Source organism: Oncorhynchus keta, chromosome 5 (genome assembly GCF_023373465.1).
Source record: "Oncorhynchus keta strain PuntledgeMale-10-30-2019 chromosome 5, Oket_V2, whole genome shotgun sequence".
In the NCBI taxonomy this organism is placed as follows: Eukaryota; Metazoa; Chordata; class Actinopteri; order Salmoniformes; family Salmonidae; genus Oncorhynchus; species Oncorhynchus keta.
Genome location: NC_068425.1, coordinates 4,212,191 through 4,273,138, shown reverse-complemented (window position 1 = coordinate 4,273,138; position 60,948 = coordinate 4,212,191). Strand labels below are relative to the sequence as shown.

At 42.1% G+C, this 60,948-nt stretch overlaps 2 protein-coding genes across 5 annotated transcripts; both read right to left on the bottom strand.

Moving 5' to 3' along the window:
- Positions 1–825: 825 nt before the first annotated feature.
- On the bottom strand, positions 826–30,424 carry soul5 (heme-binding protein soul5). Of its 4 annotated transcripts, none has more exons than XM_052518516.1 (7): positions 30,258–30,357; positions 3,331–3,390; positions 3,093–3,174; positions 2,630–2,750; positions 2,271–2,410; positions 1,513–1,676; positions 826–1,346 (listed from the first exon to the last, which is right to left on the bottom strand). In XM_052518516.1, coding segments are annotated over exons 1-7 (648 nt in total). In that variant the 5' UTR covers positions 30,260–30,357; the 3' UTR covers positions 826–1,267. The 4 variants fall into 4 exon arrangements, with proteins under 4 accessions (XP_052374476.1, XP_052374475.1, XP_052374474.1 ...); XM_052518515.1 differs by lacking the exon at positions 30,258–30,357 and adding an exon at positions 4,740–4,898; XM_035770759.2 differs by lacking the exons at positions 826–1,346; positions 1,513–1,676; positions 2,271–2,410; ... (1 more) ...; positions 3,093–3,174; positions 3,331–3,390 and adding exons at positions 27,184–27,631; positions 27,752–27,915; positions 28,150–28,289; ... (1 more) ...; positions 29,653–29,734; positions 29,909–29,968 and having other exon boundaries at positions 30,258–30,424.
- Positions 30,425–45,055: 14,631 nt separating this feature from the next.
- LOC118384335 (uncharacterized) lies at positions 45,056–49,412 on the bottom strand. Its single transcript, XM_035770757.2, has 3 exons — positions 48,478–49,412; positions 46,342–48,198; positions 45,056–46,196 (listed from the first exon to the last, which is right to left on the bottom strand). The coding sequence occupies exons 2-3, from the start codon at positions 46,769–46,771 to the stop codon at positions 45,391–45,393; spliced, it is 1,236 nt and encodes a 411-aa protein (XP_035626650.2). The 5' UTR covers positions 46,772–48,198; positions 48,478–49,412; the 3' UTR covers positions 45,056–45,390.
- Positions 49,413–60,948: the final 11,536 nt, after the last annotated feature.

Here is a 60,948-nt window from a genome sequence, read left to right as displayed (position 1 = left end):
TGGTTATTCTGATCCAAGCAGTTCTTGGTAGAACCTTATCCCTCTGCAAAGAACCCCTTTGGAACTATTTTTTTCCAAAGAGTGTCCTTATCTGTTTTCTTGCTACTCTGAAGTATTTGAGTATTTGAGCTTCCTTCTTAGAACATGCCCTCGTTCGTAGCGGCGGCACTGAATGGCGAAAGGTGTACAGTGTTCACTGTGTTTTTGAAAAGAGTGACAAAGTCGCTCTGGATAGGAAGGTCTGCTAAATTACTCAAATGTCAAATTTAACATTTCATTTGTAATGTTCATTGTAATCTCTCATGGACAGACTATATAACATATATGGTATCTGACACATTTACCCAAGAGTTTATGTTCATTATAATTATCACACCCTGACCATAGTTTGCTTTGTATGTTTCTATGTTTTGTTGGGTCAGGGTGTGATCTGAGTGGGCATTCTATGTTGCATGTCTAGTTTGTCTATTTCTATGTTTGGCCTGATAGGTTCTCAACCAGAGGCAGGTGTTAGTCATTGTCTCTGATTGGGAACCATATTTAGGTAGCCTGTTTGGTGTTGGGTTTCGTGGGTGATTGTTCCTGTTTCTGTGTTTGCACCAGATAGGACTGTTTTAGGTTTGCTCACGTTTTGTTAGTTTATTCATGTATAGTTTCTTTATTAAAGAACAATGAATAACAACCACGCTGCGTTTTGGTCCGCCTCTCCTTCACCTCAAGAAAACCGTTACAATAATCCTACTGTATTCACCACCACTCGAGTACGACCAAGGAGCTGGAGAGGATTTGTTTGGCATATTTTTAAGAGGAAACCAACTCAACACAGACATTATTCATATTTTAATGAGAAAAAGATCCAAATCATGTCCAACATTGAATGTTGTAGTTTGTGAAAAGTAACTTCCTTTTTGACAAATGAAACCAGTTATTTAGTACAAACATATCCCTCTACAGTCACCCCACATCGTTAGAACCTCTATGTATAGCGTTAGAATCACGGGTCTCGGGGGTGCTAGTCACCTACCTAACAAACTGAACCCTGAATAAGTATGAGCAAATTCTAAGACATACAGTTTTTATACTATAGTATAGTATGTGGCATATTGATTTTTGATTATAGTGCCACCAGACCAGAGACACATGTCTTAGTTAATATCTTTGTTGCCCCCAAACCACATTTTCTCAGATGTTCTCAGTCTACCATGCACCTCCCATTGGTCCTCCTCAAAGTGGTTATGCCAGACTCAGCAGTAGTGGAGGAGGATGTTTAGGAGGAGGTAGGGCACACAGGCTCTCCCTCAACCATGTACCACACCTCGTTGTGCCTATTCAGGATCTTCATTGGGCTGTAGGAACCATACACACACACACAAAATATTAAAGTATGTTTGAAAAAGTATTTTGGTGGAATTGTGTTGGATGTTATGTTATTGTGTTGGATGTTATCCGATATGAGTATATTGAAGTATATGCCAGTATATATATATGAAGGATTTGTATCTGTGCTCTCACCTGTCATATCCCACAGCATAGTGGTAGTCTTTGTTGTAGGTGGCCTGGACGTTGTCTAGCTGCCTTTTCAGCAGCATAGCGTTTACACTGGATGTCAAAGTCATCATCCATCCACCGTAGCTCCTCACGTACACTTTCATGTCTGGCGTCACTGTAAAATACACCTGCACGGGGAAATCACAAAGACATCCACATTGTTAACCACGAGCTTTAAAAAAACATGACATACTTGACATGGATTCAAATGGTATTTGTGTTTTTTCAAATACTTAAGCTTTGCTCGATTGAGCTTGCCTGACTCAATGGCACCATGGAATAGTTCCAAAAGTGCAAACCCCACCCACCTGGCACTCTATAAAAGCTAAATCGAAGTATTTGAAAAATACTTCTTGAACCCAGGTCTGATAGACAATCATATTATGTCCAACTTAGATTCAGTTTTTCTAGAGTGCCAGGTGGGTGGGGTTTGCACTGTTGGGACTATTCCATTGGTGCCATTGAGCCAGGCAAGCTCAGCTTAAGTATTTGAAAAACCACACACAATAAACCACACAAATATTACAGACCCCTGGATAACGATGTGGATGCCATTGTGTCAGGTTTACAGGGTTTTGACAGGTGTCAGCAATATGGTAATAGCTCCATTTTGCCCTCTGATAGGCTGAGTGGAAGTTTCACCATATTGCTTAAACCAATCAAATCCTCTCAGATCTTCACAAGTGCATACGGCGTAGGGTCTATTTGTGATTGGGCTTTACCTTGTCATCAGTGGGTTGGGGATGAATCATCTGATAGTCAGACGGCAGGAGGAAGCTGATGGTGAAGACAGATGACGCCCACATCTTCTTCTTCTCTTCAATTTTGACAGTCACCGGAGCTGTCATGTCAATGTTGACGCCTATAGAAAAAACATGTGTGTAAGCACTTGTTACCAGGTAGACACACGCACACGGAAACAGACTCATGCATGTGCATCCACAGGCACACACACACACACACACACACACACACACACACACACACACACACACACACACACACACACACACACACACACACACACACACACACACACACACACACACACACACACACACACACACACACACACACACACCAGCCCTGTTGGATCCGGTGATGTATTTGAAGAGTCTCCGGAAGGCAGTGTAAGTGGCCTTGTCCATGAAGTAGCTTTCCTCGTCTGTCGACACCCATTTCACAGAGTCATAGTGGCGCACCTGTAACACAGACACAAACCTTCACTCACAAGTCCTCTGCTGGAGAGTGTATTTGAGTTACAGATGTTGAGAACAAGATTAGGGTGATCTACAACCCTGCATAACTTGATCTACAACATGTTTCCAATTACCGAAACCCAATGCGATAACCAAAACGTGTGTGGGGGGGGTGATGATGATGATCATCATGTTGTCAATTTGATATATGCAAATGCTATTATTTTGTATCTGCCAACCTGACCAACAACGAAACATAAAAAAATCTGTCACAAAAAAGGTGGTGAAACAAACTCCTATGTTGTAGCCCCAATGTGCCATTAATTTGTGCTGCACAAGACTCACCTCATAATCGTCATTCTTGCACACCAGATCATACAGCAGACATTCCTTTGACTCGGTGCAGAAGCGAGACTCAGAGGAGTTCCTGAAGGGATCGGTGGAAAAGAAATCAATAAATGGACAACAGCATACGATTTAGCACGGAGACCGTTCATTCACTACACCAACAGAGTATTCATTCTGAAACGTGCGGTTACGATGTGAGAGAAGTAATAATAGATGTGTGTTATAACATCCTTACCCAACTCTGGCTTCAGCAGTCAAGATGAGAAGCAAGCCAACCAACCCTACAAAATAAACCCTGAAGTACACACAAACAGTCAGTGTCATCACATTAAAAACCCAAAGTACACACAAACAGTCAGTGTCATCACATTAAAAACCTAAAGTACACACAAACAGTCAGTGTCATCACATCAAAAACCTAAAGTACACACAAACAGTCAGTGCCATCACATCAAAAACCTAAAGTACACACAAACAGTCAGTGCCATCACATTAAAAACCTAAAGTACACACAAACAGTCAGTGCCATCACATCAAAAACCTAAAGTACACACAAACAGTCAGTGTCATCACATCAAAAACCTAAAGTACACACAAACAGTCAGTGCCATCACATCAAAAACCTAAAGTACACACAAACAGTCAGTGCCATCACATCAAAAACCTAAAGTACACACAAACAGTCAGTGTCATCACATCAAAAACCTAAAGTACACACAAACAGTCAGTGCCATCACATCAAAAACCTAAAGTATAATAATAATAATAATAATATAATAATAAAATATAATATGCCATTTAGCAGACGCTTTTATCCAAAGCGACTTACAGTCATGTGTGCATACATTCTACGTATGGGTGGTCCCGGGAATCAAACCCACTAGTGCCATCACATCAAAAACCTAAAGCCTGGCGTTACAAGCGCCATGCTCTACCAAACTGAGCTACAGAAGGACCACAAACAGTCAGTGCCATCACATAGACACAATGTAATACTCTTTGACACTCTTCACATATGGTGCTGCTACTCTGTTCATTATCTATCCTGATTGCCTAGTCACTTTTACCCCTACCTACCTGTACATATTACCTCAACAACATTCTACCCCTGCACAATGCCTCGGTACCGGTACTCCTTATATTTAGCCTCGTTGTTGTTATGTTACTGTGTTACTATTTCCTTTTGTATTTTTGCAAATGATTCTTCGTTTTTAACTCTGCATGGTTGGGAAAGGGCTCGGAAGTAAGCATTTCACTGTAAAGTCTACTACACATGTTGTATTCAGCGCATGTGACAAACACATTTGATTTGAAAACCTAAAGTACACAAAACAGTGTGTCATCACATGAAAAACCTGAAGTACACACAAACAGTGTGTCATCACATGAGAAACCTGAAGTACACACAAACAGTGTGTCATCACATGAGAAACCTGAAGTACACACAGTCAGTGACATAATCATATAGCACATATGTTATACAGACATAACTGACTAAGATTGCAATGTTGTAATACTTAAAAAGACAGTAAACTGTGTTATTACACATTTCTATTTCTAGAAAAATCTTGCTTGAATTACTTAACACCATAACAACTCAAACAAACCTAGTCAATGCAAGGATAAACTATCATTTCTACTTACATTGTGCTGAATGTGTGTCTTTTAGATCAGCTCAGTTCAGATGCATCCACTGGCCTGAGGGAAATGCTCGCAGAGAAACTATTTATACCAACTGAGGGATATTTGCATCGCCCCCCCCCAAAAAAAACACTCCCACTTCACAACAGAATGTACAATGGACTTCACATGCGGAAGAGAAGAAAAGGTGGTTTATAAATAAGTGTGTGCCAAGTTAGATAACGTGAGAAGATCGATCTTGATCCGTCTTTGAAAAGCAAGTATAGGATTATTGAGAAAGAGGCTGTGACTAGATCCGTCACGTGTAGCAGACTATTATATATTTCTGTTTCGTAATTAAAGCCTTTGCTGCTTCGCAATAACAGCCTGGCTGTCACGTTTAGACTAAAGAAATAGCACTTGCATGTAGTTTGTTCACTGAGCACTGCTGGGTCGACATTACCAATCACTAGTGGACAATGGAGTAGCCCTGTTTATAACTGGTGCTAACATGGACCCTTTGTAATCCACGTTTATTATGATATTAAGTAGTAATGTAATGTAGAGTGAAATTAAAATGAAAAAAATCAGATGCACATTGGGCAAACTTTTTCCAATTCATATCAAACCATATTCCCCACCTATAAAAGCAGATAAGACAGCACTTGGATGACCTAAAGAGCTCAGCTTTGACCCCACGAGTAGCCAAGAAAACAGAACTCTGGGGTGTATCTCAGTAGTCTGGAAGGGCTTCATTTAAAAAAAAATGTTTAGCAGACACTCTTATCCAGGAGCATTTACAGGAGCACAGATTTTTCTGCCGAGTCGGCTCGGGCATTTGAACCAGCAACCTTTCAGTTACTTGCCCAACGCTCCCTACCACATGCCTACCTCGTCTCCTCTTCACATGGGCTGACCCGAAGAGACAAAGGATAGGTGGTGAATACAAATTGGCGCTCCTCACTTTGAATCTGATTTCTACTGTCCCTGTTCTTTTTACATCAGTGTAGGAAAGGAGACAAGGAGACAAGAAAAGGAAGCCACGGAATACCAAGATGGATGCAGTCATGGAATGAACCCTGCCCTAGATTTAGAAAGTCAAAGTCAATTTCAGTTTAAATGACCTTTAACAAACCTCTGACGTCCCCTGTGATGTCAGCTGGTCACCACCTCAGGGGCTCAACGGGTGACAGTCTTCACTTGGGGACTTCAGCCTCAGATGAAGAAAAACTCAAAAGAACTCATATGATCCCCTCTCTTATGTCCGTTCTATGTGGAGAAGTATGTGCTTCAGGTCAAATTCTTAGCCAACACGTTGCTTTAGCCTGATTCGATCAGGACCATGAAACTGTACGTCGTGGACATTTCCATGGCATCATGGAACAAATGTTGTCACACTGACTGCAGAGCTGATTGTTGTTGTATTTGTTTTGCTGCTGCTGTTCAAAAACGTTACATTTATAGATCAAATGAGCTTGTGAGAGTGATTGAACAAAACCTCAGAGGTGTGTTTGTTTCTCTCTGAGCATGAGACGCCCTGTTCCAACACAAAGCACGAGAGTACAGTTCATTTACACTCGTAGAAAAAAGGGTTCCAAAAAGGGTTCTTTGCAGAGGGATAGGGTTCTGCCAAGAACTGTTTTTATCTGATGAACATTTTTGGAAGACTAAAGTGATTTGTAAGGCAAAGAGTTCTACGTAGAACCTTTTTTCATCCGAAAAAAAAAAAACGTTTTCGGAAGAAAGGGTTCTTTGATGATTGTTCGAATGGCAAGAAGGGTTCTTCAAAGAACCCTCATTAATCTGAATAATCTTTTGTATAGATTTTCTTCCCTTTCTTTGAAATAGTGCCCGCGTGTTTACATCAGCGTATATGATACGTTTAAAAAGATAGGTGTGAGAAGGTTTTAAACTGTACCTTCAGTATATGGGAATATTTGTGCATGTTTCTGGTATTAATCATTTTACATACAGTATACTGACATACCGTAGTTGATATCTTTGATTTTAACAATGAGCAGAGAGTAGGAGAATATAAGTGAGTATGAGTGAACTAGCAGTGTATTGTGTGGGTACAGAGCGAGTTACAAATGGCAGAAAAACATAAGACTGATTTAATTTAGTCTTTGGTACATAATTGGTCTAGCCTGTACTCCAAAATTAAACACATTTGAGTAAACGCCTTTGAGTGTGGACTATATTATTATGCATACTGGATGGACTGGTTACCTTATGCTACGCTCCAACATGTATACCCTGGGAAAGAATGTATAGCCCCAGGCGATGCTGTTTGTTCACTGATTGTTCGGGGCGGCTTACAGAAAGCCTACAATTATAGTGACTTTGTATTTGATTTTGAAAAACCCAGTAATAGGGAATTTCTTATTTTTTCATAATTATTTGGGTAACACATTACCTTTAGCTATACAGAATATCTCACCATCATGCATTTTCATCTCCTCCTATGTTTTGTTGGAAAAACGTGTTACTATCGATGTTCCTGAACAGATTTCACTTAGTTTCCTAAATGAAGCACTGGGTAGCTGCAGGAACAGGTTTGGAGAGCCCATGACATACAGAGTTTGGGCAGAATATCACCTGAATATGCTCCTCAAACAGCATACTCCTCCACATTTTCTTTCATCACAACCGTATTCTAAAATTGATTAAATAGTTGTTAGCCCTCATCAATCTACACATAATACCCCACAATGACAAATTAAAAACAGGGTTTAGAAATGTTTTAAAACTTGTAAAATAATGTATTACAAAAATATTACATTTGCATAAGTTTTCAGACCCTTTACTCAGTACTTTATTGAAGGACCTTTGGCAGCAATTACAGCCTCAAGTCTTCTTGGGTATGACGCTACAAGCTTGGCACACCTGTATTTGGGGAGTTTCTCCCATTCTTCTCTGCAGATCCTCTCAAGCTCTGTCAGGTTTGATGGGGAGCATTGCTGCACAGCTATTTTCAGGTCTCTCCAGAGATGTTAGATCGGGTTCAAGTCCGGGCTCTGACTGGGCCACTCAAGGACATTCAGAGACTTGACCTGAAGCCACTTTTGTGTAGTCGTGGCTGTGTGCTTAGGGTCGTTGTCCTGTTGGAAGGTGAACCTTCACCCCAGTCTGAGGTCCTGAGCGCTCTGGAGCAGGTATTTACTTTACTTTGCTCCGTTCATCTTTTCCTCGATCCTGACTAGTCTCCCAGTCCCTGCTGCTGAAAAACATCCCCACAGCATGATGCTGCCACCACCATGCTTCACCGTAGGGATGGTGCCAGGATTCCTCCACATGTGACGCTTGGCATTCAGGCCAAAGAGTTCAATCTTATATAAGTGTGTGTTTGTGGCAAATGTGTTCCTGTATGTACGTGTTATGTGCGTGTGTGTGTGTGTGTTGGAGTGTCAGTATGTGTGAATGTGTGGGTAATGTCCATTGTGTGTGCATAGAGTCAAAAAGAGTTAGTGCAAAAAGGGTCAATGTAGATAGTTTGGGTATCTATTTGTCTTATGGCTTGGGGTAGAAGCTGTTCAGGAGCCTTTTGGTCCAAGACAGCATATGTCCGTGTCTAGACTTGACTGTTCGTGCAGCTTTAGTATTCTGATCATGGAGTTCGGATCAAGGAATTCTGAATGGGTCATGCGTCTACACCTACATTTAAATGTGTCTACTGTGTTCACAGTGTGTCCGGATTCCCTTTTCCCGTGCCATATTCAAATTCCAGTATCCATTCTACAAACAGGGAAATTAGGGTTTTAGCTAGGGTTTTGAAGTAGGTGTATCTAACTCGTTTTCGTATTTATTCAATGCTTCAATTGATTTCATGAACTATATTGGATATATGCTGTAGGTTCGAATCAACCTAAGATGATGAACCCTGAAGATGGGACAAAAGGCATGAAAAAGTGGCCCAGATGAAGCCAACTGTTCTCAAACCCTACAGTGCCCCATTCTTCCAAGATCTCACTGAGCTCACTGAATTTGAATGAAGGTAAGTACACACACACACACACACACACACACACACACACACACACACACACACACACACACACACACACACACACACACACACACACACACACACACACACACACACACACACACACACACACACACACACACACACACACACACGGCACCAGCTTGATATGTCATTTTCCCCCTTTCTTTCTACTCAGAGTAACAGTCCTAGTGCTCTCTGTCTCCCCTTTTCGTCTTTCTTTTTCTATGCTTGTCCTAGGGGTGAGTAGAGCTGACAAAATCAGAACTGAGGAGGATTGTTACGGAGCCCCATGAGGAATACCTGAATCTGCACTGACTTCTCTCTCCTGGATGCTCTCCTGGCCAAACTGTCCCGTTGTGTTTCACCACCTCTGAACCCCCTTAAGCAACTAGTTGCCCCTGATCACAGATCTAAGATTGTACTCAATCTCAATTTGAACTCTTATCTCTTTGTCACTCTCTCCCCCCCACACACCACACACAGGCACACATTATAGTTTTTATGTTTGTGTTGTAGTTACGCTCTTCCTTGGTTACATACAGTATGTGTTAACTGTTGTTACTTCTTTTGTCATATATGGTTGTTAATTTGTTATTAATGTTGGTACCAATTTGAATAAATGTATTGTTTTTCTTACATTGAGATTTCAGTGGGAATTTCACTGTACATTTCCAGCATTATCTCGGCACCAGAGTTGCCAGCTTAATACTGTAATTTTGCTTTACAGCAGAGATGCTGTAATACACTTCAAAGTACTGTTTTCCTTACTGTAAAACATTACAGCATCCCTGTAAATTTACAGCAGGGATACTGTAAAAAAAAGTTATATTTTGAAAATAGAGCCCATGCCTTAATTTTAAGTTGTTTGGCAAATGTACGTGTTTTAGAAACCATAGAACCTGCTCTTCCTTGCATGAAGGATGATTTGAAAAAGTTTATTTTTGATAAGCTCTGTTCCCTACTTTATCAATTACCCACGCGGCACTGCAGTATCTTCATTCACAGGGCAATTAATATTGTCACCCATCAGACTATTGTCAATTTAGTCGTGTCTATAGGCTACATCTATTATTACAGAGCAAACTCAGAAGTGTGAAAGTAACTCGCTGTCATGTTCATTTGAACACGTTTGCAGTGTGTATATGCATCCACTATCAACAGAGTGAATTTCACACTTTCAAAAGTGTTAAAATGTTAACATTTAGACGGTGTTTCTGTAACCTACACAGAGTAGGGGAAAAAAACACTGGCTGTGTCAAATTCACAATACACTGCAGTGAATTAATAGGCATTTAACTCTATTCTGGAGTAAAATATAAAATGCACTCACTCTACTGTGGTGATAATCACACAATTTCACTTTACAGTGGAGTAAAATTCAAAAGGCACTCACACATCTGAGCTATCTTTGTTGCAGGTGCATGGAAACAGTTGAATAAGATGAAAAAAACATAAGAAACCCGCACACTGCTCAATAGCTCTGACTAAGGCATTGAGGCCGATAAGTAAAGCTTAATAAAGAGAAGTGATACAAGCAAGAGCAGTGATACCAGGAAGTGCAGTGATACCAGGAAGAGTAGTGTGCAGGTTTATTTTTTTAATCCACTTTACAGTGGAGTGAAATGTAATGAAATGGTGTATGGTTTAAAGTCACACATCTGAAAGAGCTGCAAAATCTGGACCCCTACAAATCAGCCGGGCTAGACAATCTGGACCCTTTCTTTCTAAAATTATCTCCCGAAATTGTTGCCACCCCTATTACTAGCCTGTTCAACCTCTCTTTCGTGTCGTCTGCGATTCCCAAAGATTGGAAAGCAGCTGCGGTCATCCCCCTCTTCAAAGGGGGGGACACTCTTGACCCAAACTGCTACAGACCTATATCTATCCGACCATGCCTTTCTAAGGTCTTCGAAAGCCAAGTCAACAAACAGATTACCGACCATTTCGAATCTCACCATACCTTCTCTGCTATGCAATCTGGTTTCAGAGCTGGTCATGGGTGCACCTCAGCCACGCTCAAGGTCCTAAACGATATCTTAACCGCCATCGATAAGAAACATTACTGTACAGCCGTATTCATTGATCTGGCCAAGGCTTTTGACTCTGTCAATCACCACATCCTCATCGGCAGACTCGACAGCCTTGGTTTCTCAAATGATTGCCTCGCCTGGTTCACCAACTACTTCTCTGATAGAGTTCAGTGTGTCAAATCGGAGGGTCTGCTGTCCGGACCTCTGGCAGTCTCTATGGGGGTGCCACAGGGTTCAATTCTTGGACCGACTCTCTTCTCTGTATACATCAATGAGGTCGCTCTTGCTGCTGGTGAGTCTCTGATCCACCTGCACACCATTCTGTATACTTCCGGCCTTCTTTGGACACTGTGTTAACAACCCTCCAGGCAAGCTTCAATGCCATACAACTCTCCTTCCGTAGCCTCCAATTGCTCTTAAATACAAGTAAAACTAAATGCATGCTCTTCAACCGATCCTGCACCTACCCGCCTGTCCAACATCACTACTCTGGACGGCTCTGACTTAAAATACGTGGACAACTACAAATACTTAGGTGTCTGGTTAGACTGTAAACTCTCCTTCCAGACCCATATCAAACATCTCCAATCCAAAGTTAAATCTAGAATTGGCTTCCTATTTCGCAACAAAGCATCCTTCACTCATGCTGCCAAACATACCCTTGTAAAACTGACCATGCTACCAATCCTCGACTTTGGCGATGTCATTTACAAAATAGCCTCCAATACCCTACTCAACAAATTGGATGCAGTCTATCACAGTGCAATCCGTTTTGTCACCAAAGCCCCATATACTACCCACCATTGCGACCTGTACGCTCTCGTCCCTCGCTTCATACTCGTCGCCAAACCCACTGGCTCCATGTCATCTACAAGACCCTTGGTAAAGTCCCCCTTATCTCAGCTCGCTGGTCACCATAGCATCTCCCACCTGTAGCACACGCTCCAGCAGGTTATCTCTAGTCACCCCCAAAACCAATTCTTTCTTTGGCCGCCTCTCCTTCCAGTTCTCTGCTGCCAATGACTGGAACGAACTACAAAAATCTCTGAAACTGGAAACACTTATCTCCCTCACTAGCTTTAAACTGTCAGAGCAGCTCACAGATTACTGCACCTGTACATAGCCCACCTATAATTTAGCCCAATTAACTACCTCTTTCCCAACTGTATTTAATTAATTTATTTATTTTGCTCCTTTGCACCCCATTATTTTTATTTCTACTTTGCACATTCTTCCATTGCAAAACTAACATTCCAGTGTTTTACTTGCTATATTGTATTTACTTTGCCACCATGGCCTTTTTTTGCCTTTACCTCCCTTCTCACCTCATTTGCTCACATTGTATATATATATATATATTGACTTGTTTATACTGTATTATTGACTGTATGTTTGTTTTACTCCATGTGTAACTCTGTGTCGTTGTATCTGTCGAACTGCTTTGCTTTATCTTGGCCAGGTCGCAATTGTAAATGAGAACTTGTTCTCAACTTGCCTACCTGGTTAAATAAAGGTGAAATAAAAAAATAAAAAAGCATTTTCATGTTTCCCAGGGTGCCTTTTCTTTTTGAGTGAATTGTAGAGTTTACCACCCATGACTGTATTTGTTACTGATACAGACATGGTTGTTGAATTATTTCCTTTTAAAGGCCTGTGGCTTTCACCAAGGGAGTTTCTAGGCGAATGTTATCATTAAAATTATCTGACAAAATACATACATCATAAGACCTTATTTTGATGGCCTAGTTTTACCCTAATCAGTGATGTTAGGAAACTCCTGGTTTACAGGCCACATCAGGCCCACAAGTCACTTTAATCTGTTTTGCAAAGTGATGTGTAATTCCTGTTGGAATCCAGACAGAGTTAGGATATCCAACAGCTGGAAATATTATTCATCCGCAACCCGCATTCAAAAATAAACTTTTTCAAATCATCCTTCATGCAAGTAAGGCGTTTTAATTTAATAACCCATTGTTAAGAGCAGGTTCTATGGTTTCTAAAACACGTACATTTGCCAAACAACTTCAAATTAAGGCATGGGCTCTATTTTCAAAATATAACTTTTTTTTACAGTATCCCTGCTGTAAATTTACAGGGATGCTGTAATGTATTACAGTAAGGAAAACAGTACTGTGAAATATATTACAGCATCTCTGCTGTAAAGCAAAATTACAGTATTAAGCTGGCAACTCTGGTGCCAGGATAATGCTGTAAATTTACAGTGAAATTCCCACTGAAATCTAAATGTAAGAAAAACAATACATTTATTCAAATTGGTACCAATATTAACAACAAAATATGCACAAAAACCTAATTTCTCTCAGATTTTGTGCACAAATTTGTTTACATCCCTGTTAGTGAGCACGTCTCCTTTGCCAAGATAATCCATCCACCTGACAGGTGTGGCATATCAAGAAACTGATTAAACAGCATGATTTTTCCCCATGTGCACCTTGTGCTGGGGGTCAATAATAAGCCACTCTAAAATGTGCAGTTTTGTCACGTAACACAATGCCACAGATGTCACAAGTGTTGAGGGAACATGCAATTACATTCTGGCTGCAGGAATGTCCACAAGAGCTATTGTCTGAAAATGTCATGTTCATTACTCTTACCATAAGCCACCAACGTCGTTTTAGAGAATTTGGCAGTACGTCCACAAGGCCTCACAACCGCAAACCACGTGTATGGCGTTGTCTGGGAAACCGGTTTGCTGATGTCAATGTTGTGAACAGAGTTCCCCATGCTGGCTCTGGGGTTATGGTATGGTACCATAACGAGATCCTGAGGCTCATTGTGAGGCTCATTTAAGGTATCTGTGACTAATGGATGCAGATCTTTATTCCAAGTCATGCAAAATCCATAAATTAGGGCCCAATGAATGTATTTCAAATGACTGATTTCATCATATGAACTGTAACTCAGTAAAAATCTATAAATTGTTGCATGTCGAGATTATATTTTTGTTCAGTACATTTAAACTGGAACAACCCTTTCAGTAACGTGCAATAAATCAAATTTATTGGATTTGTTTATAAAAATGTATGTTATTTGTCACACCTGATCCTGCTCCCCCTCTCTGGCACTCGAGGTCCACCAGGCTGCCCTTCATTACGCACACCTGTCACCAATATTACGCGCAGCAGTGCTCATTGGACTCACCTGGACTCCTTCCCTTTGTTGATTGCCCTGTCGATATCTGTCTGTTCCTCAGTCGGTTCCCCGTGTCAGCATTATTGTCGTTGACATGGTTATTTTTCCCCTGTCCTGACGCTGTTCCTAGGGCTCCCATGCCTCAGCTGGCTTCTATTGTCAGATTGTCAGATGACGGTCAACTGGTGAAAAGGACACAGGGTGTAATTACACGTCTTCCTAAAACGACTTATAACACAAATTCAGTGAAACCCTAGTGACCTTGTTTAAGGACAATACAATTGTCCTACCTAGACCACATTGTCATGAATAATTGCATTATTGTACAACTGCAGTAAAAATGGAATTTGAATAACGGTGCAAACAAAAACCCTGTGATTTGAATATTTAATTCCATTCATTCCATTTGTGTCAGTTGTGAGTCTACTCTTGACAGTTTCTAAGATATAGAAAGGCACAGTAGCATCCCAGTTTGGTTGTATGTTAAGTTCTGATACTGAGATGTGCTGCCTGTTGCGGATCATCATTCTCCCAAGTCATCCTACAATAATGTATTCACGGAAGCTTCAAAGCGAGCTCTGCCTCCTCTCCGATCAAGAGCCTATAGCCTAAATATTTGTCATTCAATTTGTTTCATGTATTACCTTTTATGTGTGGCATAAACACAACCACCCACACGTATTTTGTAGGCTACCTGCTCACGTTCATCCAAAATTTTATTCCAGCATCCAGATGCTGTGCAGATGATGTTGAAGCTCCCGAAGTCAGTAATGTTTTGCTTATTAGTTGTCGTGCATTGGCACAGGAAACCTGTGGGTGGAAAAATCGTTGCACATATTTTATATACTGTAATTACAAATACAGCATAAAATATGGGGACAAACCGAAGAACCCTATGTGGTTTTACTTGGCACCTTTTTATGTAAGAGTGTACTAGTGTACAGGCCAAACTGGTCTTGAATAACCACCTTGGTCTTAACGACTCTCTGTAGTCTAGCAGGGACAAAGGCATCGCACGAAAGGACACGTTGAAGCTTTCTAGTACACTATAGAAGGAGTGCATGGAGGTGGTTCACACATCCTCCTCGTATTACTGCTTTGTTTCCATGTTTTACCACAGGTCACAAGATACCTGCTCTAACCATTCTGGGAGGGAATGCTGAATGGCATTGTCCCTTTGTTGGTGTTTCAGAATCACACCAAGTTCACATCCCTGTGAGGGATTCCATTCTACAGAGGAACAATGGAGAAGTGTCTACACGCCCACCCAGTACTATACCCAGGCTGTGTTCGATATGAAAGAACCGCGTGCAACGGTTAATCCAACTAAGTTTTGCAATCGATCGTGCCGCATGGGGCGACAGGTAGCCTAGTGATTAGAGCGTTGGGCCAGTAAGCCGAAAAGGTTGCTGGATTGAATCATCGAGTTGACAAGGTCCAAATCTGTCATTCTACCCCTGAACAAGGACGTTAACCAACTGTTCCCCAGTAGGCCATCATTGTAAATAAGAATTTGTTCTTAACTGACTTGCCTGGTTAAATCATTTAAAAAAAATGTAAATAGTGATCATTCCACACCTTGCCAAACCCACCAAACGGGAGCAAAGGCTGCTGAAGAACGGTGCATGGCCGGTCGTTCAGTACAAACCGTCATGCATCTTAGCGAATGTTGAAGTGAACTGAGCCCATTGCGATACCATAGGGAACAGAATAGAAGACCTAGTCGAGAAACCAACCAACTACTCAACTATTGTAAAACGTGACTTCTTTTTTGCAATCAACGTTTCTACACAAAGTCACTCTCACAATCCATTTGGGTGAATTTGAGATATATAAACTGTATAATATATTTCTGTGACAACGTGCTGTGTAAGTGACACAAAGTACAAGATCTCGGGTTCTTGATGTAAAGTGATAATGCTGAATCACAAAGCCTGAACGACAACTCCACAAACTGGTTATGTTGTCATGTAACTTAACGAGGACTAGGAGCACACAAGGAAGGACGCCTGAAGTTATAGAACTTTTTGTAACAGCTTTCTTCTGTGGACGAAGGAGAGGACCAAAGCGCAGCGTGGTTAGTGTTCATCATGTTTAATAAAGACGGTAAACGTGAACATTACAAAATACAAAACAACAAATGTGGAAAAACCGAAAACAGTTCTGTCTGGTACAGACACACGAAGACAAAAGACAACCACCCACAAAACCCAACACAAAACAGGCTACCTAAATATGGTTCCCAATCAGAGACAATGACTAACACCTGCCTCACACAACATAGAATGCCCACTCAGCTCACGTCCTGACTAACACTAAAACAAAGAAAACACAAAAGAACTATGGTCAGAATGTGACACTTTTTCAATTCAACTTGTATCTTTGAAGTTCAGCAATATAGCACAACTGAAATTTAAAAGTAATTTACGATTGAGCTGACATACAGTAACAGTCAAAAGTTTGGAGACACCTACTCATTCAATGGTTTTTATTTATTTCTACAATTTTCTACATTGTAGAATAATTCAATCGGGGATTGCTCAGTTTGGTGGTTCCGAACTTCTTCCATTTAAGAATGATGGAAGCCACTGTGTTTTTTAGGGACTTTCAATGCTGCAGAAATGTTTTGGTACCCTTCCCCAGACCTGTGCTTCGAAACAATCCTGTCTCAGAGCTCTACAGACAATTCCTTCGAACCTCATGGCTTAGTTTTTGCTCTGACATGCACTGTCAACCCGTGGGACCTTAAATAGACAGGAGTTTGCCTTTCCAAATCATGTCCAATGAATTTACTTTACCACAGGTAGACTCCAATCAAGTTGTATAAACATCTCAAGGTCTGAATACTTATATAAATAAGCTATTTCTGTCTTTTATTTTTAATAAATGTACAAAAATGTCTAAAAACCTGATGATATTTTTTTATTTTAAATCCATTTTAGAATAAGCCTTTAACGTAGCAAAATGTATAAAAAGTCAAGGGGTCTGAATACTTCCGAATGCACTGTATAACTTCTAGATCTCCGACCTGGCGAGATTATTATGATTATTAATATTTTTTATTTTATTTTAATATATTACAAGTATACTTAAAAATATAAACAATGTTATTACGATACTTCAAATTATTAGATGTACTTTTCTAGCATATCTTTTGTATACTATATGTGTACTATCAGTCAACTTAAATGCACATTCAAATTGTACTTCAATTTGAAACACTATAATTTAGTATTTTCATTCAAAATACAATTGAAGTTATTTTAAAGTTGAATCATTTATATTTTGAAACTATGAGTGAACAAGCACACTGTAAGTGCCATGCAAAAATTATTCATACCCATTGAATTTCTTAACATTGTGTTACAAAGTGGGGTTAAAATGTATTTAATTATCTTTCTTAAAAATAGAATGTACACAAAATACTATAATGTCAAAATGGAAGATGTATTTGTATTTTTAAGATTAATAAGTTTGATAAACTCAAATATAGTCATTGCATAAGTTTTAGGCAAGCCTAAATTAGTTCAGGAGTCAAATTCGGATTAAAAGAAGATAGCCCTATTTAGCCCTATTTGGTAAAAGACCAAGTCCATATTATGGCAAGAACAGCTCAAATAAGCAAAGAAAAACAACAGTCCATCATTACTTCAAGACATGAAGGTCAGTCAATATGGAAACTTTATTTGTCACACGCGCCGAATACAACTGTAGACCTTACAGTGAAATGCTTACTTATACAAGCCCTTAAACCAACAGTGCAGTTCAAGAAGAGTTTAAGAAAATATTTACCAAATAAACTAAAGTCAAAATAACAAAAAGTAACGAGGCTACATACAGGTGGGTACCGGTACAGAGTTTCTTGCTTTGGCCAAGAAACACGAGCAATGGACATTAGACCAGTGAAAATTTGTCCATTGGTCTGGAGTCCAAATTGGATGTTTTTGGTTTCAACCATTGTGTCTTTGAGTCGTGGCGCATGTGTATTTCCCACCGTAAAGCATGGGGGAGGAGGTGTTATGGTGTGGGGGTGCTTTGCTGGTGACACTGTCTGTGGTTTATTTAAAATACAAGGCACACTTAACCAGCATGGCTAGTTGGCTATCACAGTATTCTGCAGCGATACGCCATCCCATCTGGTTTGCTCTTAGTGGGACTATCATTTGTTTTTCATTAAAAAAATGACCCAACACACCTCCAGGCTGTATAAGGGCTATTTGACCAAGAAGGAGAGTGATGGAGTACTGCATCAGGTGACCTGACCTCCACAATCACCCGACCTCAACCCAATTGAGATGGTTTGGGATGAGTTAGACCGCAGAGTGCAGGAAAAGCAGCCAACAAGTGCTCAGCATATGTTGGAACTCCTTCAAGACTGTGGAGAAAGCATTCCAGGTGAAGCTGGTTGAGAGAATTCCAAGAGTGTGCAGAGCTGTCATCAAGGCAAAGGGTGGCTGTTTGAAGAATCTTAAATCTAAAATATATTTGGATTTGTTTAACACTTTTTGGGGGGGTTACCACATGATTCCATATGTGTTATTTCATAATATTCTGCCCTTGAGTTGCGTTCCCATGCAAAACTAGACAGATAGCTAACAGCTAAGTCTTCAATAAAACTCCCAAGGCGTGGCTTTTCTTGAATATTGAAAACGTTTATGTTGTGAAACTGCAAAATACAGAAAATATATACTTTAGTATTCAATTCACATAGACATACTGTAGCTGTACATTATACATTTCAAGTTGAAGTTGCATGAAAATACAAAGCACGTACCAGGGTACCATGCATATGGCATGACGCCAAACCATATAGCTAATTTTTAGTCATATGGTAATTGGCTAACTCCTTTAATTACTCTAATAATGTACAACCTCTGTAGAATAACAAAGCATATTACACTAGAAACAGTAACACAACTACAGTATAGTATATTTTACAATTCGTTTGCATGACGCACAAGCAAAATAATACAGCTGACGGCGTACATGAAAGGCATTGCAATTTGTGTGAGTAAATGCAACAAACCAACATTGATATGTAAGCAACTCTATCAATAACAAGATTATCATCACTAGCTAAATGCTTGAATCGAACTTACAAACAAATATTATCCGAGGCTGAAGCGTGACAAGAAATAGCTACACTGAATGACCTGCACTGTTGTTTTTAGCTGCTTCTATGCGTGCGGAACAATTCTCTACTTCCTGTTTGCGTACAGTATTTCTAAGTACCAGAAAGCTCCACTAGGGGGCGAATAACACCATGGAACACAATGAAAATCCATTTTAACCATTGTAATAAAATAATCTGTTACCTTCTAACAGTATGGCAGCACACAGTTTCGATGTCTTCACTATTATTCTACATTCTAAACGCACTACCCTCCCATGTGCCCCCTAAACAACCACACAACCCTCCCTAAAGAAAAAACAAAGTGTGACAATCCTCCCCTATTTTAGTTATCTAGCTAACTAACTCTTCACCAAGTATTTTAACCTAGCTAGCTAGCAACCTACCTAATGTCCTTTTTTATAATTGTTATAGATAATATAAATATATAAAATGTTCCCTTGCATTTAGAGATGGCTAGTATGGCAAGCCAGTTAATAGTCCAGTAGCTAGAATGAATGCAATGTGTGACAGTAACGTTAGCTATATGGGCAACATTAGCTAGATAATTGAGTGATGAAAACCCGGTGTAAAACAGGTGTATAGCAAAACTGGAATTACTCAGTACAGATATCCACTGGCAAATCTTTAAATAAACGAGATCATCAAAAACACAAGTTAGCTTGCTAGCTTTCTTACCTGAGAAGGAGTGACTTGCTGAGTCCGCCATATTGCAATGTGGCTACTGTCTACACTCTAAAAATAAAAGGTTCCTGGAGTATCCTTTAGGGATTTTTCAAATTGAACCTGTGGGGGAACCCCTATAAATTCAAAGAACCAATTTTAATAGATCCTAGAAAAACCTTTTGGGGTTCGTTTTCTAACTATCCCCGCTCCCGTTATTTTTGATTATTGATAACAATAATAGGTATAACAATAACAACACAATATTTTTGTTCTCAGTTTTCATTGTGATTTTAGTGGCAAAGCAGAATAAAAAAGTCCAGATATGAGGTAAACTCCCAGCAGGACCCCAAGTCCAATGGGTATATTTTCTGGCGTGTTGATGTTCTCCGTAACCAGAACCAGAACGATTTGCAGTGCATGCTGATCGAACAGGTTTCCTGTTGTATTCGTCAGAGGTGGAGGGAGGGGAGAAGTCTGTGAATCCCCCAAAATGTAATTATACAGATGATTACCAAAATATGCACCCGACTGTCTTTTTACCTTGGTTTTTGTGGTGAATGTGAATGAAAACAAATGTTTGATAAGGGTTTTCATACACGTACCTTGTCCATAATGTAGAGGCCTATGGGATATTCATTGATGAGGTAAGGAAGGAGGATGGTAAATGTGATCTGCATAACATACCAATACCAATTGATGTACATTTGTATGCCTCCTTGTCTGTATACCTGCAGACACTGACACAAAAGTGAGCAATTCAGTCATCTGCACCCAGCTAGCCTTCAACATATTCGTATAGCCTACATGTTCTTACCTCTTTGTTGATTGATATCCATTGAATTGTGTCCATTTTCGGTTTTAGAAAGACTTGCACAAATATGGAAAGATAGATGTAATCGTCATAAATCGTCGTAAAACAATATACATGTAAATCATACAAGGGACAAACCTTAAATTGTGGACATTTCTAAAAACCTGTTTTTGCTTTGTCCTTGTGGGGTATTGTGTGTAGATTGAGGGGGGAAAACAATTTAATACATTTTAGATTAAAACCTGTTTGGGGTAGGGGGCAGCATTTTCACATTTTCACGAACAAATCAAACATTTATTGTGGAACTGGGATTCCTGGGAGTGCATTCTGATGAAGATCATCAAAGGTAAGTAAATATTTATAATGCTATTTCTGACTAATGTTGACTCCACAACCTGGCGGATATTTCTGTGGCTGGTTTGGTCTCTGAGCGCCGTACTCAGATTATTGCATGGTGTGCTTTTTCCGTAAAGTTTTTTTTAAATCTGACACAGCGGTTGCATTAAGGTGAAGTCTATGTTTAATTCTGTGAATAACACTTGTATTTTTTTTAATCAATGTTTATTATGAGTATTTCTGTAAATTCGTGTGGCTCTCTGCAAAATCACCGGATGTTTTGGAAACAAATCATTACTGAATGTAACGCGCCAATGTAAACTGAGATGTTTGGATATAAATATGCACTTTATCGAACAAAACATACATGCATTGTGTAACATGATGTCCTATGAGTGTCATCTGATGAAGTTCATCAAAGGTTAGTGATTCATTTTATCTATATTTCTGCTTTTTGTGACTCATCTCTTTGGCTGGAAAAATGGCTGTGTGTGTTTTTGTGACTTGGCTCTGACCTAACATAATCATATGTTGTGCTTTCGCTGTAAAGCCTTTTTGAAATCGGACACGTTGGGTAGATTAACAAGAAGTGTATCTTTCATTTGGTGTATTGCACTTGTTAATGTGTGAAAGTTACATATTTCAAAAAAATATGTTTGAATTTCGCACGCTGCCTTTTCAGCTGAATGTTGTCGAGGGGTGCCACTAGCGGAACCCCTAGCCATAAGAAGTTTCAAGGCTGTAAGGTAACAAAAAAACATATACTCTCCGAATGCACAAATTTACACACAGTACAAAGATGAATAAAAGTGACTGGGATTGCACAATAAAGTCGTATTATAGGGTTGACATAGATACAGGCATGTTTGTTGAGTTGCAAGATTGATGTAGTCATTGTGACAGAGTATATGAGCGGAGTTGAGCGGTTTGAAATCCAGTTCAACGCTCATGGAGGCGCTCCATGTCCTTTCCTACAGCTCCACTAAACACTGCTCCATGCTCACAGTACAAAACTAACGCTCCAAATACGTTTACATTCCTTCAAATCACAATTTAAGCAACACCCATCTATTTTTCTGAATTCCTGGACCTACCAATCGGTTTTTAACTATTGAAACCAAAACCATATGGACTTGAATGAAAATCATTTGAATAAACGTGAAACGATGAATTTAAGAAGCTAGCATAATTTCAAATAGGCTACAGGTCATATCAAACAGCGTATATATCAAGGCGAGACCCAAATGCAGACACAGGAGGCAGATGGTTGGAGTCTTACAATGTTTATTCATCCAAAGGGGGTAGGCAAGAGAATGGTCGTGGACAGGCAAAAAGATCAAAACCAGATCAGAGTCCAGGAGGTATAGAGTGGCAGACAGGCTCGTGGTCAAGGCAGGCAGAAAGGTCAGGCAGGTGGGTACAAAGTCCAGAAACAGGCAAAGGTCAAAACCGGAAGGACTAGAAAAAGGAGAATGCAAAAAGCAGGAGAACGGGAAAACCGCTGATTGACTTGGAAACATACACGATGAACTGGCACAGAGAAACAGGAAACACAGGGATAAATACACTGGGGAAAAGAAGCGACACCTGGAGGGGGTGGAGACAATAATAAGGACAGGTGAAACTGATCAGGGTGTGACCGTATAAACATTCCAAATAGGTCAGGAGCAAGACAAGAAGCCCAAGAAGAAACAAAAATGAATTATTTAGGCTATATTATTTCAACCGAGGTAAAGAAAGTTTCAGGTCGGATGGATATTCAACGTATATTCGCCTGTAGCTTTCCTTAAGTCCACCAACCGCAGTTAGGGGCCGTCAACATTGTGACAAATCAAAATGTTCAAATTTCAATAGCTCTTTAACCATTAACCCTCAAACTTTCAGAACTGGTTGTAGCCAACCCAATGGCATAGACACACATTGCACACACCTTTTTTTTGTCCATTTACATCTCACACTATTTTTATGAATTTACATTTTTGAATTTCAATAGCTCTTTGGTCATATGACCTACTGACTTCAAACAAGGTTCAGAGTGTACACTCAGTGGGCCTACACATTGCACACCCGTTAGTTTGTCCATTTTCATCTCACACGTTTTTTACATGAATTTTTCAAACTTAAAAATGTCAGTGGTTACATGGGACGGGACGTATCAAAAAAGGCCACAGAAACTCGGAATCAGATCTGTGGAATAAAGGTGGAGGGAGAGAAGCAGTTTTGTAGGCCTTCATTTTACATGGGTGTTAAAAAATTTTTTTTTGAAGTTAACAAATAGTCCAGGCTCTCAATAACTATCTTTCACATGGACACTGAAAAGATCTGCAAATGGCTGTATGTGGTATGGATCAAGGACAGGAGAGGTGTTCGAACAGAGGTGCTTAAAGGAAGGCGCACAGGTAGGCCTCATGGAAAAACAATGTTTCATATGTTCTTTTAATTCACAGTAATAGGCAGGGATTTGTCAGTCGGCGTGAGCTTGATAACGTGAAAGAATCCTTTTTATAGCATCACTTTCATATACTGTACATTAAGACAAATCCTTCTACTGCAAGTATTCGCCTGCAGTTTACATAACCTGATAATGCCTTGATATTTGAGTGCATTCACAACAAGCCACTGAAATATTTTGTATTTATTTGAAGTAAAGTGTCTGACATGTTGGGAAGATTAAAGGTCGACAATTTCCGTTTAATTTGTCAATATTCCATTTTTATTAATTGATTTTCTGGCTACCATTACTGAGGTTACATGTTCAGTACACGTATTGACCAGCAAACCCACTGCAGCCTACCTCACAAGCTCACTCTCCATCCCTGCTTTGGACAATTAATTGCATGACTCTCGAACTTTGCCCTTTTCATTTATGGTTGATATTAACGATGAAAGGAGATATTATCTGTCTCGCTCCTATTGTGTACCACTGTTAAATACTGAGGAAAAATAAAATAAAAACAGGGAAAATAAGTACTTAGAACTACCAATTTATTATAGATAAATATGACAGAAAATGGTAAACACAACACTGGACTGAACCCCCTAATTGTCAAACTAATATTAAGATGCATGACTAGAGTTTATACAATATGAGTGTATAACCACTGCACGCTTCTTAGGTGTGTAATTGACAGGACCAAGGAGCTATTGAAATGAGAAAGTTTGAAATATTCATGTAAAATCGAGTGAGATGAAAATGGACCAACTAAAGGGTGTGCAATATAGAGGGGTAGTCAGAGTGGGTAGTCAGTTTGTTCACGCTCTAACTATTTCAACTAGGAATACAAAATGCTGCTCACATTTCCGCATGTTTATTAGCTTTGGGAAGTGAAGTAATGTCCAAATCGTGAAAATAAGACCTGTGCCATGTTGTGCGCAGTTTTTCCAACATCATGGCACTTATTTGGAGTCTGTGGCTCAAGTGGTTTGAAAGCGTAAATATCCTTCGAATATCCAACTTGAAACCGTCTTTACCTCGGTATTATTTCAAGGCTATATAGCCTACAAAGAAATACATTCTGAAGTATTTGCGAGTGCGACACAATAGGCTGGTAGGGACATAAAGCGTGCAGCATTTAAACAATTATTATAGTCTATATATTGCGCATATAGGGTGTGACTTACTTAGAATTCAATACAAATTTAACGAAAAATGTCTTATTAGTGCCTTTGAATTCATTTTTAGAAACACGAGTTTGGCCAGTCTGTGGCTTCACCTATCCACACTTGCAGAGCCACTGGGGATGCTAAACACCCTTTTTGGCCACTCTTGCCAGGCTGGTCAAAGACGCAAAGTTGTTTATTGTTTTATTTTTTTCTATAGGTAGGCCTATAGGTTTTTAGGCAAAATAACCCAATCAAAACGGAAAGCTCCTTGAAAGTGGGAATATGCCTGGCCTATTGGGCCAAAATCTATATAGATAATAGAACGAAAATGAACGAAACATTTAAGAGACCCGATTTTCTGTTGATAAGAACTTTGCTACAATGACACACTTAGTTATCTACCCACCTCATTCCTTTCTTTTAACATGTGCACATTGTAAGTACACCATCATACTTTTGGGATAAGTGTATTTTCAGATTCCACAATGATTCTTTAGTTGTGGATGTCTCATGTAACCAGTGTGACTGCCAAGTCCCGCGCGTATAACAATTCACATCCGGTCTATAACCTAACAGTCTTAGCACCATACCAGCAGGTGGCATCCAAGCCTTACACATAACAGTGGACACTAAATCACCGCACTCCCGCTCTTGCGCTTGGTCATCATCTTCGTAAGTCTCCTTGATTTAGCATCTGTGTGTTTTATTCGTTTCTTTATGAAATATTTAGCGAACTCCATGACAGTATCCAAAGCAGTTGGCTATTAGCAGCACACAAGTAGACTACCAATGAATGCTGGAGCTGGCATGCCCTGAGCTCCTGAAGTAAGCAGTACTGGAGCGAAATTGGAGCGGGCGAAACTGCCGACGCTACATCCTTTGGGAATCTCGCTCCACGTTCCAGTGAAATGGGACACGCTCAGCTCCTCGCTCTGCTCCAGAGCCCCGCTCCACTCACATACTCTGCATTGCATGCAAGAAATATGGGACCAAATACTGTGTTTTTTGAGACAAGATGTGTGGGGCATATATGCATACGTTGCCATTGGAGGGTGCATTTTATGCACTTATTCTAAAACGATATTCAATCTGTCAGTACAAACTTTGATTGAGAACGGATGATGATGTCATTTACTCTTTTTTTTGTTGCCCTCCCTCACCTCAAAAAAAGAGCATTTAGTACACGACTGCGCTTCCGGCTATGGAAGGTGGTATAGCGCAGCCTCTGAATGTCATAGAGACAAACCAAAGATCTCTTATATGTAGCTGAGTCATATCTTTCCCAGCTTGTTTCTAGCATAAAACATTGTGGTCTAAAGCCTCGTTATAGATTGCTTTATATAATCAGATCCATTTGATTTGTATTAAAATCAATTATATCCGTTGCACGCTTTGGACCCAAGAAAAGTAGCTGCTGCCTTAGCATTATTTTTTAATACCGCTGATCCTCCATATCATATATATTCAGCTCTCGTTCTCAAACTGAACAGGACACGAGTAGGCCTGGTCCGCGTGCACAGATATGGCTTTTTGTTGTTGTTGAAATTGACTCGCCTCCTGAGGTGCCACCATACACAGCACAGTCATTGGTTAGGCAGCACAAAGCGGTTTACATCTGCAAGAGCAGGGCAGGTCAGAGTTCATGACTGGGAATGCCTATCCATTGCAGTGTGTAATGCAGTGTACACTCAGAAAAAATATGTTAAGTAGAAGCATTACAGGGTTCTTCAGTTTGTCCCCATAGGGGAACCCTTCTATCTAGTACCCTCTATGTTTGGTTCATGAAAGAACCCCCTGTATATGGTTTTACCTAGAACCCTCTATGAAGGGTTCTACCAATAACAATGTTATAATCTAAAGGTTCGTCCTACAACCATCTCTGAAAGATTCTACAAAGGGAAGATTGAAAATTGAGACGACCTCAATCATTTAAACTGAACAACTCATCTTAGTAACGGGTGGAATAAATCCAATTACTAATTGATTGGATTAGTTTAGAAAACTGTATGTTCTTTATCTTTGTGAAGCGTAACATGAATCAACTGAACAATGTACAGTACATGCAAAAACACAGATATTACAGTAAAACAATCTATTCGGAAAATCTCCCTGAAAAAGAGCATGCTGGGAAATATTATATATTGTTCCATATAGAATCCTTCTTGCCTTCCAAAGAATTATCCAAGAACCCTTTCTTCCAAAAATGGTTCTTAGGATGTTAAAGGTTCTAGGTAGAACCCTTTGACTGATAAAGAACCCTTGTCTTCCAACAAGGGTTCTTCTGATCAAGTTCCTCAGTAAAGAACCCTTTTGGAACCCTTTTTTTCTAAGAGTGTACTTACTTGTGATCTGTATTTGAGATGTTTTCTTAGAACATGCCCTGAGTGGCAAAAAAAGTGCCGTATAGTGGTCTTGTGTTGGGCACCGCTGAATAATAACAAACCAATGAGATTTTAATGGATTTCAAATATGACTTCACTGTATTTGTGAAAGGAGTGACTGGAAAAAAAATTCATTTGTAATGTTCATCATAGTCTCTCATGGACAGACTATGTAACAAATGTGGTTTCTGACACAATGACCCAAGATTTTATGTTCATTATAATCATACTGTATGTACCACCACTCAAGTTTTACCAAAGAGCTGGAGAGGATTTGTTTGGCATATATTTAAGGGAACAAACTCAACACAGACAAAAGATCCAAATCACGTTCAACATTGAATGTAGTAGTTTGTCAAAAAGGGAAGTTTACTTTTCATAAACAGACTTCAGTACAAATGTATCTCTGTCTACATCTACATTCACCCCACATTGTTAGAACATTGTTAGAACATGTGGGGGGTTGGGCAAGACACCTCCCTAACAAACTGAACCCTGAATAAGAATGAGCAAATTCTAAGACATATGTATACACTCTATAGTATGTGGCATATTGATTTTGGATTATAGTGCCACCAGATCAGAGACACATGTCTTAGTTAATATCTTTTTTGCCCCCAAACCACATTTTCTCAGATGTTCTCAGTCTACCATGCACCTCCCATTGGTCCTCCTCAAAGTGGTTATGCCAGACTCAGCAGTAGTGGAGGAGGATGTTTAGGAGGAGGTAGGGCACACAGGCTCTCCCTCAACCATGTACCACACCTCGTTGTGCCTATTCAGGATCTTCATTGGGCTGTAGGAACCATACACACACACACACAAAATATTAAAGTATGTTTGAAAAAGTATTTTGGTGGAATTGTGTTGGATGTTGGATATGAGTATATTGAAGGATTTGTATCTGTGCTCTCACCTGTCATATCCCACAGCATAGTGGTAGTCTTTGTTGTAGGTGGCCTGGACTTTGTCTAGCTGCCTTTTCAGCAGCATAGAGTTTACACTGGATGTCACAGACATCATCAATCCACCGTAGCTCCTCACGTACACATTCATGTCTGGCGTCTCTGTAAAATACACCTACACGGGGAAATCACAAAGACATCCACATTGTTAACCACGGTCTTTAAAAAAACCATGACATACTTGAAATGGGTTCAAATGGTATTTGTGTTCTTTTTAATATTTTAACTGCGCTCGATTAAGCTTTTCTTGCACAATGGCACCAATAGACCAATGGTCCCAAAACGGCAAACCCCAACCACCTGGCACTCTAGAAAAGCTGCATAAGCTGTAGGGTCTATTGGGTCTTACACTGCCATCAGTGGGTTGGGGAGGAGTCAACTGATAGTCAGACGGCAGGAGGAAGTTGAGGGTGAAGACAGACGACTGCCACAACCTCTTCTTCTCCTCAATTTTGACAGTCACCGGAGCTGTCATGTCAATGTTGATGCCTATAGGAAAAATGTGCATCCACAACACACACAAATAGATCAATATGCACAAACTCACACACACACACACGCACACACGCACGCACGCACGCACGCACGCACACACACACACACACACACACACACACACACACACACACACACACACACACACACACACACACACACACACACACACACACACACACACACACACACACACACCAGCCTCGTTGGAGCCGGTGATGTATTTGAAGAGTCTCTGGAAGGCAGTGTACATGGCCTTGTCCATGAAGTAGCTTTCCTCGTCTGTCGACAGCCAATACGCCGAGTCATAGTGGCGCACCTGTAACACAGACACAAACCTTCACTCAGAGTCCTGTGTTGGAGAACGTGTTGAGTTACGGATGTTGGATGCAAGGGGAGCAACTTTGGTGTCTTGGTCCAGTAGAAAGTGGTGGGAATCCTGGTTTCTGGGGCTTGGGGACTTGTCAGGTGGATGGCACCTTGGTAGCAGGGTGGGGATTGGGGACTTGGGGACTTGTCAGGTGGATGGCACCTTGGTAGCAGGGTGGGGATTGGGGACTTGGGGACTTGTCATGTGGATGGCACCTTGGTAGCAGGGTGGGGATTGGGGACTTGGGGACTTGTCAGGTGGATGGCACCTTGGTAGCAGGGTGGGGATTGGGGACTTGTCAGGTGGATGGCACCTTGGTAGCAGGGTGGGGATTGGGGACTTGGGGACTTGTCAGGTGGATGGCACCTTGGTAGCAGGGTGGGGATTGGGGACTTGGGGACTTGTCAGGTGGATGGCACCTTGGTAGCAGGGTGGGGATTGGGGACTTGGGGACTTGTCAGGTGGATGGCACCTTGGTAGCAGGGTGGGGATTGGGGACTTGGGGACTTGTCAGGTGGATGGCACCTTGGTAGCAGGGTGGGGATTGGGGACTTGGGGACTTGTCAGGTGGATGGCACCTTGGTAGCAGGGTGGGGATTGGGGACTTGGGGACTTGTCAGGTGGATGGCACCTTGGTAGCAGGGTGGGGATTGGGGACTTGTCAGGTGGATGGCACCTTGGTAGCAGGGTGGGGATTGGGGATTGGGGACTTGGTAGCAGGGTGGGGATTGGGGACTTGGTAGCAGGGTGGGGAATGGGGGAAGCTCCTGTTTTACACATGCAGGTACAATTCGTCTGTTTTTAAAATTTGATGGAAAATGATCATTATTATTATCATGTTGATAAACAATATTCTGATGAAAATTAAAATGTATTTTATCTGCTACCCTGACAGAAACCTAAACGATCCCCCCAAAAATGTGGTCACAAATAACACCCCTGACTCCGTTTTATGTGCCATTAATTTGTGCTTTGCAATGAACTCACCTCATAATTGTCATTCTTGCACACCAGATCATACAGCAGACATTCCCTTGACTCGGTGCAGAAGCGAGACTCAGAGGAGTTCCTAAAGGGATCGGTGGAAAAGAAATCAATCATGGAGAAATTCAGAAAATATTGCACAACATCATCATTCAATATGAATATTCAAACATTCACTATACAAACATCGTGTGATTTCTGAAACGTGTGGTTACGATGTGAGGAAAGTAATAACAGATGTGCATTATAACTTCCTTACCCAATTCTGGCTTCAGCAGTCAAGATGAGAAGCAAGCCAACCAACCCTACAAAATAAACCCTGAAGTACACACAAACGGTCAGTGTCATCACATTAAAAACCTACAGTACACACAAACAGTCAGTGTCATTATTAGAAGGTTAAACCGTCAGTGACCACATCACATGAAAAATCTATGATTCAGACATTAATGATTACTATTGTAATATATTGTAATACTTTAAGACAGTTTCCAAATTATGATACTACAACTTCCAATTTCTATAGAAATCATTCTCCCTTTAATAATTAACACCGTCACAAGTCAAATGAAACATATCAAAGCAATGAGACTATAATTTCTACTTACATTGTGCTGAATGTGTGTCTTTTAGATCAGCTCAGTTCAGATGCATCCACTGGCATGAGGGAAATGCTCGCAGAGAAACTATTTATACCAACTGAGGGTTATGAAAGAAATCCTGGACCCCTTCCCAAAACTTGTGAGACACACCCACTTCACTGCAGAATGGCCCGGGGGCCTCAACAAATATGTGCAATGGGATTATTTAACCAGCTGAAGAGAAAACCAGGTGGTTTATAAATGTGTGTGCCAAGTTAGATAATGCGAGACGATCAGTCTTGATGTGTCTTTGAGAAAGAGCATAGGATCATGAGAAAGAGGCTGTGACTAGATCCGTCACTTGTACTAGACTGTTATATATTTCTTTTTGGAAAATAGAAAGTCTGTTTCGCAATAACAACTTGGTTGCCACGTTTAGAGGAAGTAAATATAGCACTTGGATCTATTCAGTTTGTTCACTGAGCACTTCTGGGTCGACTTTACCAATCACGAGTGAGGAATGGAGTAAGAAGCCTTGTTTATAACTGGTGCAACATGGACCCTTTGTCCTGATATGGTATCTGACTCAATTACCCAAGATTTTATGTTCATTATAATCATACTGTATTCACCACCACTCGAGTTTGACCGAAGAGCTGGAGAGGATTTATTTGGCATATACAGTTGAAGTCAGAAGTTTACATACACCTTAGCCAAATACATTTGCGCTCAGTTGTTCACAATTCCTGACATTTAATCAGAGTAAAAATGCCCTGTCTTACGTCAGTTAGGATCACCACTTTATTTTAAGAAAGTGAAATGTCAGAATAATAGTAGAGAGAATTATTTATTTCATCTTTTATTTCTTTCATCACATTCCCAGTGGGGCAGAAGTTTACATACACTCAATTAGTACTTGGTTGCATTGCCTTTAAATTGTTTAATTTGGGTCAAACTTTGCGGGTCGCTTTCCACAAGCTTCCCACAATAAGTTGGATGAATTTTGGCCCATTCCTCCTGACAGAGCTGGTGTAACTGAGTCAGGTTTGTAGGCCTTCTTGCTCAAACACGCTTTTTCAGTTCTGCCCACAGATTTTCTATAGGACTGAGGTCAGGGCTTTGTGATGGCCACTCCAATACCTTGACTTTGTTGTCCTTAAGCCATTTTGCCAACAATTTGGAAGTATGCTTGTTGTCATTGTCCATTTGGAGGACCCATTTGCGACCAAGCTTTAACTTCCCGATTGATGTTTTGAAAAGTTGCTTCAATATATCCACATCATTTTCCTGCCTCATGATGCCATCTATTTTGTGACATGCACCAGTCCATCCTGCAGCAAAGCACCCCACAACATGATGCTGCCACCCCCGTGCTCCACGGATGGGATGATGTTCTTCGGCTTGCAAGCCTCCCCCTTTTTCCTACAAACATAGCGATGGTAATTATGGCCAAACAGTTCTATTTTTGTTTCATCAGACCAGAGGACATTTCTCCAAAAAGTACCATCTTTGTCCCCATGTGCAGTTTCAAACCTTAGTCTGGCTTTATTAAGGCGGTTTTGGAGCAGAGGCTTCTTCTTTGCTGAGCGGCCTTTCAGGTTATGTCGATATAGGACTAATTTTACTGTGGATATAGACACTTTTGTAACAGTTGCCTTCAGCATCTTCACAAGGTCCTTTGCTGTTGTCTGGGATTGATTTGCACTTTTCGAACCAAAGTACGTTCATCTCTAGGAGACAGAATGCGTCTCCTTCCTTAGTGATATGACGGCTGCGTGGTCCCATGGTGTTTATACTTGCGCACTATTGTTTGTACAGATGAACGTGGTACCTTCAGGCGTTTGGAAATTGCTCCCAAGGATGATCCAGACTTGTGGAGGTCTACAATTGTTTTTCTGAGGTCTTGGCTGATTTCTTTTGATTTTCCCATGATGTCAAGCAAAGAGGCACTGGGTTTGAAGGTAGGCCTTGAAATACATCCATAGGTACACCTCCAATTGACTCAAATGATGTCAATTAGCCTATCAGAAGCTTCTAAAGCCATGACATTATTTTCTGGAATTTTCCAAGCTGTTTATAGGCACAGTCAACTTAGTGTATGTAAACTTCTGACCCACTAGAATTGTGATACAGTGAATTATAAGTGAAATAATCTGTCTGTAAACAATTGTTGGAAAAATGACTTGTGTCATGCACAAAGTACATGTCCTAACCGACTTGCCAAAACTATAGTTCGTTAACAAGAAATTTGTGGAGTGGTTGAAAAACTAGTTTTAATGACTCCAACCTAAGTGTATGTAACTTCTGACTTCAACTGTATGTCCGTGTGGGAAGATTAACAGTCGTGGCCAAAGGTTTTGAGCATGACACAAATATTAATTTTCAGAAATTCTGATGCCTCAGTTTGTATGATGGCAATTTGCATATACTCCAGAATGTTATGAAGAGTGATCAGATGAATTGCAATTAATTGCAAAGTCCCTCTTTGCCATGCAAATGACTGAATTCCAAAAAGAAAATTCCACTGCATTTCAGCCCTGCCACAAAAGGACCAGCTGACATCATATCAGTGATCCTCTCGTTAACACAGGCGTTAGTGTTGATGAGGACAAGGCTGTAGATCACTCTGGCATGCTGATTGAGTTCGAATAGCAGACTGGAAGCTTCAAAAGGAGGGTGGTGCTTGGAATCATTGTTCTTCATCTGTCAACCATGGTTACCTACAAGGAAACACGTGCCATCAACATTTCTTTGCACAAAAAGGGCTTCACAAGCAAGGATATTGCTGCCAGAAAGATTGCACCTAAATCAACCATTTATTGGATCATCAAGAACTTCAAAAAGAGCGGTTAAATTGTTGTGAAAAAGGCTTCAGGGCGGCCAAGAAAGTCCAGCAAGCGCCAAGACCGTCTCCTAAAGTTGATTGAGCTGCCTTTTCCAATGCCTTTTCCAGCATGATGGAGCACTGTGCCATAAGGCAAAAGTGATAAATAAGTGGCTCGGGGAACAAAACATTGATATTTTGGGTCCATGGCCAGGAAACGCCCCAGACCTTATTCCCATTGAGAACTTGAGGTCAATCTTCAAGAGGCGGGTGAACAAACAAAACCCACAAATTCTGACAAACTCCAAGCATTGACTATGCAAGAATGGGCTGCCATCAGTCAGGATGTGGCCCAGAAGTTAATTGACAGCATGCCAGGGCGGATTGCAGAGGTCTTGAAAAAGAAGGGTGAACACTGCAAATATTGACTCTTTGCATCAAATTCATGTAATTGTCAATAAAAGCCTTTGACACTGAAGTGCTTGTAATTATACTTCAGTATTCCATAGTAATATCTGACAACAATATCTAAAGACACTGAAGCAGCAAACTTTGTGGAAATTAATATTTATGTCATTCTCAAAACTTTTGGCCACGACTGTATTTAAAGGAAACAAACTCAACACAGACAAAGTTTCAAATCATGTTCAACATTGAATGTAGTAGTTTATGAAAAGTAACTTCCCTTTTGACAAACAGACTTCAGTACAAATGTATCTCTGTCTACATCTACATTCACCCCACATTGTTAGAACATGTTAATACGTACAGAGTTTGAATTATGGGGCTGGGGGGTTGGGCAAGGCACCTCCCTAACAAACTGAACCCTGAATAAGAATGAGCAAATTCTAAGACATGTATACACATACAGTAATACGTGGCATATTGATTTTGGATTATAGTGCCTCCAGATCAGAGACACATGTCTTAGTTAATATCTTTGTTGCCCCCAAACCACATTTTCTCAGATGTTCTCAGTCTACCATGCACCTCCCATTGGTCCTCCTCAAAGTGGTTATGCCAGACTCAGCAGTAGTGGAGGAGGATGTTTAGGAGGAGGTAGGGCACACAGGCTCTCCCTCAACCATGTGCCACACCTCTTTGTGCCTATTCAGAATGTTCATTGGCCTGTAGGACACATACACACACACAACATATTAAAGTATGTTTAAAAAAAGTATTTTGGTGGTGTTCAGTTGGACTTTTATTTTATTTAACCAGGCAAGTCAGTTAAGATCAAATTCTGATTTTCAATGACAGCCTAGGAACAGTGGGTTAACTGCCTGTTCAGGGGCAGGATGACAGATTTGTACCTCGTCAGCCCGGGGGTTTGAACTTGCAACCCTCCGGTTACTAGTCCAACGCTCTAACCACTAGGCTACCCTGCCACCCCAGGGTACCCCTAGTATATTGAAGGATTTGTATTCGTGCTCTCACCTGTCATATCCCACAACATCGTGGTAGTCTTTGTTGTAGGTGGCCTGGACGTTGTCTAGCTGCCTTTTCAGCAGCATGGAGTTATATTATTTTGTAAGAATGGCTGTCAAATAATTAGCATACACAGAGGCACCAGCTCGTCTGGTCACAATGCCGACACATTGGATGGATAAGAGACACATTTTAATACAATTGGTAAGATCACGAAACTCACATGTCAGCGCAAGGTGTAAACAAGGATTCAGTGTACTCCTATTGAGGACCCTGTCAGTGGTGTTTCACCTATTAAAGTAAATATAATTACGCTGCATTGGTATGATATTATTCTCTGATATTAAATCAATTAAAGACTTCATCAGTTTTCTTTATTATTTGTCTGGTCCAACCATCATCATCACTTCATTTTAACATGTTTGTGTCATTACGTGTCAATGAGGGATCAATTGGTTAAAACCGTCTTTAATGTGAAATGATGATGTCATTATAATGTTGAGTGAAATATCAAATACACATTGGACGAACATTTCCTAATTCATATCAAACCATATTCCCCACCTATAAAAACAGACAAGACAGCACTTGCATGACCCTAAGAGTTCAACTTTGACCCCACAAAGAGGAGAGTAGCCTAGAAAAAAAGATCTCTGGGGTGTATCTCAATAGACTAAAATGTCTTCCTCTCCTCGTCTCCTTCCCTTCTCATGAGCTGATCTGAAGCTGAACACTGTAGATAAATACAAAATGGCATTTCTCACTGTGAATTTCATTTAATCTATCCCAGGTCTTTCACACCAGTGCAGGAAAATAGATAAGAAAAAGGGAGCCACTGAATATCGAGATGGATGTGATCATGGAATGAACCTTGCCCTAGATAAAAAAAGATATAAAAGTCAGGTCAGTTTGTATTGGAGAGATGCCCAGTTGGGGTAATGCCATTGAGAGGGTTGTTGTTTAACCCCCTCAGGCCTTTCATCTTTCACAGTTAGAATATTGTCAAAGGTCATGACCTTTAACAAACCTCTGACATCGACTGTGATGACAGCTGGTCACCACCTCAGGTGCTCAACGGGCGACGGCCTTCACTTGGTGACTTCAACCTCAGGCGAAGACAAACTCAAAATAACTCAAATGATCCCCTCTCTTATTCCTGTTCTGTGTGGAGCAAGCACATGTGCTTTAGGTCAACTTCTTAGCCAAAGCGTGTTACTTTAGCTTGATTCAATCAGGATCATGAAGTTGCATGCTGTGAAAGTTTCCATGGCATCATCACCAGACATGGGCAAAAATGACAAAATACAAATACAAAATAAAAAATACATTGGAGTGTAGTTTAACCCAATGTAATTTAAATGAAAGTAAATTCAGAAGAAATTAAAATGCGTATTTTAAATACAGTGGGGCAAAAAAGTATTTAGTCAGCCACCAATTGTGCAAGTTCTCCCACTTAAAAATATGAGAGAGGACTGTAATTTTCATCATAGGTACACATCAACTATGACAGAGAAAATGAGAAAAAAAATCCAGAAAATCACATTGTAGGATTTTTAATGAATTTATTTGCAAATTATGGTGGAAAATAAGTATTTGGTCACCTACAAACAAGCAAGATTTCTGGCTCTCACAGACCTGTAACTTCTTATTTAAGAGGCTTCTCTGTCCTCCACTCGTTACCTGTATTAATGGCACCTGTTTGAACTTGTTATCAGTATAAAAGACACCTGCCCACAACCTCAAACAGTCACACTCCAAACTCCACTATGGCCAAGACCAAAGAGCTGTCAAAGGACACCAGAAACAAAATTGTAGACCTGCACCAGGCTGGGAAGACTGCATCTGCAATAGGTAAGCAGCTTGGTTTGAAGAAATCAACTGTGGGAGCAATTATTAGGACATGGAAGACATACAAGACCACTGATAATCTCCCTCGATCTGGGGCTCCACGCCAGATCTCAACCCGCCGGGTCAAAATGATCACAAGAACGGTGAACAAAAATTCCAGAACCATACGGGGGGACCTAGTGAATGACCTGCAGAGAGCTGGGACCAAAGTAACAAAGCCTACCATCAGTAACACTACGCCGCCAGGGACTCAAATCCTGCAGTGCCAGACGTGTCCCCTTGCTTAAGCCAGTACATGTCCAGGCCCGTCTGAAGTTTGCTAGAGAGCATTTGGATGATCCAGAAGAAGATTGGGAGAATGTCATATGTTCAGATGAAACCAAAATATAAATTTTTGGTAAAAACTCAACTCGTCGTGTTTGGAGGACAAAGAATGCTGAGTTGCATCCAAAGAACACCATACCTACTGTGAAGCATGGGGGTGGAAACATCATGCTTTGGGGCTGCTTTTCTGCAAAGGGACCAGGACGACTGATTGGTGTAAAGGAAAGAATGAATGGGGCCATGTATCGTGAGATTTTGAGTGAAAACCTCCTTCCATCAGCAAGGGCATTGAAGATGAAATGTGGCTGGGACTTTCAGCATGACAATGATCCCAAACACACCGCCCGGGCAACGAAGGAGTGGCTTCGTAAGAAGCATTTCAAGGTCCTGGAGTGGCTTAGCCAGTCTCCAGATCTCAACCCCATAGAAAATCTTTGGAGGGAGTTGAAAGTCTGTGTTGCCCAGCAACAGCCCCAAAACATCACTGCTCTAGAGGAGATCTGCATTGAGGAATGGGGCAAAATGCCAGCAACAGTGTGTGAAAACCTTGTGAAGACTTAGAAAACGTTTGACCTCTGTCATTGCCAACAAAGGGTATATAACAAAGTATTGAGATAAACTTTTGTTATTGACCAAATACTTATTTTCCACCATAATTTGCAAATAAATTCATAAAAAATCCTACAATGTGATTTTCATTTAGTCTGTCATAGTTGAAGTGTACCTATAATGAAAATTACAGGCCTCTCTCATCTTTTTAAGAAGGAGAACGTGCACAATTGGTGGCTGACTAAATACTTTTTTGCCCCACTGTATGTGTAACAGAAATACTGCCCGTCTCTGAGAGTATTTGAAGGAAACATCAGAGGTGTTTTTATTTCTCTCAGAGCACGAGACACCCTGTACCAACACAAATCACTAGAGTACAGTTCACTGTGTGTGTACAGGCTGGTCTTGAATAGCTACCTTGGGCTCCATAGTCTAGCAGGGTCAAGTCTAGCAGGGACAAAGACGTTGCGCCAAATAACGTTTGACCTTTCTAGTAGACTATAGTAATAACGCATGGGGGAGGTGGTTCACACATCCAGTGAGCATTGCTGCTTTGTTTCTATGTACTATCACAGGTCACATGATACCTGCTTTAACCATTCTTGGAGGGACTGGTGAGTGTCCCTTTGTTGTTGTGGTCCCAGAATCACACCAAGGTCAGATCCCTGTGATGAACTCAATTCCACAGGGGGACAATGGAGCAGTGCTCCAACACGCCCACTTAGAATACCCAGGATGCGTTCAGTACAACAGAATACAGTACGACGTTTAATTCAACTGAAACGGCACTTGAAGAGTTGAAGAACGTTGTGTTTATCGTGGCCTTGAGTGCGATCGAGTACGATGTACGACACGAGTTTTGCAATGTCAAATGATCATACCCATATCGATTCTATAATCAAACTGGAGCAAACATACCTCAAAGACTGTTGAAGAATGGTGCACACTGTTTTGGGGAAACGTGTTGTTCGGTTCAAGCTGTCACTCAACGTAGCAAACATTTGAAGTGAACTAAACGTACCCCAGTACTATAACAATACTATAGGGATAGTATGTGTGACCAGGTTGAGACACCCACCGACTATTTATCTGTCGAAAAAACATCCTGTCACTATCTCACAATCTGTTAAGGTGGACTTGTGACAGCTAAACTCTGAAATATTTATTCTGTAATTATGTGACAACGTGCTGTGTGACTGACACAAAGTACAAGATATCCACATCTCTTGATGTAAAGGGATGGACTCTACAAGGCGTGTCACGCCTACTCCCGCTCCCCCTCTCCGGCGCTCGACGTCGCCGGTCTACTAACTACTGGTCCAGGCACCATCATTTCGTGCACCTGCTCCCCATCATTAAGTACACCTGGACGTCATCATCACCTTGATTACTCTGCCTTCATTCATCCCTCAGTAGACTCAGTATTCAGGCAGTATTGGTTTTGTTTACGTTCAGTACGCTACTCCTGTCTTGATTATCTTCATGTTTCTTATTATTAATGCCACCTTCTTCACCTGCTTCCTGACTCCCTGCGTATACGTTATAGAATACTTCCTCTCATGAATTGGAAGCAGCAGAAGTTAAGGATATCGCCCAGGTGGTCGATGGACAGGAACATCTACTCCGTCAACACCACGACCAGCTGACTCAACTGGGTACGGTAATGGATAAGGTCCTCCGCATTCTCCACCACCTCGACAACACTCGAGAGGATTCATCTCCTAATAGCGTGAGGATCCTCTACCACGAGTCATCCCAGAGAGCCAGTCCCCCAGCCCATCCAGAAGTCCGCCTAGGTCAGCGATGCCCTATTGTCCCTCCCATAGAAATATGCTGGGACTCCATCGGGTTCCTATGAGAGGTTCATGGCTCTGTTCAGGGCGGTCTTCAATCATCCACCTGAGGGCAGAGAGGGAGGAGAGCGATTACTTCAACTTTGGCAGGGTGCCCAGACCGCTGCGGAGTATGCCTTCAGCCTCCAGCTCCGCACCTTATTCCGTTGAGGACTGCGCGAAGAGGTCCAGACGGAGTTGGCGTGTCGGGACGACAACCTTTCCTTGGACGCGCTCATAGCGATGGCTCTCTTCAAGAGCGCCAGCACCCCCCTCATCTCTCGCCTTCCTCCTTTGGCTATCCTGAAACAGAGCCTGAACCCATGAAGATAGGGGTCACACACCTCCCTGTGGCAGAGTGGTATCGTTGGAGACAGAGTGGTGTCGTTGGTGGCAGAGTGGTGTCATTGGAGACAGCTGGGGCTCTGTTCCTATTTTGGTCAGGAGGGGCACTAGCTTCAGCGGTGTCTGGTGCACTCCAACCCGGTGTCCAAGAGGGCAGAGGGGCAGCCCTGTGATCATTCATCTCCCAGGGTAGGCGTGAGTAGTCCATTATCATCACTTTCTGTCCAAACCTTTTCTGGTTTCCATTTCACTGGCTGGGAGGAGGCCCTTGCCTCCTCTCTGAACATCACCTCATACCCGCTCACCTTTCCTTTTCTGGTCCAAGCACTGGATACTCGACCATTAGGATCCGGCACAATAACGCATATCACAACACCACTCACCCTCACAGTGGAACCCACGCATCAAGAAAGCCTTTTCTTCCTCATCATCAATGCACCCATACACAAAGTCGTCCTGACCCTACCATCGTCATGACCCTACCATCTCATGGTCAGGGATGAAAATCACCATCTGGGCACCGAATGCCGAGGACCTGCTTTCCTTTACCCTGTGGTTCCACGTCGGTTGAGTCCTGTGGTTGCCCTCCAGCCCAATATCACAGAGGTATACACGGATCTCCGGGAGGTTTTCTCCAAGACCCGTGCCACCTGTCTCCCTCCTCATTGCCCCTGGGACTGTGCCATCGACCTGCTTGCAGGCTTTGCACCTCCACACAGCTGCATCTACCCTCTGTCGGTGGTTGAAACCAAGTCTATGGAGGAGTACATCCTGGAGGCTCTCCAACAGGGTTTCATCAGCACGTCCACCTCCCCTGCGTCGGGCAGGCTTCTTTTTCGTGGCCAGGAAGGATGGAGGTCTACGCCCACGCATTGATTACAGAGGCCTCAATTCCATCACCACCAAGTACTGCTAACCTCTCCTGGTGCCGGGTGCGATCAAACAGCTCCGCGGACCTGAGGAGTGCCTACAATCTGATCCGCATCCGGGAGGAGGATGAATGGAAAACAGCATTCAGCACGATGTCTGGACACTACGAGATTTTGGTGATGTCATATGGATTAGCCAATGCTCCGTCGGTGTTTCAGACATTCGTTAACAAGGTGTCCGGGACATGCTCGGGCGGCAGGTGGTTGTGTATATCGATGACATCCTGGTCTACTCGGCCACTTTGGAGGATCACATCGCCCACGTCAGAGTGGTCCTGGAACGCCTCCTGGAGAATCACTTGTACGTGAAAGTGGAGAAGTGCCAGTTTCATCAGGTCGCTGTCTCCTTCTTAGGATACCAGATCAGTCCACAGGGAGTGATGATGGAGGAGAGTCAGATCAGTCAGATCTTGCAGTCAGATCTTGGCCAGTACCAACCACCATAAAAGGGTTCTTGGGGTTTGCCAACTTTTACTGCTGCTTCATTAGGACATTCAGCTCCATAGCCTGTCCTCTCACCTCAAGGGTGGTCACCATGAGTTGTAGTTTAGTCCTGCAGCCGATGAGCCTTTCCATATACTGAAGGGGCATTTCACCTCCGCCCGTTGCTGAAACACTCAGTTCCTACGCTGCCTTTCATGGTAGAGGTGGACGCTTCAGAAGTGGGCGTGGGGGCCATTCTGTCCCAACGTCAAGGTAACCCACAGAAATTGTATCCATGTACTAAAAAAAAACTGTCTCCTTTAGAAAGGAACTATGACGTCGGTGACCGGGAGCTCTTGGTGGTGAAGTTGGTATTAGAGGAGTAGCGTCACTGGCTGAAGGACGGATTTCTCATCCTCACCGACCATTGGAACCTGGAGTACATACGGACAGCGAGGTGACTGAACCCGCGCCAAGCGAGGTGGGCCCTTTTCTTCACTAGATTTGACTTCAACTTGTAATATCGCCCAGGTTCAAAGAACATTAAAGCTGATGCCCTGTCCCGTCTCTATGATTCGGGAGAGGTTCCTGTCCTGAGTGCGCACATCATTCAGCCCTCCTGAGTCATTGCCCCCATGCTTTGGGACATAGATGTGGACATTCACCAGGCACCGGAGAGGGAACCCACGCCTGCTACCTGGCCACCAGAGCGCACCTACGTTCCCACAGGGATATGGGATCGGCTGTTGAACTGAGCACACATCTCTCATCGCTGGACACCCAGGTATCACCCGCACTATTCAATCTCCTGAAAGTACGGGTGGCCAACCTTGGTGCAGGACGTCGCTCCTTATGTAAACTCCTGCTCCATATGTGCCCAAACTAAATCTCCCCTGCACGCTCCAGTACGGAATCTCCTTTATCTTCCCGTGCCTCAGTGGTCTTGGTCTCATCTGTCCATTGATTTAGTTCATTGATCTCCCCTCTTCTGATGGTTTCACTACTATTATGGTTGTTGTGGACAGATTCTCTAAATCCTGCCATTTTATCCCTCTCTCTGGTCTCCCTACCACTCTCCAGGTCTCTGAGGCACTATTTTAGCAGGTCTTTCGGCACTATGGCCTTCCGGAGGACATCGTCTCTAACCGTGGCCCCCAATTCACGTCACGGGTATGGAGAGCCTTCATGGAGAAGCTGAGAGTCACGGTCAGCCTCACTCACGTCACTGCCAGGACTGGCAAGCGGAGTGGGTACGGTTCCTTCCCTGGGCGGAGTACGCCTAGCATTCACTGCGTCACTCCTCCACCGGGCTGACCCCCTTCCAGTGTGTCCTAGGCTATAAGCCAGCCCTAGCTCCGTGGACCCTGAGCCAGACTGAAGCTCCTGCTGTGGATGAGTGGTTCAGGCGCGCAGAGGAGGTTTGGAACAATGCCCACATGACGCTCCAGTGCGCCATTCATCATCAGAAGGAGCAGGCGGACCGCAACCGCAGTGAGGCTCTCGTTTTCTAAAACAGTGTACAGCCGTGGCCAAAAGTTTTGAGAATGACACAAATATTAATTTCCACAAAGTCTGCTGCCTCAGTGTCTTTAGATATTTTTGTCAAATGTTACTATGGAGTACTGAAGTATAATTACAAGCATTTCATACGTGTCAAAGGCTTTTATTGACAATTACATGAAGTTGATGCAAAGAGTCAATATTTGCAGTGTTCACCCTTCTTTTTCAAGACCTCTGCAATCCGCACTGGCATGCTGTCAATTAACTTCTGGGCCACATCCTGACTGATGGCAGCCCATTCTTGCATAATCAATGCTTGGAGTTTGTCAGAATTTGTGGGTTTTGTTTGTTCACCCGCCTCTTGAGGATTGACCACAAGTTCTCAATAGGATTAAGGTCTGGAGAGTTTCCTGGCCATGGACCCAAAATATCAATGTTTTGTTCCCCGAGTCACTTAGTTATCACTTTTGCCTTATGGCAAGGTGCTCCAACATGCTGGAAGAGGCATTATTTGTCACCAAACTGTTCCTGGATGGTTGGGAGAAGTTGCTCTCGGAGGATGTGTTGGTGCCATTCTTTATTCATGGCTGTGTTCTTAGGCAAAATTGTGAGTGAGCCCACTCCCTTGGCTGAGAAGCAACCCCACACATGAATGGTCTCAGGATGATTTACTGTTGGCATGACACCGGACTGATGGTAACGCTCACCTTGTCTTCTCCGGACAAGCTTTTTTCCGGATTCCCCAAACAATCGGAAGGGGATTCATCAGAGAAAATGACTTTACCCCAGTTCTCAGCAGTCCAATCCTTGTACCTTTTGCAGACTATCAGTCTATCCCTGATGTTTTTCCTGGAGAGAAGTGGCTTCTTTGCTGCCCTTCTTGACACCAAGCCATCCTCCAAAAGTCTTCGCCTCACGGTGAGTGCAGATGAACTCACACCTGCCTGCTGCCATTCCTGAGCAAGCTCTGTACTGGTGGTGCCCCGATCCCACAGCTGAATCAACTTTAGGAGACGGTCCTGGCGCTTTCTGGACTTTCTTGGGCGCCCTTAAACCTTCTTCACAACAATTGAACCGCTCTCCTTGAAGTTCTTGATGATCCAATAAATGGTTGATTTAGGTGCAATCTTACTGGCAGCAATATCCTTGCCTGTGAAGCCCTTTTGTGCAAAGCAATGAAGGCACGTGTTTCCTTGCAGGTAACAATGGTTGACAGAGGAAGAACAATGTTTCTAAGCACCACCCTCCTTTGGAAGCTTCCAGTCTATTATTCGAAACTCAATCAGCATGACAGATCTCCAGCCTTGTCCTCATCAACACTTCCTACCTGTGTTAACGAGAGAATCACTGACACGACGTCAGCTGGTCCTTTTGTGGCAGGGCTGAAATGCAGTGGAAATGTTCTTTGTGGATTCAGTTAATTTGCATGGCAAAGAGGGTCTTTGCAATTCATCTGATCACTCTTCATAACATTCTGGAGTATATGCAAATTGCCATCATACAAACTGAGGCAGTCAGACTTTGTGAAAATTAATATTTGTGTCATTCTCAAAACTTTTGGCCACGGCTGTAGAGTCATCTGACACACTGACCTACCTGCACACATTCCACACCACATTCACTGAGCCTCTCTATCCAGGGTTTGAGCTTCCGGATGGCACGTCAGTCTCTCTGTGTCAGGTAAAATAACATCATGTATCCGGAAGGAACCACCTGAATCTTCAGGGAAGTCACACTCCTGTTTAAACACAACTTGATGACATGATGGGACATGTTTTAATCATAACAACACCCCGGCCCCCACCACTTGAGTAAACAGATTAGTATTCATGAATATACAGTGTACAGAACATTAGGATGACATAGACTGACCAGGTAAAAGCTACGATCCCTTATTGATTTCACTTGTTAAATCCATTTCATATCACTGTAGATGAAGGAGAGGAGACAGGTTAAAGAAGGATTGTTACACCTTGAGACATGGGTTGTGTATGTGTGCCATTGAGGGTGAATGGTCATGACAAAATATTGAAGTGCCTTTGAACAGGGTATGGTAGTCGGTGCCAGGCGCACAGGTTTGAGTGTGTCAAGAATTGCAACGCTGCTGGGTTTTTCATATCACTCCAGCCAAGTTGTTTAGGTTTAACTGAGTACTTTAGTCTTTCCAAACAGGTTATGTGGATCAGATGGGAATGGTACCAGATGATAAATGATTAATATTCTGGAGGTGCCTGCCTACTGGTACATTCCTTTCACCTGTCCAGTTCTCTCATGTTAGTTGAGATGAAGGAAAGTAGACCCACAGGAGTGGTTGGATGTCCTGAGATGTCTTGGAGTGGTTACCGTTTAGTTCTGCATGCTTGATGTTGCTGGGAAGACGTCGTAAGGCTGTCATTTCCACACGAACAAAGTTGAGTGGTTTCCAGACCGTCTGGGGCAACTGCAGCACCAGAGTCGTCCCACCTCAGCTTTGGTTGTAGGAGACGACATGTCAATCCTTTGAGGGTGGGAGAGAGGGAGGTAAAGACGGAGAGTGAAGGAGGGAGGGGTAGAGGAGGAAGGAAGAAACATGTGTTCTGCAGTCTTCCCTGATTCCCTCACTTGCTCTCCAGTGTGTGGGCGCAGGACAAAGTGATGGAGGTGCCTTCTCTTTTTGTATCCCCCCCCCCTGTCTGTATCATGCCTCTGAGAAAATGATCAAGCAGGTTAAGAAAAAGGTTCAGAACACTTCTATACTAAATGAATGGCCTGTGCTCAAGTTGACCTCGTGGATTGTGTGCATAAACGAACAATGACAGGATTATAACTGTCTGAACACTTTTTTTGAAAATATATTTTATTTCGGAACTCAACAGGGAGGTCCATAGAGGCTGAGGCACCTTGAACAAAAAAAGATTACAGAGAAAAAGGAGCATACATTATTTACAGTCATCGACAAGAGAAACATATCTCTGCTAACAAAATGGACCTGCATGTACAGTACAAAGATTCCCAGTTACATTTACCGCACAGAACTTTACTCAATGTTTTTAGTCCATCTCCACCTGGATGGTAGACATTTGAAATAGTATAAAAAGAGTCTTTAAACAGGAGCTCTGCATCCACCTGAACACATCCTGTCCTACTCTCAGATAGATGGTGAACGTAACCGAACAAGGTCAGGAGGGAGCATCACGATGACCATGGACAACACTGTTGGTCTGAGGTGTGTTCTCAACCCCAGAGAGGTGTTCAACAGCATTAACCAGTCTTTCCAGGTTGCTGTTGATGGATGACAGCAAGGGCTGCAGCACTCTCTCCATGCTGCTCCTCATACTGACCAGCTCCCTCTGTAACATGTCGTAACCTTGGCGATGCACCTGGACCAGTGCTGCCAGGTCCTGAGGAGGTAGCTGGACCTGCATGTGTGGTTGGACCTCAATCAAAGGAATGTGGACCGTAGGTTGGTTCACTTGGGGTATGTTCGTCTGAGGCTGCACAGTGGACTGGGGCATATAGGCCTGTGATTGGTTTGCTTGGGGTATATAGGCCTGTGATAGGTTGGCTTGGGGTAGAGTAGCCTGCTGTGGCAGTGGCACTACTTGGGGTATGTTTACGTGGAATGGAGCATAACCTTGAAGCAAACCATCAGCCTGGGGTTGAACAGTGACCGGGTGCGTATTGGTTTGGGGTTGAAGGGTGCACTGAGACTGAGGGATGTGGACAGTTCCAGTCACTTGAGGTGTGCTGACCTGGGTACCAGTTTCAAGGTTCAATCTCACTACGTTCACCCGGGGTTGGAGGTTGGTTTGGGGTAAAGTGGGCCTGGGTGAAGTGGCAGGCGTGTGTGTCTGGGGTGGAGGGACTCTGCTGGCCTCAGACGATGCTGCAGCGTCCAGAGTCTGTTGACCATCAACCAGGTGGTTAGTCGAGGGACTGTCCAGCTCCACCCCAATGCATTGGGAACCAACTTCATTCTGAAACGCTAGGGAAGAAAAAATATAGAAAAACAAGATATATTTAGTGTTCCTTACATACTGTTTTACCACATGACATCACGTAGTAGGCACACACACATTACAAAGCAAACAAAAACTAATGTTTTTAAAAATTGAAACCATAAACTTTACCTTGTAATGCAATGGGTCCTTCTCCATCCACAAACTCAAATTTATAACGTTTTGTTCGGACTGAGAGGAAAGGCTGCTCCTCTTCTGTTGGATGGTGAAGTTTTGCTTCTGTCTGCCTGTTCACTCGCTTCCTCTTTGACCCAGGACCCTTCTTGATATAACAGGGGTGTCTGCGCATCAGGTCATTGTATCGCTTTTTGCACTGCATCCCGGTTCTGAGGTATCCAAACGAAGAAGCGCTCACCTTTGCTGCGATATCTTCCCATGCGGCCTGTGCAACACGGGTGTAGCCAGGGCCAGGTCGTCGAGCTTGCACTTCACGCACGAGTATTTTGAGTTCTTCCTCATTGAAACGCTTCTTTCGTTGCCTCTCCATATGAAGCATCTCGATCTCTGGCCTCCCATCTCTCTTATCGTTATCGGAATCCATATTTTCTCAGGGAAAGCCATAAACGAAGCGCAAACGCTAAAAATGACGGAAAGACACAATTGTGTTCTGAATGTTTACATAGCCTAGCCTACTCATCTCAAGGCTGCAACGTATTAAAAACACAAATTACAAAATGGGTGTTTGTTCAGTTACAAAACAGCAACGGTTATTACGGTTACGGAAAACCCTAATAAAGGACAGTGGACACCGTTCAGGCGTTCCAAAACAATCTGGGCTACCATTCGCAGGACCACAAAATACAATACGCTTGCGCAGTTGATACCGGCCGTGCGCAGTATATTGCCCTCCCTTTGTTGGGGAAAATGTGCCCAAAATAAACGCTTCTTCAAAACAGTAACAATCACCACAATATTGAATGATTAGATTTCTCGTTGAGTAAGTGTTAGGTTACATTTATGATACTGTGGTTCACAGCATATTTATTCCCCCCCAAAAACATTTAGAAACAGATTGAAAGATTTCATCATTAAATCATGGTCTGCACATTGCCTTCCAAAAACATAAGCAATTCTCTACAGATTTACAAACTTTACCCCACACACATACACTTCTCCTTCTGAAAAGTGAAAGCAAAGTCTCCCTTTGAGGGGTCTACTGTCTAGTAGGCTAAATAATTGTAGGTTTTTATAGGCTACAGGAAAACCAGTCAATGCATTTGGAAAACGCTACTGTGTGAATACAGCAGGTTTGATTGAATTATATAGACTACATTTAACCACTCGCATGAAAGCATTCTAATAAATACATGCAACAACGAACACACCATACATTCGATAGCATACCATAGTTCAATTTTTTTGGTTAATGATTTTTTAAAAACGTTTTACTTGAAGTACTTGTAGGACATTGTATTGTTAAAACAGAAGTAAACAGTCGTCAACATTGCAAGAAACCAGCAAACATCACAAAGGATGTACTCGTGTGGAATCAAGTTTATGACGGTCCATTCTGTCTGTGCTGGAGAGGCATTGTGATGGGAGTGACAGTCTGTAGTGGTGACTCCCTAGGATCGGACAGCCTTTCAACAGCACTAGCAAGTCTCTCCAGGCTGTGGCTGATGGAGGACAACACAGGATGCAGCATTTCTTCCATACTGTTTTTAGTGTCCATGATCTCCTTGTGTAGCATGGCGTAGCCCGCCTGGTGCACCTGGCAGAGGACTGTGAAATCCTGGGAAGCGGGCTGGACGTGGATGAGGGGCTGGAAGTTTATCAGCGGGATGTGAGCTCTGAGGAGCTGTCCCTGACCCAGTCCCTGAGATTGGTTCATCTGCGGTGAGCTGACCTGAGGGGCTTGGAATGAAGAGGCCTGGGTTGGATCAGGTTGGGGAACATGTTGTGGTGTTCCAGCCTGGGATGGACCAGCCGTCTCTGCTTTGATATCAAGGCCATCTCCAATTTGATGCTCTGGAATAGAAAAATCTAACCATGATGTATCATTTTATCCCCCAATCACATAGCTCACCCATTTACACTCAACCAGCATGGTGCAATCTCAAATCAACACATATTTAAATAAAGTAGTTTGCTTGCACACAATACTACTTTATAAATGTGGAAAATGCAGCCAACATAGTAAGTAATCAACACATATCTACACATGATTTCCCTATGTATAGCCTGAAATTCCTAGTATAGAAAATGGTAGGCCTAATTTGCCTAAATGTAATCATTGATGTACTCTACCTGCATGCTCAATTTTAATTGAGGAAGTAGAGTTGTTGTCTGTAAGGTTAGAGACGGGTTTTGGCAATCTGTTTTCAAATATTCTTATTCCTTGTCTCCGTTTAAGATCATTAATTCGCTTCCTGCACTGGTTGGCTGTTTTCTGAAGCCCAACGGTAGTGGAGCTCACTCGCTCTGCTACTTGCTCCCAGGCTGACCGAGCATTGGAAACTCTGAACGGTTTTGTCGGTGTACCATAAATAGAAAATCGCCGTGCATGGACTTCACGCAATAATATTCTTGTTTGCTCCCGCGTAAAACGACTTCGAGTCGCCGCCGTCAACATTTTGGAGCCTGCACACGGTTTCATAACATAAACACAGAAATTCCGAATGCGCTTCTCGCAGGAGAGGTTTTTGCGTTGCGAAAGTGATAAATAGTAATGACGTATTTTTGTAGGCACTAAAACTGCACCATGGACAAAGCCTATGGAAAAAATGAATGGTGTTTTTGTAGGATTTTTGGAAAACGCCAAAAATAAGGTATGTGATAAACCCAGGTTTATGAGATCTTATGTTTTGTTCCATGAGATAATCTTTTTTATGTTAGAAAAAAAACATACCAAGGTCATGTTAACTGACTGCTAAAATCTACTAAACCTGTGTTAATCTCAGACCTCATTTTCGGTGATTATTCCTAAAAACTATTCTTTCCTTTTGCATTCAGGGATAGCTGAATGACTAATTTCCGGGTTGTAAAGACTACAAATTGGCGAGCTTTATTGACACGCAGATGCAAGCAGTAGTGCCTTTACGCACAGACGTCACTTCAGGAGTGTCAATTGTGGGATGTATTTCAGAAAGCCCAATGTCCTTATACGTTTCAAATGTTTTGCATCGCGATCAAAGTCCACTTTTGTCCCTTGTGTTTGTTATGCAGTCAGTATTTGCAATGTCGAAACTAACTTTATGTATTTATTCACACAGTAAATTCAGTATATAAATGCAATAATGTTTTTTTTTTTAAACAACAGCCTGAAAATTGACCCTCATCTGCTGGTGATATTTTGTCTCCTGGTCTAGTAGAAACCCAACAACCTAAGAAAATAGGACCACATGGGTGAGACTTTTCTTATGGTCAGCTGTAAAGCTGGAGCTTCTACATTCTGGCATTTGGGATTTTCTCTCTCTCCCTCTCTTTCTGTGTTTCTCTCTATCTGTTTCTCTCATTCTGTGTTTTTCTCTCTCTCTCTCTATCTCTGTATTTCTTCTCTAGATCAGAGAATATGTAACCCCTTATACAAACTCTTCTAAATGTGAGAATAACGTCCAAAACAGGCCACACCCAAAAACCAGAGAACTAAGGAGACAGCCTGTGGGAACAGCACAATCCGGTCACCATGACTACCCACCTCCCTCCATTTTTGGAGATCTTTTTTCCTGGCTATGTTTGAAGATTTATTCTGTCTGGGATTCTGAGTAAACAATAGGCAGGGGTGTTGACGGAATTGTGTTGCTGTTTACAGGCAATGGAAAGAAAGAGACATAGTCAGTTACATAAAGGTTGACTGTATAGAACATAGTGATGACTAGGCTGTGGGCCGCACTGACAGGAGTGAGATCATAGTGTCTTGTTTTGTTGTTCCCAGTGGTAAGCTTGTCTTGTTTTCTCTGAAACAACAGCAGACCAGAGCATATAATCAATGTAGTAGAACAGTCCTGTTTTTCCACAATTCAACCTTTTTTGAACATAGAAAGGTACTTTTTTTCACATCAAGGTTTTGGCATTGGTAGCTTTCCTCGAGAAAAGTATTTAGGAGAAATGAATAGATAAAATTAAATGTACATACATTCTTTCAAATTATCCCGACCCCTCCTGACCTTCAGATGGCCAACAGGATCTGATCCAGGATCAGATTGGCTTTCTATCCCCCAATGGTTAAGGTTACAGGATTGGGGATGGGGAGAGGGGACCATAGACGCTCAGGAGCTTGGTCTGCCTGGAGGTTCACAAGACCAGAGGGACATCCATCTTAGGATGAATCAGCACATCTTCTTTCTCTTGTCTGTCTTTTGTTGGAGTGGAGACTCTGCCCCCACCTTCTTCCTCTTTCTCTCTGCACTTCAGATCAGATGTTTGTCTCTGTTCACCTTTCAGAACACACACACACACACACACACACACACACACACACACACACACACACACACACACACTAAGGCAAGGTGACACACACACACACACTCAGCGTGATTGTCAGGTAGCTAGCACGTTCCACTTTGGTGTGTGATGATCAAACAACTTCCAGTCTGCACAGCACATCCGCGGGTTGGTCACGCTGTCACATCCGCGGGTTGGTCACGCTGTCGCTGTTACAGCAATGAGGAGAAAAATACAACGGAGGGAAATGATGGGGTGAGGGTGTGTGTCGACACACACTGAGTACCTACCTCTTACTGTGGTAGACTGTCTGGAGGGAATCTCCTACCAGAATAGACATAAAGGGGCTTACAGTATGGCCTCATAAACAGATGTTTTTTAGGGGTGATACTGAGCAAGGTGATATGGACAGAGGAGACTGACAACTGTGGAATAAGTAGAGACACAGGAGACACTGAGATGTTATGGGGGTGACACTGAGAGGGACGTTACACAGGAGACACTGAGAGAGACCGTACGCAGGATACACTAATGGGAGACACGTAATAAGAGGGACCGAGATAGGTGTTATGGGGGTGACACAGAGAGACGGTAATGGTAGAGACACTAAGACACATGTTATGGGGGTGACAGAGAGACTGTAATGGTAGAGACACTAAGACACATGTTATGGGGGTGACAGAGAGACGGTAATGGTAGAGACACTAAGACACATGTTATGGGGGTGACAGAGAGACTGTAATGGTAGAGACACTAAGACACATGTTATGGGGGTGACAGAGAGACTGTAATGGTAGAGACACTAAGACACATGTTATGGGGGTGACAGAGAGACGGTAATGGTAGAGACACTAAGACACATGTTATGGGGGTGACAGAGAGACTGTAATGGTAGAGACACTAAGACACATGTTATGGGGGTGACAGAGAGACTGTAATGGTAGAGACACTAAGACACATGTTATGGGGGTGACAGAGAGACTGTAATGGTAGAGACACTAAGACACATGTTATGGGGGTGACAGAGAGACTGTAATGGTAGAGACACTAAGATACATGTTATGGGGGTGACAGAGAGACGGTAATGGTAGAGACACTAAGACACATGTTATGGGGGTGACAGAGAGACTGTAATGGTAGAGACACTAAGACACATGTTATGGGGGTGACAGAGAGACTGTAATGGTAGAGACACTAAGATACATGTTATGGGGGTGACAAAGTCATAGGAGGAGTAATAGACCATATGTAATGGGGATGACAGAGATGTTATGGTAGAAACACTGTAATCCAAAGTAAACTCTTTACAGTGAATAGAAGACGTATCAATGTACCCCATTGTCATAACCATAATATGATTGCTTTAGTTGGACCTGTTTCACAAAGAGAAGGCCTCTCGAGGAGAAATACTGGGTGTAGTAGAACAGTTTTCATAGGAGGATCCAATGCAATCTGCAGAGTGGGGTTCCGACAAGCCCAATCTGCCGAGTGAGGTTCGGCACTGACACACAGTGTGTTTTCCTTTTAATACGGTGAGCTAGGGGTGTGGTACTGGCACAGACAGCTGACTGGAATAGGGTTTTCTCCTGTCTGCTGATATGTGCTCTCCAGCTATGATACCCAGTGTGATATAATATGTAGCCTGAGCCCATGCTGTTTACAGGTCTTTTTACACTTATTCCTGCTCTTTCCTAAGATGTTTATAGTTCAGGTACGTAGCTAGATACTTAAGGTAGCTCTCGATACGACAAGCGCATATTACAGTCACAGTAAGTGAAACGTGTCGTCGATATAAAAGCAGAGAGAACGTCGTAACCAAAGAAAAGGCCTTTCTATCTCGCAATGTTGCAAATCGTCAAAGAGACATATCACTGTTTTCTGGAAAACACATCTCTGACTTTGTGTAAACAAAAAAGGCACAGTGATGGTTACATTGGTTTTCCCTCTATTGGTGTTGCTTTTATCTCTGTGTATCCAGAACATTCCACCAGTCTCTAGCAGTGTGTGTTTTTTCCAAGTCACATAATGAGTGTGATGGTGTGTTTATATACAACAGCAGTGCCACACACTAAGACACACGCACACGCACTGTAATGGTACACACACACACACATGTTACACACACACACACACACACACACACACACACACACACACACACACAAGACACATGTTACACACACAGACACACACACACACACACACATGGGGGTGACACCACATGTTATGGGGGTGAAAGATTGACAGCTGCCGCGGTCATCCCCTCTTCAAAGGGGTGAGACATTCTAGAGGAAAACTGGAAAATTAAGGAAGGCACTAAGACACATGTTATGGGGTGACAGAGCTGTAGATGCAAAGAATGTCATGGGGTGACAGAGAGACTGTAATGGTAGACACTAAGACACATGTTATTGACAGAGGTATAAATCACAAACACATGTTATGGGGTGACTTGTTTACATAGTGTCAAAGACATACACACACAGGTTATGTCATCATGGACTGTAATGGTATGACACTAATATCATGTTAATTCTCAAATATTAAAATGACCTGTTAAAAAGACAAATGGATAGCATACTAAGACACATTCTTGTGATTAATGACTTTGTCATTGTAATTGTTTGTGAGGCTTATGTATTCAACATTGAATCTATGATCGTATGCTATCTATCTGACTTTTATGTATGTTGTTCTTTATGTCATTTTAATATTTGAGAATTAACCAATGATATTAGGTTTTCATAGGAGGATCCAATGATTACAGACACCTGTGTGTTTTCTGTCTTTTTAGGTTTTCTATATAAATGAGTGACCATGCAGTGTTTGTGATTATACCCTGATGAAGACAGCTTGCCTGTGAAATGTTGGAGCATGACATTTTTACATCTGTATTCCTGCTCTTTCCTAAGATCTTTATGCCCTTCAACCAATACTTAAGCTGCTCTCGCACCCGCCCAGTCACAGTACTGAGCATCACTACTCTGGAACGGTTCTGACTTGGAATATGTGGACAACTACAAAACACAACTTTGTGTACAAATACCTTGGTGTCTGGTTTTCCCTCTAGATCTGTAAACTTCCTTCCAGACTCACATTGAGCATCTCCAATCCCAAAATGAAATCTAGAATCAGCTTCCTATTTCACAACGAAGCCTCCTTCACTCATATTGCTAAACATACCCTCACAAAACTGACTATCCTACCAATCCTTGACTTCAGCGATGTCATTTACAAAATAGCCTCCAACACTCTACTCAGCAAATTGGATGTAGTCTATCACAGTGCAATCTGTTTTGTCACCAAAGCCCAGATGCAAAAATGCCACCCACTGCGGCCTGTATGCTCATCAGTTGGCTGGCCCTGCGCTGACATATTTGTTGCCAAACCCACTGGCTCCAGGTCATCTATAAGTCTTTGCTATGGTAAATCCCTGCCTTATCTCAAATACTGGTCACCATAGCAACACCCAATGGATAGCACGCGCATCCAGCAGGTTAATATTTGTCACTGGTCATCCCAATAAATTAACTTGTTTGTAGGCAGTATTCCTTCCAGTTCTCTGCTGCCATCTGCTTTTTGTATGACTGGAACGAATTTGAAAACAATCACTGAAGCTGGAGACTTATATCTCCCTCACTAACTTTAACTTTAAGCATCAGCTGTCAGAGCAAATTACAGTTCACTGCACCTGTACACAGCCCATCTGTAAATAGCTTACCCAACTACCTCATCCCCATATTGTTATTTATTTTTGCACTTTTGCATCCCAGTATCTCTACTTGCACATCATCATCTGTACATCTTTCACTCCAGTGTTAATGCTAAATTGTAATTATTTCGCCACTATGATCTATTTAAATAAAGGTGAAATAAAAAAATCACACACACACATACACATTGACCACTAGATGTCACTCTTGAGCCAGCAGAATATTTTTTCCACAAATTCTCATTGAACATGATTGTCCACTGTTGCTGTGAATTCTCCACACATAAATTGAGCATTTGTCACTTATTGTCAGATTCTAGAGGAGTGGTTGTGAGGGATTGGATTCAGCAGAAGGCTATCCTTGTTGTGTTGAGTTACTGGCTTCTTCCCTTTTCAAAATATAGTTAAAAAGTCTCACTGTATAATGTTCATGAAGTTGTAACAACTGTTGTCAAATTTTATACATCATGCATACTACTCATATAGGGGTGTGCACTTTATGTGTGTGGGTGGGTGTATTTTGTACATGTCCGTCTGTCCGTCCGTCTGTTCGTTCGTCTGTCCATCTGTCGGCTGTAATCTTCAGTTTGTCTGTGTGTGTGTTTTTGTGTAGACTGTCCTACATTACACACGTATTGTGTTTTTGGTATGGGCTTGGGCATCACTATTGACTCCCCTCCACCTCCCTTGCTACTCCAAGTGGCCCATTACCCATTTACAAGCTGTGGGGTCAGAGGTCAGAAAGACTTGAGCCCCCCCTGAAGACAGGGTTGAATTAAAATTATATTTAAATTCAGCCAACTGCAGGAAAGTGTATTGAAAACCCATCTATTTTCATTGTCCATTGTATGTCCATTCTTGAACTGGAACTTAAGTTCAAATCCTGTTGGGGTGTTGTCTCCACTCCGACCTGTCCGGTTCCCGTCAGTCTAACTGACCTGACCTCTTTGATGTCATCAGAAGGGGACAGACACCTGGGATACAGCCTTGGGTGGTAGCTAACACACATACACACACTTTATGGACACGGATCTTGAAAATATGTAAATGGCATGTTAATTATATTCCTATACAGAATTTAAAAAATAATTAGACCAGTATGTACCAGTTGCTCTTTTGTCTAGCAAATCTGTGGAGAAATCATACAACAGGAAGCTGTATTTCCATTTATTTATTATTCGGATCGCCCTAATTCCTAAACTCTCATTGGTTGATCTGTTATTCAACAGAGATAAACTCTCTATCTGATTGATCACTCAAGTACAGAGATTGGTCTCACAACAGGTGAAAGATACATAGTCATTAGACAGGAGTTTGTCACAGTCTGCATTCTTATATAATTTTCTGATCAGCTTGTTTGAAGACAGAATGAAAAATATATATTTATTTCATAAAAAGGAAATCATGTTCTGTTTGTGTGTGTGGTACTCACCAGCGGAAGACATAGGTCAGGCCCTCACACACACATCCTCATCGACACACCTCTGGACATACAGGTTTGCCAAAAGGCACCTAAATACTATCAGATCATGAGAAACAAAATTCTCTGGTCTGAAGAAACCAAGATTGAACTCTTTGGCCTGAATGCCAAGCGTCATGTCTGGAGGAAACCAGGCACCAGCCTTACGATGAAGGATGGTGGTGGCAGCATCATGCTGTGGGGATGGTTTTCAGTGGCAGGGACTGGGAGACTAGTCAGGATCGAGGGAAAGATGAACGGAGCAAAATACAGAGAGATCCTTGATGAAAACCTGGTCCAGAGCGCTCAGGACCTCAGACTGGTCCGACAGGACAATGACCCTATGTCACGCCTTGGTCTTAGTATTTTGTGTTTTCTTTAATTATTTGTTCAGGCCAGGGTGTGACATGGGTTTATTGTGTTGTCGTATTGGGGTTTTTGTATTGGGATTGTGGCTGATTAGGGGTGTGTCTAGCATAGGCTTGGCTGCCTGATGCGGTTCTCAATCAGAGTCAGGTGATTTTCGTTGTCTCTGATTGGGAACCATATTTAGGTAGCCTGGGTTTCACTGTGTATTTTGTGGGTGATTGTTCCTGTCTCTGTGTAGACGTTCACCAGACAGGCTGTATAGGTTTTCACGTTCCGTTTGTTGTTTTTGTATATTTATAGTTATTTCATGTATCGCAATTCTTCATTAAAGAACATGAGTAACCACCACGCTGCATTTTGGTCCGACTCCCCTTCAACAGACGAACGCCGTTACACCCTAAGCACACGAAAACGTAGGAGTGGCTTCGGGGAAAAATCTCTGAATGTCCTTGAGTGGCCCAGCCAGAACCCGGTCTTGAACCCATTCGAACATCTCTGGAGAGACCTGAAAACAGCTCTGCAGCGACTCTCCCCATCCAATCTGACAGAGCCTGAGAGGATCTGCAGAGAAGAATGGGAGAAACTCACCAAATACAGTTGTGCCCAAGCTTGTAGCGTCATACCCAAGAATACTCAAGGCTGTAATCGTTGCCAAAGCTGCTTCAACAAAGTACTTTATTTTATACATTTCCCAGATAATTGTATGTGTAGGGTACAGAGATGAGGTTGTCATTCAAAAATCATGTTAAACACTATTATTGCACGCAGAGTGAGTCTATGCATCTTATTATGTGACTTGTTAAGCAAACTTTTACTCCTGAGCTTATTTAGGCTTCCCCTAACAAAGGAGTTGAATAGTTATTGACTCAATACATTTCAGCTTTTCATTTTGAATACATTTGATTACATTTTGAAAACATAATTCGACTTTGACATCATGGGGTATTGTGTGTAGGCCCAATGACAAAACAAATCTCAACTTAATACATTTTCCATTCAAAATGTGGGAAAATGTCAAGGGGTGTGAATACAATCACAAAAGCCACTACAAAAGCCACTGCATATATTTTGGTGACGCAAAAGCCCGAAGGGAAATATGTGAAATTGTGCCATTTGTTTAACGAGTTGTTCCCTAAACATATTTTGACGGTGTGACATTCTATTAAACTAAAAACAAAATGAATAAAACGCGTCAATGAACAACATCATCTCAAAACAAGAAGTTAGCCATGGCAACACAACCCACTGGTGAAGTAGGCCTCAACAGTAACACTGGACTAACTCTCAGATATTTGGACCATGGGGGAGGACGAGTGCCACAGAGAATCCCTTCATATCCCACTATCCATTAACACAAGAGGAGACAACGATCTGCTGCAGTGGTGCAGTGTTTGGACCCATCAGCAAAAAAAAAGTAGCACAAAGACCCGTTGATTATAAATGAGCATGTTCCTACCGTTTCGCTGTCCTCCTCAAAGTTGCAGCCTGTATCTTTCTGCCTGCTTAACTACTTGAACCTATCTGACTTCACACGTTTGCTGTACCCGCAATCACTTCACACGCAGGCAAACGCACGTTACAAAATACATAAATGAACCATTGCAATATCTAACCACTCCTCACATTACAGTAAATCTGCAGATAAATGTACTGTAGGTAAAAATAAAAACCAGTAGTTACTAAGTATTTATTATCTTAGAGATGCATATAGCACTTGAGTGATGTGACAAAAATATATGTATATTTTGGCTTGAAACGCAAGGGGGAGAGTACGGTTAGGTAATTCATGTTAAAAGCTTCACCATTTCAAGTGTTCAAATGATACATTTGATTTACATTTTTATGTGTGAAAATGACTACACTATATATTTTTGGAATATTGAATGGATTAATAACATTGCTCCTGTCCAAATCCTGCGAAATGGATTATTATTGACCTTCAGGTTGGGTCCTTTCACACGGTGTACTGAGATAAGGTGTTCCCACTCAAACGTATCCCAAAACCTCTACTGGAAAATGAATATGAACTGAGAAATGAGACTGTGCACGTGCATGTGTTGGTTTGTGTGTCTGTGCCAGTCTCTGTTCACACGTTGTTAGTGACCTGTCTGCACCTCACCCACTCTAAGCATCGAGGAACATTTTCCTGGGCAATAAAGAGGTGTTCACCAAGGCACTCACCAAGGCACCCTTACTTGATTCCATACCATGAATACTTAATCAACTGCCATGAATACTTCATCAACCCCTTCTATTGGGGTTGTCCTCCATTAATCTACAAATGGATGAATAGATTCAGAAACAGCTCTTAGATTCTGACCCAGACAACCGACGCTTCCAACCGATGACCTCATCTGGTCATTGGTCCTCTCTTATCTCTCTCGGACATCGAGCAATTCAGAGAGGAAGGAGACAGGCTCGGCAGTCCTCAAACTAACACACACACACGCACACACACACACACACACACACACACACACACACACACACACACACACACACACACACACACACACACACACACACACACACACACACACACACACACACTGCAGAGGGCAATGCCACAGTGCACGTACTGTATACTCTGCAGGAAGTTATTAACTCTATAAGATCAAAGCCAGTGGACAGGATAAACATTCTTCCCCCCAGCTCCTCTAGGCAACAAACCAAACAGCTTCCTCCTCCAACTTCCTTTCCAGTCAGTCCCACCACCACATATTGTTACCACATGACCAGTCCTGCAGCTGCTGACTCTAACTTGTGGATGGAACCAGGTTAATGGCCATATGACTCAGGACCAGGGCTTGTATTCATAAAGCGTCTCCGAGTAGGCGTGCTGGGTCTAGTATTAGGTCCCTCCTGCCCATGTAATCTAAAAGGTAAAAAGGTACTTGGATCATGTCTGGTGCACAATCACAGCAGGACAGATTTGAATGATTTCAAATGCTTTGGAGATCGACATGACGAAGACTCAAAAGCACACGTCTTTCATGGCAAATACTTATTTTTTTAGAGTGATAGATACTGTAAGTATTCCAAACATTTCACAATCAACAGACACAAAAAAAGATTTCAGAAATGCATTTCTAAAAACAAAATGATTTTAAACAGACAATAAAAATAAACAAAAAATCTGAGGTAAAAACTATGCAGTTAGTTGACTTGTAATCAAGCAGTCAAAACTGACATTTATTTGACAATGAGTGTGTCGAGAGTTATGTCTCCCTCAGGTAATACCACATACTTTGCTAAGTATTTCTTCCATTGGGGTTTTATGTCGTGTTTTTCATCTACTTACCAATATTTTGTGGTAAATGTGGTAAATTGTACAATATAATTATGAACTTTGGTCAACATTTCTTTCTGAAGTGAATTGATCCATTTCCATTCAGAATGACCACATGACTCTGAACTTGCAGTAGAGGGCAGTAGCCACAAGTAGAGCTCTAGTCTACACTGCTGATATGGAAAGCGTGTTGCAAGCTGCTTTCTGGTGTAGCAGGGGGATCCTCGATAGCAGATGACATTGGAAAAGGAGTTAGTAAAGAAACTGAGAAGATACACTGTTGTGTGTATCTCTCAACACAATGTTGTCTTGAAAGATCGACTTTTAAGGAGAGTGTGAAAGCAAGTTAGTTCATACTAACCTCGTATTAATAAATATCAAACTCGTGCAAACAAAATGTATGATTATATTGCTTTGTTTTAATATCCATGCAATTAGAATGATACAGCACACTAATTTCCAACAATATCATCAGTAACAGAATGTCTGACAATGTCTGCCTATCCTCAACACTCCCCAGGGCCATCCTTCATTGCTTCTCAAAGGTTGGTATGTTAGAGCTGGGGAATCTAGCTCTGATGACTTAGGGAAAGGCTATTCAACTTAGCTCCTGGACGGGCGACACTTCTGGTGTTCACCCTCTCCTTCAAATAAGGAACCGATTCAGACCCGCGACACTAGGTGAGTGCAATTAACTGGTAGAAGCCAAGTCTCTTGGTCCTCCAGAACCGGAGTTGAGTAACCCTGATGTAGGGCAACTCCAGCAAGCTGACTTCCCCCAGAGACAGTTGCACTTGCTGCTCCAGCACGTCATGCGTTCCTGCTTCTAGTGGCCATAATGTCTTCTTCGATCATCAGCTTGTCGGTTCCAATGTTCCACTCCAGGATCTTTGAAGTGAAGCTCACAATGTCCGACTCATCAGTCTGGATCTAACTTCCGCTGGCCTGAGAGAGGCCTAGCAGTAGCAGCAGGAGCAGGCCAAGAGTGTGTCGGTGGTCCATCTTCTTGTAGTGTGTAACGTGGTGATTTCAGCATGTAAATCTTGGTGAGGCGAACTGCCCAATTTCTTTTTAGATGCATGCCAGCAAAGCCACTATGCTACACAACACTAAACAATACATTAATTACACTATAACGATGAGGTTTTTCTTTATTTTTTAAAAACTATTTTCTAGATTGTAGAATAACAGTGAAGACATCAAAACTATGAAATCACACATGGAATCATGTAGTAACCAAAAAAGTGTTAAACAAATCAAAATATTTTTTTTATTTGAGATCCTTTGCCTTGACGAAAGCTTTGCACACTCTCGGCATTCTCTCAACCAGCTTCACCTGGAATGCTTTTCCAACAGGCTTGAAGGAGTTCCCACATATACTGAGCATTTGTTGACTGCTTTTCCTTACCTCGGCAGTCCGACTCATCCCAAACCATCTCAATTTGGTTGAGGTCGGGGGACTGTGGAAGCCAGGTCATCTGATGCAGCACTCCATCTCTCTGC

Excerpts from the sequence above, each read along its gene's own strand:
- LOC118384335 (XM_035770757.2), bottom strand. The coding sequence starts at position 46,771 with ATGGATTCCGATAACGATAAGAGAGATGGGAGGCCAGAGATCGAGATG. Across the intron at positions 46,197-46,341 it reads AGGACCCATTGCATTACAAG|CGTTTCAGAATGAAGTTGGT; the intron begins GTAAAGTTTATG and ends TTTCTTCCCTAG.
- soul5 (XM_052518514.1), bottom strand. The coding sequence starts at position 3,419 with ATGACACTGACTGTTTGTGTGTACTTCAGGGTTTATTTTGTAGGGTTG. Across the intron at positions 1,677-2,270 it reads CCCAACCCACTGATGACAAG|GTGTATTTTACAGTGACGCC; the intron begins GTAAAGCCCAAT and ends TTCCCCGTGCAG. Across the intron at positions 1,347-1,512 it reads TATGCTGTGGGATATGACAG|CCCAATGAAGATCCTGAATA; the intron begins GTGAGAGCACAG and ends TGGTTCCTACAG.